This window comes from Mytilus galloprovincialis, chromosome 12 (genome assembly GCF_965363235.1).
Source record: "Mytilus galloprovincialis chromosome 12, xbMytGall1.hap1.1, whole genome shotgun sequence".
NCBI lineage: Eukaryota > Metazoa > Mollusca > Bivalvia > Mytilida > Mytilidae > Mytilus > Mytilus galloprovincialis.
The window spans coordinates 31,224,679-31,296,767 of NC_134849.1; the positions used below are offsets into that span (position 1 = coordinate 31,224,679).

General features: G+C 32.4%; 1 protein-coding gene across 1 annotated transcript; it reads left to right on the top strand.

Moving 5' to 3' along the window:
- Nucleotides 1-12,946: 12,946 nt before the first annotated feature.
- On the top strand, nucleotides 12,947-56,028 carry LOC143055472 (DNA mismatch repair protein Msh6-like). Its single transcript, XM_076228621.1, has 35 exons — nucleotides 12,947-13,221; nucleotides 15,267-15,435; nucleotides 16,141-16,334; nucleotides 17,317-17,393; nucleotides 17,844-17,961; nucleotides 18,992-19,107; nucleotides 22,187-22,339; nucleotides 25,172-25,254; nucleotides 26,248-26,335; nucleotides 27,311-27,370; nucleotides 28,286-28,360; nucleotides 29,683-29,818; nucleotides 30,504-30,646; nucleotides 31,078-31,150; nucleotides 32,248-32,315; nucleotides 32,903-33,107; nucleotides 34,749-34,818; nucleotides 35,222-35,345; nucleotides 36,223-36,331; nucleotides 37,882-38,044; nucleotides 38,641-38,718; nucleotides 39,719-39,814; nucleotides 40,335-40,428; nucleotides 41,223-41,277; nucleotides 42,364-42,464; nucleotides 43,748-43,977; nucleotides 44,893-45,025; nucleotides 45,507-45,605; nucleotides 45,924-46,052; nucleotides 46,818-46,905; nucleotides 47,441-47,530; nucleotides 49,487-49,641; nucleotides 50,638-50,769; nucleotides 52,094-52,161; nucleotides 54,977-56,028. Exons 1-35 carry the CDS (start codon nucleotides 13,008-13,010, stop codon nucleotides 55,041-55,043), a joined length of 4,053 nt encoding a protein of 1,350 aa, XP_076084736.1. The 5' UTR covers nucleotides 12,947-13,007; the 3' UTR covers nucleotides 55,044-56,028.
- The last annotated feature ends 16,061 nt before the right edge of the window (nucleotides 56,029-72,089 follow it).

Genomic DNA, 72,089 nt, shown 5'->3' on the forward strand with positions numbered 1-72,089 from the left:
TTAGCTATTTTGCTCGGTCCATAGTTGTCTCATTGACGTTTACCGTATACACTTTTTGTTACTGTCAAACATGATGCTAAGGCCCTTTTTTTTTTACCTATGACTTCAACGTATGTTTGTATGCAGTTCAGCATCAGTCACGAGTAAATGTTAAGATATACTTCAGAGTGCATTCTATGTTTCATTTTGCGAACTTTGTTCGTAAACTGTGCACGTGTGTGCGTGAAGAATTAAAAAAATATGTCTTCACTGGGACCTCTAGAACTGAAACCTGAAGACTTCAGTTTAGCAGGGACGTAACTCTAAAGATGTTTTAGTCGTTTTTTTGCAAATAACATCATTGTAGACAAATTGTGTTTTCCAATAAAGCAAAATGTTTAAAAATGACCCAGATAAGCATTCGAATAGTGACATTGCAGAGCATAGTAGGTATTTTGCAATTATTGAACAAAGAAAACACCATTTTCGTATAAAAATTAATATCCTATATACTAACGGGTCGTGGTAAAGTTGAACAATGAACTACACTTATAACCTTTGCAAAGTATTACAAAGAGTAATGACATAAGCAAATGGTAACTTCTCACGCCAGTATTTGTATTCCAACCGCAAGTCCCACCCAATCTCCTTTAGTTGCTATAATCCCTTCTTCGCCTTGTCATTTGGTAAATAGTCTTCCCCCTTGTTTAAAGGTTATTGGCTATATCAATCCTACCATTTTTTAACATAAATAGTCATTTGGATTGTTAAACATGATTCATGTACAGCGGCAAATATTACAACACTAACACAGATAACAGGTATTACATCAACAAACCAACATTATTTAAACAATACATGTAATTGGAACATGTATCTGCGAATTTAAGTCAATTATTCATTCATTCAAGACCAAAAAAAACTAGCAACCAAATTGTTCGAAAGTATTGAAATACATTATTGAGAAGAAAAAAAAGAAGATAAAGCAACCGTCTATCATCCGTGGTTCAGGAAAATTAACAGACACTAAACTAATATCTTCTATCTTTGTTTCAAATTAAAAATAAATCAATCCTGTTAAAATTTATTTGAAAAAAAGAAGCTGGAAGTGAGGAAATAGTTTTTTTTTCTCTTTCCTGGCCGTAAAGTAGAGCTAGGCAATAGAGTAGAGCTATATACTTAAGAATACACAATTTCGGCAATTGATTCTGTGGCTCAGCGGTAAGATGCGCGACTGACAGCTAAAAGATCCCATGTTCTCGCCTCACTGCCGGAGGTAAAAATAAATAAATAAATATGTACTATATTCAATGTAACTTAACTTAACTTTAATTTAATTTTAATTTCGAAAACGTAACCACTAGTAACTCATTGCATATACACAAATATACATTTTTATTTATATATATATATTTCTGTGCATAACCGCACTCTTGTTTTTTTTTTACTTTGCCGTTCAACGTGCATATTGAATTTCTTTGGATATTTTTGATGATGGGTTGCGGTAAATTGACGTAAAACTTATTTTCCATCTTACTGTCCAACTTGTACATAAAAGTCTTTTAGCTATTTTGCTCGGTCCATAGTTGTCTCATTGACGTTTACCGTATACACTTTTTGTTACTGTCAAACATGATGCTAAAGCCCTTTTTTTTTTATCTATGACTTCAACGTATGTTTGTATGCAGTTCAGCATCAGTCACGAGTAAATGTTAAGATATACTTCAGAGTGCATTCTATGTTTCATTTTGCGAACTTTGTTCGTAAACTGTGCACGTGTGTGCGTGAAGAATTAAAAAAATATGTCTTCACTGGGACCTCTAGAGCTGAAACCTGAAGACTTCAGTTTAGCAGGGACGTAACTCTAAAGATGTTTTAGTCGTTTTTTTGCAAATAACATCATTGTAGACAAATTGTGTTTTCCAATAAAGCAAAATGTTTAAAAATGACCCAGATAAGCATTCGAATAGTGACATTGCAGAGCATAGTAGGTATTTTGCAATTATTGAACAAAGAAAACACCATTTTCGTATAAAAATCAATATCCTATATACTAACGGGTCGTGGTAAAGTTGAACGATGAACTACACTTATAACCTTTGCAAAGTATTACAAAGATTAATGACATAAGCAAATGGTAACTTCACACGCCAGTATTTGTATTCCAACCGCAAGTCCCACCCAATGTCCTTTAGTTGCTATAATCCCTTCTTCGCCTTGTCATTTGGTAAATAGTCTTCCCCCTTGTTTAAAGGTTATTGGCTATATCAATCCTACCATTTATTAACATAAATAGTCATTTGGATTGTTAAACATGATTCATGTACAGCGGCAAATATTACAACACTATCACAGATAACAGGTATTACATCAACAAACCAACATTATTTAAACAATACATGTAATTGGAACATGTATCTGCGAATTTAATTCAATTATTCATTCATTCAAGACCAAAAAAACTAGCAACCAAATTGTTCGAAAGTATTGAAATACATTATTCAGAAGAGAAAAAAAAGATAAAGCAACCGTCTATCATCCGTGGTTCTGGAAAATTAACAGACACTAAACTAATATCTTCTATCTTTGTTTCAAATTAAAAATAAATCAATCCTGTTAAAATTTATTTGAAAAAAAGAAGCTGGAAGTGAGGAAATAGGTTTTTTTTCTCTTTCCTGGCCGTAAAGTAGAGCTAGGCAATAGAGTAGAGCTATATACTTAAGAATACACAATTTCGGCAATTGATTCTGTGGCTCAGCGGTAAGATGCGCGACTGAGAGCTAAAAGATCCCATGTTCTCGCCTCACTGCCGGAGGTAAAAATAAATAATTAAATATGTACTATATTCAATGTAACTTAACTTAACTTTAATTTAATTTTAATTTCGAAAACGTAACCACTAGTAACTCATTGCATATACACAAATATACATTTTTATTTATATATATATATTTCTGTGCATAACCGCACTCTTGTTTTTTTTTTTACTTTGCCGTTCAACGTGCATATTGAATTTCTTTGGATATTTTTGATGATGGGTTGCGGTAAATTGACGTAAAACTTATTTTCCATCTTACTGTCCAACTTGTACATAAAAGTCTTTTAGCTATTTTGCTCGGTCCATAGTTGTCTCATTGACGTTTACCGTATACACTTTTTGTTACTGTCAAACATGATGCTAAAGCCCTTTTTTTTTTATCTATGACTTCAACGTATGTTTGTATGCAGTTCAGCATCAGTCACGAGTAAATGTTAAGATATACTTCAGAGTGCATTCTATGTTTCATTTTGCGAACTTTGTTCGTAAACTGTGCACGTGTGTGCGTGAAGAATTAAAAAAATATGTCTTCACTGGGACCTCTAGAGCTGAAACCTGAAGACTTCAGTTTAGCAGGGACGTAACTCTAAAGATGTTTTAGTCGTTTTTTTGCAAATAACATCATTGTAGACAAATTGTGTTTTCCAATAAAGCAAAATGTTTAAAAATGACCCAGATAAGCATTCGAATAGTGACATTGCAGAGCATAGTAGGTATTTTGCAATTATTGAACAAAGAAAACACCATTTTCGTATAAAAATCAATATCCTATATACTAACGGGTCGTGGTAAAGTTGAACGATGAACTACACTTATAACCTTTGCAAAGTATTACAAAGATTAATGACATAAGCAAATGGTAACTTCACACGCCAGTATTTGTATTCCAACCGCAAGTCCCACCCAATGTCCTTTAGTTGCTATAATCCCTTCTTCGCCTTGTCATTTGGTAAATAGTCTTCCCCCTTGTTTAAAGGTTATTGGCTATATCAATCCTACCATTTATTAACATAAATAGTCATTTGGATTGTTAAACATGATTCATGTACAGCGGCAAATATTACAACACTATCACAGATAACAGGTATTACATCAACAAACCAACATTATTTAAACAATACATGTAATTGGAACATGTATCTGCGAATTTAATTCAATTATTCATTCATTCAAGACCAAAAAAACTAGCAACCAAATTGTTCGAAAGTATTGAAATACATTATTCAGAAGAGAAAAAAAAGATAAAGCAACCGTCTATCATCCGTGGTTCTGGAAAATTAACAGACACTAAACTAATATCTTCTATCTTTGTTTCAAATTAAAAATAAATCAATCCTGTTAAAATTTATTTGAAAAAAAGAAGCTGGAAGTGAGGAAATAGGTTTTTTTTCTCTTTCCTGGCCGTAAAGTAGAGCTAGGCAATAGAGTAGAGCTATATACTTAAGAATACACAATTTCGGCAATTGATTCTGTGGCTCAGCGGTAAGATGCGCGACTGAGAGCTAAAAGATCCCATGTTCTCGCCTCACTGCCGGAGGTAAAAATAAATAATTAAATATGTACTATATTCAATGTAACTTAACTTAACTTTAATTTAATTTTAATTTCGAAAACGTAACCACTAGTAACTCATTGCATATACACAAATATACATTTTTATTTATATATATATATTTCTGTGCATAACCGCACTCTTGTTTTTTTTTTTACTTTGCCGTTCAACGTGCATATTGAATTTCTTTGGATATTTTTGATGATGGGTTGCGGTAAATTGACGTAAAACTTATTTTCCATCTTACTGTCCAACTTGTACATAAAAGTCTTTTAGCTATTTTGCTCGGTCCATAGTTGTCTCATTGACGTTTACCGTATACACTTTTTGTTACTGTCAAACATGATGCTAAAGCCCTTTTTAGCTCACCTGGCCCAAAGGGCCAAGTGAGCTTTTCTCATCACTTGGCGTCCGGCGTCCGTCGTCGTCGTCGTCCGTCGTCGTCCTGCGTCCGGCGTTAACTTTTACAAAAATCTTCTCCTCTGAAACTACTAGGCCAAATTTAACCAAACTTGGCCACAATCATCATTGGGGTATCTAGTTTAAAAATTGTGTCCGGTGACCCCGCCAACTAACCAAGATGGCCGCCATGGCTATAAATAGAACATAGGGGTAAAATGCAGTTTTTGGCTTATAACTCAAAAACCAAAGCATTTAGGGCAAATCTGACATGGGGTAATATTGTTAATCAGGTTAAGATCTATCTGCCCTGAAATTTTCAGATGAATCTGACATTCCGTTGTTAGGTTGCTGCCCCTGAATTGGTAATTTTAAGGAAATTTTGTTGTTTTTGGTTATTATCTTGAATATTATTTTAGATAGAGATAAACTGTAAAAAGCAATAATGTTCAGCAAAGTAAGATCTACAAAAAAGTCAACACGACCAAAATGATCAGTTGACCACTTTAGGAGTTATTGCCCTTTATAGTCAATTTTTAACCATTTTTCGTAAATCTTAGTAATCTTTTAGAAAAATCTTCTCCCCTGAAACTGCTGAGCCAAATTATTTGAAACTTAGCCACAATCATCATTGGGGTATCTAGGTTAAAAATTGTGTCCGGTGACCTGGCCATCAAACCAAGATGGCCGCCACGGCTAAAAATAGAACATAGGGGTAAAATGCAGTTTTTGGCTTATAACTCAAAAACCAAATAATTTAGAGAAAATCTGACATGAAGTAAAATTGTTAATCAGGTCAAGATCTATCTGCCCTGAAATTTTCAGATGAATTGGACAACCTGTTTTTGGGTTGCGGCCCCTGAATTGGTAATTTTAAGGAAATTTTGCTGTTTTTGGTTATTATATTGAATATTATTATAGATATAGGTAAACTGTAAACAGCAATAATGTTCAGCAAAGTAAGATCTACAAATAAGTCAACAGGAACGAAATGGTCAATTGACCCCTGTAGGAGTTATTGACCTTTGTAGTCAATTTTCAATCTGCTTCCTTTGTTTAATATTCACATAGACCAAGGTGAGCGACACAGGCTCTTTAGAGCCTCTAGTTTTTTTACCTATGACTTCAACGTATGTTTGTATGCAGTTCAGCATCAGTCACGAGTAAATGTTAAGATATACTTCAGAGTGCATTCTATGTTTCATTTTGCGAACTTTGTTCGTAAACTGTGCACGTGTGTGCGTGAAGAATTAAAAAAATATGTCTTCACTGGGACCTCTAGAGCTGAAACCTGAAGACTTCAGTTTAGCAGGGACGTAACTCTAAAGATGTTTTAGTCGTTTTTTTGCAAATAACATCATTGTAGACAAATTGTGTTTTCCAATAAAGCAAAATGTTTAAAAATGACCCAGATAAGCATTCGAATAGTGACATTGCAGAGCATAGTAGGTATTTTGCAATTATTGAACAAAGAAAACACCATTTTCGTATAAAAATCAATATCCTATATACTAACGGGTCGTGGTAAAGTTGAACGATGAACTACACTTATAACCTTTGCAAAGTATTACAAAGATTAATGACATAAGCAAATGGTAACTTCACACGCCAGTATTTGTATTCCAACCGCAAGTCCCACCCAATGTCCTTTAGTTGCTATAATCCCTTCTTCGCCTTGTCATTTGGTAAATAGTCTTCCCCCTTGTTTAAAGGTTATTGGCTATATCAATCCTACCATTTATTAACATAAATAGTCATTTGGATTGTTAAACATGATTCATGTACAGCGGCAAATATTACAACACTATCACAGATAACAGGTATTACATCAACAAACCAACATTATTTAAACAATACATGTAATTGGAACATGTATCTGCGAATTTAATTCAATTATTCATTCATTCAAGACCAAAAAAACTAGCAACCAAATTGTTCGAAAGTATTGAAATACATTATTCAGAAGAGAAAAAAAAGATAAAGCAACCGTCTATCATCCGTGGTTCTGGAAAATTAACAGACACTAAACTAATATCTTCTATCTTTGTTTCAAATTAAAAATAAATCAATCCTGTTAAAATTTATTTGAAAAAAAGAAGCTGGAAGTGAGGAAATAGGTTTTTTTTCTCTTTCCTGGCCGTAAAGTAGAGCTAGGCAATAGAGTAGAGCTATATACTTAAGAATACACAATTTCGGCAATTGATTCTGTGGCTCAGCGGTAAGATGCGCGACTGAGAGCTAAAAGATCCCATGTTCTCGCCTCACTGCCGGAGGTAAAAATAAATAATTAAATATGTACTATATTCAATGTAACTTAACTTAACTTTAATTTAATTTCAATTTCGAAAACGTAACCACTATTAACTCATTGCATATACAAAAATATACATTTTTATTTATATATATATATTTCTGTGCATAACCGCACTCTTGTTTTTTTACTTTGCCGTTAAACGTGCATATTGAATTTCTTTGGATATTTTTGATGATGGGTTGCGGTAAATTGACGTAAAACTTATTTTCCATCTTACTGTCCAACTTGTAGATAAATTATAATAAAACCTGATTTTAATAAATTTAATGTTATGTATTATTACATAATTAAGCAATTATTCCGTGTTCATAATGCCATTTTTGCCGTGTAAGACGTAACAACAATACCTTACCACCCAAATATAAACGAAGAAAACATACAAACTACTGAATGAATTTCAGTTGGAATATAATATGATCATATTTATGGTTTGAAACGGTCGAGATAAATATCCTGTCAGTTTGCAATCTAGCGGCTATTTACGAAATTCAAAAGAGCTGTAAGATTTGAAAATTCGAGTAAACAAAAACGAAAGCAAGCATTTTGATATATCAATATTTTCACATAAATTATAGAAAAGGTTCGCTATCTCTATATGAAAATGTGATTTTATTTAATATTACGTACACGTTTTTATTTCTAACACAGCTTCTCTCATTTTTATTTTTTTTAGTATTTTCCGTGTCTCCCTTAAATGTTACCATAGAGCAATTGTTCAAGATTTTTCAGTACCATGATAATTTACTGTATTTCAAATTTGTGACAGACAAATAAACTATGAAAACAAATAATACTACTGAAATGTGATTTTTTTTAAAGTTTTGTTTAAGCCTTCAATATTAAGGAAATGCTATTTTTTCATCAATTTCCACCAAGTTGTCCGTGTCTCCCCAAAATGTTACCACGTCCAAATTTAACGTTTTTTTTCACGGAACGTCAATGTAACGTAATATAATATATAATTTTATTTTCCATTGACTGAAGTTTAGAATTTTTGTGTCTTTATCATTTGACACGTTCTGTGTAATGATATATTTGTGGGAGATAATTTTTAATAATTTCTTTTAAAAGTTAATAAATAAACAAGGAAATTTGACTTCCATCAAAGTTTTGTAAACATTTTAATGATCTTAAAAGCGTCGAAGTTTTTGGTAAAAAATAAGTTTTCTATAATACCGAACCTTTCGATTTTGGAACATTTGAAGGCTAAAGTTTATAACATTTATACTCTTAAAGCCCTAACAGCTTTGGCACTGGCTCTATCCACGCGATATATATGTCTAGATTTAAATACTTGTGATGACGGAATCCTGATCATCATATTACAGTATATGCATTTTGCAACAATTGACATGCTTGGGCAGTGACAAATATTTGAAATATATTCTTTCAATAATTAAAGATTATGAGGAAATACAGTTTATTTGTCAAAAATATATAATCAGTCATCATGTTTACAGTCTTTTTTTTTTTAAGTCGTAACACATCAAAATGTCAGCTGTATTAAATATAGTGCAAAACTTTAACGTTTTGTACCATTGTACAGAGGTCGGTTGACATAATTTAAAAAATACGTCGAGTAACGTTACCATTACTTAACCGAACACTGTGCGTAATAACGGATTCTTAAAGAACAAAATTAATTTAATTCCACAAATTAAGGAAAAATTGTTAAGAAAAGTTTTATATTATAAACAAATTAGAACGCATGGAAAATATAAAACAAAATGATCATGGCTCTATTAATTTACTCGTTAGTCACATGATCTACGTCCTATGGGTTGATTATTTATCAATGTCACGATCCGGTAAACGTCAGCAACAAACACAAAAATTCATTATCAACAATCACTGCATGAATATAATATTATTTGTCGATAATACGTAATCATCATGAGGCATGAAGATTTTGAAGGGTGGGGTCACGTTGAAGTGCGTTGGTCTCCTATGGAGTGTAATAGTCCTTTCACTGATATATGCGATGGTCTCTAAGACGAGTGATGACTCTAAGTTAAACTAAAAATATATATATATATATAGATTCCACAACTGCAACAAGTGTATTACGATATTTCTCCACTCCAGACAATTAAATTTTAACAATTAGAGCGCGAGGCTTGCCGAGCTTTTTAAATAATTAAGATTTAACTGTTGAGAGTGGAGAAATATCGTAATACACGAGTTACAGTGGTGGAATCTGTTTCTTTAATGATTTTTATCCTTCCTTTTCAAAGATTTGAGTAAAGTTAATTGTGTACTTTTGATGTGACGTCATCGGGCATAGTCGCTTTTTTTTTTGGATGCATGACGTCACAATAAGAAAATTCAGAAGAAAACAGGAAAATTTAACGTCACAATTAAATTTCAAACAATCATTTGCCGAGAACAGATTTTTCACATAATTTCACTAGCGAGGAGAAGTATTTTTCTCACACTGGTCAGGAAATGTGAAAAAAGCACAAAAATTAGAGAAAAACTGCAATACAAACTATCTCGTTCACAGCCACAGGCACTTGTCTCAGAATTTTCCCCCCATATGTCTTAATATAACACATTATTTAAACATGTTAAAGTATAGGGAAAAACTATTCTGAGACAAGTGCCTGTGTTCACAGGAGCTATATACATTTTCAGAAAATTTTGTTCCGTTCTGGCAAATCAAGTAGCATTTCAAATAAATATTACGTCTTTCAGTAGTTGTAATAAGTATAGGTTTTAAAGGAAAATACCATTTTATGTAGCTTTTAAAATGGTCAATATCTAAACGATTGTTTGATCTATCTTTAAGTATGTGAATTTTCCTCGGAATTCAGTATTTTTGTGATTTTACTTTTGACTACTTCATTGACATGTGAACATTTATTTATTTAATCCATCGCACTTCAGCAATACCACTATCGCACTTCGGCGTAACTATCAACACTTTTGAAAACAGCGTGATCAAAAACGCACTTCAGCTTCAAAGCAAATCGCACTCACAGCGTGACCGTCGCGGTTCGGAGTACCATCTGTGGTCAGATTTCGACAAAAAAAAATTAGGTTAGTTTCATATGCATGCATTTATTGGTTCAATAATCGATAACATTATATTTACCACCCCCCCCCCCCCCAAAAAAAAAAACCGTTTCATATGTCTTAAATACAATATGACTGCTTTCATCATTGATTGTTGGTGTTTTAACGCCACCTTTAAGTGCCGCGTCAGGGCAATTTCGTCAGTGGCGGCCATTTTTTTTTATGGTGAAACAAGCCAGAGTCCCCGGAGATAGGGAAATTGCCTGTCATATAGACAATCATCGAAATCATTTTGTTTTGATTCAAACATTTATAAAAGCGAACTAATTTTCGTATCATGCACAGTTAGTTTGCGTAGTGCCCGCGTCACACTGTCCCGATTTGTACGCCGATGGCAACACGATTATGGAAATTTTCAAAATCGGGACTGATCGTATCCAGATCGGGCTATTCGTAGTGACATCTTTAACCACCGTTGAACCATCGGCCACTTTTTCTAGCCTTCGGGGACAACTTCGGGAAGGGTTTTTAATTTTTTAACATGTTAAAAAATCCCCGAAGGTGCGTCCGATGTTGAGGGTTCGTATTGAGTTCGTATCACCATCTTCACCATCGTAATGTCACCGGGAATGCATCTTTGAACATCGTATTGCATTCGTGTTTCCATCGTTTCCATCGGGCAATTTTGACGTTACGATGTCTACACGAAAGAATTACGAAGGTCTTACGATGGCAACACGACTTCGTGAAGACCTCGTAATCCCGCCGTGTTGCCATCGAATAAAAGTACGAAGGCGACAAGATGGAACTACGACGGCTATCAATCCAGCTAGATGTAAGTTAATTTTTGCGCTAAAATACATTTAAAGTGCCATGCGCGATATGCACTGGTCAGTCTAATACGACAGTTAATAAAGACGTTCACAAAACATGGAGTTCATATCATATGATTCTATGAGAACAAGAAATGCGACAGCTTTGTTTCTATTAATTCAAATGGATCAAGAAGAGCAGCTATTACAGGCCATGCAGGCTCAGGATTTTCTTTTAGAAGTATATAAAATATTATTTTTTGTCAATTTTTCATATCAAGTAACATAATGAAAATCATAAACGCGCCTCGTACACCAACACTCAAGGTACAAGTATATAGGGAAACCAACATTTTCTTCATTATTCTGATTTTTTATGTATCGCTGAGTTGGTGTCACAGGAATGTTTACTCCATAACCATTTTGTTTTCTATATGTCATATTTTTCCGATTTGTTGCTTTCCCGCATCCTTCCTTTTGTCTATATTATTATGACATTCTCCTGGAAAGAGCTCTTTTTGAATAAAAGAGATCAACGAACCCATTACCTTACCTTTAAGATAGACCAGTAAACATGGGCATAATTATGGGTGATTATTCAGACTAGTGCACACATTTTACAGTTCAAACAAGGCAATGCCGAGTGTGGCATCCCCTCGTATGTAACATATTGGGGACAAATATGGACACTATTTTTGTATATGACACATGCAGAAAATGGTAAAATGAATATGCATATTTGATGCATAAACTATCTTTTTGAGAAATCAACCAAAACATTCAGTTACTGGAAATACCTTTAATATTGTCTTTAGAACCAACAGGTAAAAAAATTAGCAACCAATTTCCTGTGTATTATGCTATTTCAAGGAGAAAAAACCAAGTCCATCTGCATGACCTTGACCTTTGGCCTTGAACGTAAAAAATGTCAGATCATTACAAGGAGGAACAATATATATATACCAAATTCGGTTAAAATCTTTTGAAGCATATTGGTTTTACAGTGTCCACAAGGGTGATATTGCCTTGTATTACAATTACGCGTGATGCCTTCGGCATATAATTTAAATGCATCGTAAGCTGTACATGACGTCTTTTAGACATCGTATGGCCATCGCGTCATCATCGTAATCCATCGTGTAGCCTTCGTAATCCATCGTGTAGCCTTCGTGATCCATCGTGTAGGCTTCGGCTGAGATATGAAGCTCAAATAACCGTCTTCGGTTAACCTTCATATGTCCATCATTTGCTATCGTATATAATTTCGGCACCATCGTATATACTTCGTTATTCATCGTACTTGCTTCGGTCACTTTTTGGTATTTTAACGAGATCGGGACCAACTTCGTACGAACTTACAATTTTCGAATTCGGGTGTCCATCGTATATAAAAATCGGGACAGTGTGACGCGGGCATAAGTAAAACAATAAAGAAAACATCGCAAATGTCTTATTGACTTGCAAGTCAATAATTCAACCTCAGTTGATCTTACGTACCCGCATTCAAAGTTCAAATAACCATAAAAATTAACTTGACCTTTTGTCAAAGGTGGGTTACTCATGCCATAAACATGTCAATTTATGAAAAATAATATCATGCAACATTGCAAAGATAAACAAGCCGGGCGCCACTATAAAAAACAACAACAAACAAACAAAGAAATAAACAAACAAACAAACAAACAAACAAACACAAAAAAAAACAAACAAACATTTCTTTAACCAATTAATCTATTAAGCAATCCTTTTAATACGGGATAAAACGATGCTTTACATTAAATCTATAACATGAAATTATTCAGACCTGTACCGTGAAATAACTGTCTTCTTGAGGTTTTTTTGTTTTTTTTTTAGCCATGCCGTTAGCAGTACTATTATTTAAATCATGGCTATAAATAGAATTGTACACACCGTTTATCGGGAAATAAATATAATCTGTAAACGATTTTTATGAAAATTGTATTTCATTTTTGAAATTTCTTTGCAAAGTTTTCGTTTTTTATTTTAAATTCTACTAAAAATAAAACAATTCTCGCACGGGATTGTAATATTTATCTTTGGAAACCAGTTCCACCGGAAGTGGTAAAGCGCGGGAGTTAGCCAAAACAATCGCAAGGCATGGGACCAAAACCAACCCCTTCCAAGCAAGGAAACACACTCTTCTCCTATTTTAGCAAAAGTCCAAGTATCAATAAGAGTAGTGGATCTGTAAGCGACACAAGCGAAATATTGTCACCGAAGCGATCGCCGAACTTAAAGGACAAAGCCAATGCCAACTCAACACCAAAACAATCGGCTAAGTCATCAAAATCAAATGATGATCTAGCGAAAGGTATAGCTTTCTTTTGTTTAAATAAGTTTATATCATGTCTGACCTATAATCGTCTATTTTTTTAATCTGATAAAGCTTCAATAGATTTTATCTTCAACTTGATCAGGTTGGAAACTACAGTAGCTGCGAAAACGTACAGCTCTATCTGCAATGTAAATGGGTTTTCATGTGTAAACGTATTTTTCTTTCATAATCTGTGTCATGACGCTATACCCCGCTAGGTCAGCAGGTTACCTTACTGGTAGAGAGGGTTTGGCCTGTGCTTTCGCTCCAGGACTTCTGACAGCAAACAAAATGAAATTTAAAGTACAACTTACCAGTACAAAAGTTTTCCCAATCTAAAGAAATACTGCCCTGACGAGGTTTAAAATCCAAGTCTGGACATTGAGTCTCAAGCAGGAGAAAAAGGATCCCCCGAAAAAGTTACCAGACAACTATAGTTATAAATAGTATCTAAAAATAGAAATAAGGGAATTTACGATGACCCATAAACGTTACAGCTCTATTGTCCTTTAAAATTTTTTTTGCCCGCAAATATGAAAATCATCTGACAACATGATCAAAAGGACATTAAGAGCTATGTTTTCGCAGCTAGTTGTAAACTAATCCGAGATAACTCTTGACGTCCAACAGCTGTTTTGCCAGACAAACTCGGGCCGTGGGACGCCAGAGCTCATCCCATATAAAAAAGTGGATATTTGCCTGTCCAATATAGATGCGCTGCTTTGTCACTTCTGGTTCCGATTAACAGCATTGGAATTATCAATTTTTCATTTATCTCTTCATTTGTGTAACTTTCATCTACCTGCCACCCCTTTATTTTCTCATAATTAGACAATTTTCACAGTGACCCATCGGTTCAGACATTTTTACTTTTATTTTCAAATGGACATCAAGTTACGAGTGACTTTACAACCTCGAGAATCAAATATGCAAATATCTATGCCTTTTTCACCTCCTTTTTAGGCGATAGGTATAAAGCATTTAGTAGCCAACCATGATAACAATCGGAAGCTCTCAGATTTACATTTTATAATAGTATTTATTTTCATTATTTTTTTCTTTTACAGGAACTGTACAGTTTCATTTTCCATCAGTGTACATTTAATTTGCTATATATTATGTGTTATTATCTAATAAATAAAATTTGAAATAAACTATTTTTCATACTCTTGTTATGCATATTATCGTTTATTCCGTTTATATTTCACGTTACATTCCTGATCCGATGGCAATTTATTATAAAACTGGATGTGGGTACGCATATATATAGCCTACGAATGGCAATTTGACTATTTGTACACGCATGTAACGCAGACACTGCCATAAAATGATCAACGGATTTAAGACAAAATAGGCCTGATCTGCATTTTCTTCTTTTTATGGCAAAACCAGCAACACTAGACATGCTTGATTGATGTACATAATATTTATGACGTCTTGAAAGGCTATTATATTTTATTATTTTATTTCTTTCCTTACATAAACATCATTATGCCAAACTCATTTTTTCATTTGGACTTCAAGGAAAGGGAATTTACTGCTTTATTAAAACTTTGAGCTGATTTCTTCTGAAGATGCTTCATTTTAGGAGTATAAAATATAGTTTTGAAGCAATTTCGGTAAAATTTGATGGACATGAATTTACAGATAATATCGAACAAAGGTCTGGGTCTGCCAAATTTTACTGGGTTTGGTGCTAAAATTCATTTAATACTCTCCTAAAAAGAACTTAAACTGTTCTAATTTTGTATTGTTTTTCTCACTTGTTTGTAATGCCTTTTTAATTTGATTATAATATAAAGAAATATGGTATATTCCATTATATCAATAATTATAATTAATATTTAAAGGAAAATATTAAAAACTTACCAGGGTTGTTTCGAGGAAAGCATATTAGAGTTGTTGTAAAAATAATGCTATAGATTTTAGCCTATTTACCTAGAAATATCATTTTGCCATTTTCCAACATGTACTTTAAATCCAGATTATTAAATCAAATATATCCCCCTATTTAGCTAAATGATTCATTTGGTTTCTTACAGAATACGAGTTAGGAGATTTGCTATGGTCTAAACTTGAGGGCTATCCATGGTGGCCAAGCTTGGTCTGTAACCATCCGACAGAGAACACCCATGTCAAAGGAGGAAAAAATGCTCAAGTGCATGTACAGTTCTTTGATGACCCTGTGTCAAGGTCTTGGGTGAAGGTCAAGTAAGTAATTATTATGACATAGTTAATAAAGTGAAACAGGGTCAAGTTCTGAAGATGGATATTGTATAAAGTTAGTTGTTATAGAAGGTATAAAGTAATGGAATTACACAACCATGCCATTCTCTTCTTCGTACAAAAAATGTGCTGGGATTTAACATATTTTGTAAAATCTCAACCCCTCAGAAGTTGGTTTCCCCATCTATGCCTCTAGCCAATGTAGAATAAACAAACACACAGCAATATGCACAGTAACACTCAGTTTATCATACTGTCTTAGTCATGTTAGTGGTCTGTTGTTAGTGTGCTTGCTTTAAAGTGATGGTAATTATTTCAACTGACCACTATATCACAGAAGTTCACGTAAAATGAAAAGGCATTTCCATAATTACAGGCAATTAAAGATATAAAAAAAAGATGTGGGTATGATTGCCAATGAGACAAAAAATTTCCACAAGAGACCAAATGACACAGAAATTTATAGCTATAGGTCTACGTATGGCCTTCAACAATGAGCAAAGCCTATGTCGCATAGTCAGCTATAAAAACCCACCAAATCACAAATATAAAGTAATGGCCTCAATAATGAACAAAAAAATGAACAAAAAACAAATATGTAACACAGACATAAAATGTTGCTGTATAAAATTTTCAGTCTGATATCTATAATGAGTTTAATTTAATACATTTTGCCCTTTGTCTTTTAAGAAATGTTCGTCCATACATTGGCTCAGATGACAAGGAATGTCAAAAAGGGGGAACTTTCTTTTCAATGAACATGTTGGTAAGAAAGGCTGGGGACGATGCAGACAAAGCAATGAAAATGAATGTGGAAGATCGTCTTAAACTTGTTGTGAATCTTTTGCCATCAGATGATGAGGAGGATGAGATGGATTTTGATCGTAAGTTGCATAAAGATTTTTAAACATTTGAATTTGTGTACTGTTTGTTTGTTGATATTAGATAACACTTTTGCCTGTCTTGCGACCTTGGCAATAACATTGCAGCCACCATACCTGCCAACTGTCACTATTTGCAGGGGATTTCCCCCATGGAGGCTCCAAAATTGAAATTTTTAAAGAGCAATTTTGTCCACAATTTTAAACAAATAATTAATTTTACAATCAATTGAGGCTTATAAAAGTATGAAGAAGCCAAAAAACAACATTGCAATGTATTTGAAGCCCCCCCCCCCTTTGAAGGTTTTTTAGGAGTATGGCAGCCATCTTGCACGCAAAACCCCCATGGGCATTTTGAAAAGTTGGCAGGTATGAGCCACTTTTTATTGGTGGAGGAAGCAGGAGTATCAAAAGAGGCTGACCAACCTTTAGCAAATATCCTTGCATTTCAGGGTTTAAACTATCTACTTCAGAGTTGAAAGGCTAATGACCATTATAAATGAACTACTTCTGCCGTTTTGTTATTCTGATTCTGAAATGAAAAAGTTGACCAGATTTTTTAAACCCCCATTTAAGCTCATTAAGCAGTCTGCACGGTTAGCCACTAGTCCGATGCCCCAGACTAGTAAAAATTCATTCGGACTAGTAAGATTTTGCAAAACTTTGATTTGACCAATAAGAAAAATTTCAGAATATTGGTCTTCGGACTAGTAGTTGAAAAAGTTTTTGGTGCAGACTGTAAAGTGTTACCCTTGGCGGTCTGTTTTTATCTTTTGGTTCAATCAATTTTCGTTGCACAGCTTGAGCAGGGGCATTTGTGTTCTCAGTCACATTCTTATGCAGATGATGAGGTGATGCTTGGTACATTATAATATTATGTTGACTTATTAATTAAAACATAACATAATATATATATGTAATATAACTTATTATGGACAACAATATTCTCATATCTTTTGTAAAGAGCATACTCTTTTTTTTTCAGCTGACATATTTGATGCAGAAATGGAAGAAGGAGAATCTAACAACAGTAAAGAAAACAAAGATATAGACCAGTCTAAAGTAATTATTATGGATTCATTGTCGTGTGTCACAAATTAATTTTTGTGGAATTATTGGGTCTTCTACAAAATTGACAATAATAAATACATGCAATAAATTCTGAATTTATTGTATCTTTCTTATAGGCTGTTCCAGAAAATACTCTGTCCCCTCCAGGGAAGGCATTTTGTTTTTGATATTCTGTGGGTGGTTGTATTTGAAAAACCAAAATGGAAAGGGAGTGTTGTTTTATTTGTTTTGAATTTCTGTGGGCGGTGGATTTAAAAAAAAAAAAATGCCGCCCCTGGGTGGGACATAGTATTTTCTGGAACAACCCTAAATAATCACCATTCATAAAATATTTTCTGACCTCCCACCTCCATAACACTTAGTTCTGTAATAACCGGTGAATACCCTGGCTATAAAAGGATTGACTTTTAAATATTGCTTCATTCTTTCGTCTGATTTCAGACTACACCAAAGAAAACGCCAAAGAAATCTCCACGTAAAGGCAGACGGTCGTCTAGACAACCAAAACCTAAAAGACGAAAAATAATAGAAAGTAAAAATAGTTCTGATGAAGATTCAGGTGGGTGAAGTAAAATTAGAATAGGGATGATTGAAGGAATACTTATCGATTAGAATTGAGAAGAATGAACAGTTGTGAATTGGTTGTAGTATAAAAAATATGGATAACAAATTGTGGTTTAATTTTTAATGAGACAACAGAAAGGTGTGAAATGTGGATGTAAACCACCATCTGCCCTTCAAAGGAATGCCTGGATTGGTTGAGATTGTAAATGAATAATTGTCAAATTTGGGTTGTTGAAATTAAGAATATATAATTACATTAGATGTATGTTTCATTATATCACATGTTTCTGATTGGCTAACTGCACATCACGTGTTATTCCTTAAGCAGTTGTATCACACAATAAAACTTATCATTCATGATGACACGAGGTCCCATGATAAAGTGCACTGGTAAATTAAATAAAAACTTGATGTAAATCGTGTTTTTATAATCCTAGCTAAAAAATGTAATTATAAGTATTGAATACTTCTTCTTGTAACTTCATAGGGTTGTAAAAGCGTTGACCGTGCGCACATTTTTAGAATGAAGCGCTTCCGCGCTTCATACAAAATGTACTTTGGTCAACGCTTTTACACCCCAATAAAGTTACAAAAAGAAGCATTCAATTCTTAAATAATTGTGCAGTTTGCATTGCTGAAGATTGAAATGAATAATTGTGAAGTTTTGATTGGTCGAAATTAAGAATAAATAATAAGGTTTTAATTGATTTAAAAAAAGTAAAGGAAAATTTAGATTGCTATAAATTAAAAGGAATGAATACAGATGTTGTGAATAACAGATCAAGCAAGTAACAGTTAATTGATTAAATTGCTAGTTTACTTGATATTTCAAAATTCTTACTTAGTTTAAAGTCATTCTGATGATTTGAACTAATTTTATCAAATTTGACAGTCTATTCCATTCTAAAAAAACTATACAAAATTATTTTTACCATAAAAAAAATATGGGACCACCTACATCTCTAAAAATGCTTGTGCAGAATATGTGAATTTTAATGAATAAATTTTATGTTTGGATTTTACAGGGGATGAATTTAAACCAGGTTCAGACAGTAGTGGTGAAGATGATGACAGCAGTGGTGTTGATGAAAATGATGTATCAGATATTGACCATGAATCAGAAATAGATTCTCCCATAAAGGTTTGTCATTCTAATTCAACAGCAATGATTCATTTATCATCAAGAAACATGTACTTCTGTTTAATGAATGCATGATATAAGCCATTAACACATGTACAGCATCTGAAAGCAACAAAATAAGAATACAGCAACACATTTGTTAGTGTTTTTTTTTTTTGAAAAATTATCATTGTTGACATTGATGATGCCTTGCATTTATATAATCAGTAATGCTTGATCTGTACAGTATTCATTATGAACTAGAACACACCTGCAAAATCGCGGGCATTAGAGCATGTGAGATTTTGTGTCTGGAGAATTTCAGTAAAAGATTTCATATCTGGAGAATTTCAAAAAAGGTATCAAAATTCATAGGTACTTGGAAACAGTTTAAGTCCTCTTCCTTGTTTCCAAAGTCCGTTATTTTTTTCTCTTTGTTAAATTTCATTATTTTCGTGTTTCTGTATACTATGAACATACGTATACTATAAATAAAGTGTATTTGCTATAACTATGAATTTCTTCTCCTAGACGATCACTGCTATATTATTTGGATAGTGTCTATGAACGCAATAATTATTGTCCTGTCCTCGAGTACTCTTATGAAATTTATGTGCAAGTTTAAAACCAGAAGTCCTGTTTAACTTACATTTAAAGGCGAAATTGCGGACATTTCAAGCTTAGTTGAAAGTATGTTAACTATTTTGGGCTGAATTTAAAAAAAAAATTATGTCTGGAGAAGTTAAGAAATGATATCAAAAGTCATATAGGTACATGGAGACAGGACAATATTTCTAAGCCTTCTTTTTTTTCAAAGTCTGTTATTATTTTGTTTTTTGTTATATTCCATTATTTTCGCGTTTCTGTATACTTTGAACATACGTATCTATATTATAAATATTAAAGTGTATTTAATTTTCTATTGTCTATTAATTCTATAAAGCTTCTTCTCCTTGGCGATCACTGCTATATTATATAGAGAGTCTCTATATATATTATAGTAGTATATTAATCAAAGTATACATGGAGATGATGCAGAAAAACGTAAAAATAATTGTCCTGTCCCCTTCTGAGTACTTATGAAAATTGTGTGTAAGAAAAAAACGAGGTATAATAGTAGTGGTCCTTACGATGTAAAAACCATGATATGGACAACGTTCTGATTGGCTTATTTATTTATCTTTTTTTTTATCTATGATACGATTGGTTATCATTGTTAAAACCAGTAGTCATGTCTGACTTAAAAGTCGGTTTGATGACAGAAACTCACTGCTGTATTGTATAGATAATCTCTATACATATATTATAATAGTATATAAGTCATAGTATACATGACAGATTAAGGCAAAAATAATTGTCCTTATCCTGTCCGAGAATTTATGAAAAGTATGTGTAAGTTAAAACCGATATAAAAACCACGATATGGACAATGCTCTGATTGGCTTGTTTATTTTTCATTTTTGTTATCTATCATACAATTGGTTCTCAATGTTGAAAAAGGAAGTCATGTGTGACATGAAAGTTGGTTTGATGACAGAAGCAATATTCGGATGCCTTAATTTTCGTTTTTCTCCCAAAATAACCCAAACTGAATAGTAATAAGAATGGATGACAAATGTAACTATGCATGGTACCTATAGGACACAGGGGCATGATGATTAATTTATTGTGCGTGGAAGAGAAGCTACACACAAAATGAGGTCTTCTTGTTTAATAGTATAGATAAAATAAGATGTGGAGTATACCTTTTAAAGAGACAGAAGCCCAACATTTTGCTTACTGGATTGTACATATATACTGTAAGTTCAGATATTATTGCATGCATTTATTATTGCAATTTTGTCATTATATTCATTTAAAGACTAAAATTAGATTTTAATTTTTGTGATGTTGAGAAAAATCTGGTTTAATTCATACTAGAACACACCCGCGAAATCACGGGCATTCAGGGCGTAGTTTTAAGTATCAGTATGTAAAGCGTTGTTGGAAGAATTTTGTTAAATACAGAATGACTGGAGAATTTCAGCAAAAGTATCATAAGTCATAGGTTAATGGGGACAGGAAAATGTTTTATTTTACTCTCCACCTTTATTTCCAAAGTTCCCAATTTTTGGTTTTCTATCAATTTCAATATAAACATACATTTAGTATATAATGAACATTTATTTAAGTAAGGAGCCTGTAATTCAGTGGTTGTCGTTTGTTTATGTGTAACATATTTGTTTTTCGTTCATTTTTTGTACATAAATAAGGCCGCTCGTTTGCATTGTTTTACATTGTCATTTCGGGGCCTTTTGAAGCTGAGTATGCGGTATGGGCTTTGCTCTTTGTTGAAGGCCGTAAGGTAACCTATAATTGTTAATTTCTGTGTCATTTTGGTCTCTTGTGGAGAGTTGTCTCAACATGGCAATCATACCACATCTTCTTTTTTTTTTGTAATCAATGAATTTTGTAAAAGATTTAATGACTGGAGAATTTCAGAAAAAGTATCAATAGTTCACATGAATAATTTTAGCGCTTATCTGTATATTATGAACATTCATTACTATATAAATAAAGCGTATTTACTTTCAATTCTAAGTTTACTAATCGATCCATGGTGATCATTGATATAGTATACAGACCCTCTCTATTTAATAAACTCTGTGACTGCCGTGGATAGTAAACTTGAAAATGATAGCAGATAAAATTCTGAAAATACACTTTATTCGTAGTATATGTATGTTCAAAGTATACAGAAAAACGCAAACCGGAAGTCTAATCTGACTTAAAATTTCGTACAATGACGGGACAATACCCGGATGCCTTTTTTCTCGTTTTTCTCCTAAAATAACTCAAACTGAATAATCATATGAATGGATGACAAATGCGACTATGCACTGTACCTATAGGACACAGAGGCGTGTTGATTAATTTATTGTGGAAAGAAGAGAAGCGACACCAAAAATGAGGTCTTCTCGTTTAATAGTATAGATATAAAACTTTAAAATACTTAAACTATTGCAATTATAACCCTGTCACATTTTTTGCAATGATAAAAACATCACATTAGTTTCTGAAATTGCAGTAGTAGTATTTTAAACCTGTTATCTTGTTACAGAATGATGACAGGAAAAGGAAACGTCCTCCACCTAAACACAAGATCAGTGATAGTGCTTCAAGCTCAACTCCATCTGCTAACAGAAATATATTTACACCAGTTGTTGGAGACAAAACCAAGTCCAGGCTATCAATGTTTTCTGCTAGTGATTCTGTAAGTATGACTTAAACAAACAAAAGGTATTTTACTGCCATCACTTTGTTTTTCCCGAAATTTTTCATTGTACTAATGAACTCAAAATCGTTCAATATTTTTTTGTCGCGTTTTTGAATTTCCGGATCTGCACAGAAATCTACTTCCGTTTCTGGTCTTGTTTACATGAGACTTTGAATAAAATGTATATTTATCAGTCTAAGAAAGGAACTAATATTATATCATTTAAAAAAAAAAATGTTTGTTATTAAAAAAACGCTACCTGATGACAGCGTTTCTTTGTTTACATTGAATATGACATCATAACTTAAATAACGTCACAACTAAAATCCCTAACAACAGAACCAAAATCGGAAATGTTACGGTATTTCCGTTTCTCTTTTTAACATTGTTGATTTAAAAAAAAATCATAGATTTCGTCCCCATTCACAGGTAATTCCTGCCTCATATTAGCTGTTAATACATGATATGTTTTTATAATAAACACCTTCATTTGAATTTCCGCAGAATGATTTTAGAATTGTTGAAAATTCAGGCCAAAAAAAATCTTCAAGAAAGTTTAAATTCAATGAAATTTAGACAAGTCATTGCTGAGCTTGGCAATAAAAAGTCTACTATGGAAGCAGTGATCTGGAAGTTTTTTTTCACTATGGGCCCAGGGCCCCTCAAAAATAAATTCAATGGGCCATTTAAAAAAATAATGGGCCATGTTGTCAAATGAGTGGGCCATTTGAATTGACTTCTGTAAAAAAAAAAAATATCAGTATATTTTGGCAAAGAGGTGTTGGTACTTTAATACCTTTATGATTTTAAATAAAATCATGGATATTGTTCCTGTGATTTTGTAATTTCAATTTCAATGAATATACAATAAATTTTTCCAACCCAAACAATATTTAAGTTAACCTTTATTTACAATGTTAAACTGGTTCTGTTGTCTTGTTCATGTTCATGTTTGGTTTTTTTGTACATTAAATTTGGGTCTTCGTCGATACCATACTTATTCCAGACGTTCCGTATCAGAGGACATTTCAGGCATTTCCTCTGCACTTCTTGTATTATTCCATATTGGTATTATTTTAGTAGGTTTCTCTATATGGATTGGATTTTGAATAAAAAAGCATATTCACCTAAGAAAGTGTTATTCACCACGCTAAACGTCACGCGCTTTTACATGCTACGTTATGACAAAATGTTTCATGTAAAATTTGTTTTGGTATATGTTTGTAATCAAACACATTTTCTTTCCTCGGAATATGGAATAAAACAATTACTGTCTTTTGTTTCGGTAAATATGGGGTTTAATTGACTTTTGAAAAACTGATATTCACTTCGGCCGTCGGCCTCAGTGAATATCATTTTTTCAAAAGTGAATAAAACCGCATATTTACCTCACCAAAAGACAGTAATTGTATATTATTATAACTTCAACACGGTGACAAGAATAACAGTATAGAGTACCATTAATTCATAGAACAAAACAACAAATCGCTGAAGTCATGTTTACAAAATATCAAAACGAGCCAAAGACCAAAACAATGACAAGGACAGTTAAGCGTCTTTTATGGAGACAAAAACTATATTCCTAAAAAGTCTTTGGGGTTCTTCAATCGAAATAATATCGAGCTAAACTAAATGAGATTATTATTAGAGTTAAATCTCGTCTGTACTAGCCAAATTTCACAAATTTAAAGTTGTTTATAAAAAAAATATATCATGAATGATGGTTAATTACGTTTTTCGGGTTATCAGTTAGACCGCATGGTTCTATTATTACAAAAGTAAACACCAGAGACGTTAAATCGCATGGTTCTATTATCATGGGGAAACACCCGAGACGTCCCAAAAATATATAGGTGCTCCTATTATTTGAGGAACATTACACAGTTGTGTACACACACATGGCGGCACGGAACACAATCGGAAATTCATTTGACGATATCTAAACGTTTCGAAACGAAGTGAAAAATATCGTGCGCCACTTGGGCGCTTACATGTGTCACTGTATGCGCCATTTTTAGTCAATATGCGCTATAGGCGCAGGGCGCACGTCCTTCCCGATCACTGTGGAAGGATTCATACCAATACAGGGTTTAGTTTAAACATATTTTATATGCTTAAATATGCAAAAGGGACACACGTTAAAAAATTTGAAAAGTCTTCTCTCATTGTCTCTTACTAGAAAGGTGCAATTTGTGCCCATAGGAATACCACCCACTGGTCAATTAACTGTATTTCTGAAATGTACATTAGTGTTGTTAAGAAAAAATATGGCAGCTTTAAGGGGGTAGACCTTGGTTCAGGGAGATAACTCTTTAAATCAGTCAAGCGTTTGTAAAAGTCAAGTTCATCAATGTATTTTAAGCATTTACCTGAAACAGATTGAAAATAATCTATGTAACCTAGAAGCTTAGAATATGTTTTTGAAAATGGTTGACACAAACGTACTGATGAATTTAAGAGTTATTTCCCTTAACCTAGGTCTACCTCCTTAAATATCTCATCACAGTTCCAGTATAATTACCTTTTTTCATTACAGAATATGGCATTAATGAGTTGCTAATGAGTTGCCAAAAATAATCCACAATAAAAAAAAATAAAAAAAAACCTGTTAATCAAATAATAAGCAAAGTTTTGTTTGAATAGATTGTGTTGAAGTGAAGTTTAGAGTGTTTTAAAGTGGAAACTAAGTTGAAAAATTTATGTAAAACATTCTAAGAGGTTTTTTTACACTCCAAAAATAATTAACTCCATTATTTTCATATACTTATACTTGTTATTCATGGATTCCAACAATAGAATTAATATAAATTATAAATGTTATTGTTTCAGGGTCCAAGTGTTACTGGATCATCTGAACAAGAAGCCAACTTTCCACATGTAAAATTACCTTTCTTGCAACCAGGCAAAATTTTGTAAGTTTAACAGTTCAACATTAATTTCTAGATTTTTGTAACTACATTCCAAAATAATTGGAAGCATTGCATATAAACATAAATATAAGAACACATTTTCTCTGATTTTTTTTCTATTTTGACATTTCTTGATATTTCTTCTGAATATCCTATTGTAACGTCATGAAAAAAGGTAACCATGCCTGATGATGATATGAAAAATAAAGAACACAACTTTCTGCAAATCTTTGAAAAGAAAGGATAAATACAGGTATTATTAGAGAAATAAAAATTCCTATTATACTGCAACAAGTGTGTTAGGATATTTCTCCACTCCAGACAGTTAAATTTTGATATTTAAGGCGCGTAATTGCTGATTTAACAGATTATGTACACATGCTTTACTTACAAGGATCTGACAGCACTCTCATATACTTTCTTTTCTGGGAACTATTACATCAGCAGGAAAGTACAGTCTTCTAATATGTGAAGGCGTGTTTTATCAGGACAAAACCAGATCTAGAGGATCCCAAAAGGTTTCAAAACTGAAAGTAAAACACAGTGCTGTCAGATCCTTGTAATCTAAGTGTGGTCAGAGAATCTGTACTTTAATCTGATTGAATAATGATTGTACATGTTGTATGTTACATGATCTGAAGATATGAATCATCATTGCCTAACTGAGGGTCGTAATGGGGGAACCTTCATGACGAATAACGGTAAAAAATCTTGCCAATGACGTTAACAGTAATTTTTGGTGTATGACGATAAAATGTACACCATCTTTTAGACAATAAAAACATCGACTGATTTTGACGAATCACATTATTTTTTTTCCGAAAATGATGGTAAGAATAATTATTTGAGATCTCTGACGAATCACGATAAGGATATTTCGACGAATCATGGTAAAATTTAAACCAATTTGACGCTAACGTTAGACGAAAATTACTGTTTGATGCCTGACGTTAAAGGGTAATACTATCCTCCTAACTGAAATCTCTTATTTTACAGAGACATTAAGGGTCATCCCGAGTCTGACCCAGAGTATGATCCAAGAACAGTTTCTATACCAGATAGCTTTCTGAAACAACAAACACCAGTAAGTACTATCGCACTTATAAATAAACATTACAATTATTCTTTGAATACACATTTTTTGTTGATTTAGTTGAGATAGGTATACCACAAATTTAAATTTACAACGAAAAAGCTACTATTATAGGCTTGTAAAATGATTTAGGCAAAACTTAATTTTAAATCTGCAAAAAAATATATATTTTCCTCAGCCACTAAAATTGGTATCATTAAAAAAAAAAATTCACAGTATGAAGTTATAACTTGGTACAAATCATGAGGCATATTAAGGGGGAGGCTTTTGCCGGAAAATTTTGGTTGGTTATATAGGGAATCACTGAAGTACTAGTGTGACTGTAGCAGGCCCTCTCTTAGGCAGTCAGTGGTCCCCCACTTAAGAAAATTTCTGGATCTGCCACTGATTTCACAATTATGTAACATGAAACTATCTTTTAATTGCATTGATCACAAGTCATTGTTGATTAAACAGTCATGCTGAAAATTCTTTGAAACAGGATCTCCATCCCTTATTTTCACCACACATTCACACTTCAGGTAAATCCCTAATGACCCTACTTAACAATCATGCATTTAAATAAAAGGTATAGAATAGGGCTCTTCACCGTTAGTTCGGCCATATTGGATAGGGGGCAGATTTTTATAATGGAGGTAAAAATGGTGTGAAAAATACGGGAAAACATCATCAAAACAGAGCAGTTGCTTGGAAACACACATAGGATTTCCCATACTTTCATACCACTTTCCACCTCTTTCAAAAAAATCTGCCCCCTATCCAGTATGGCCGAACTAACAGTGAAGAGCCCTATTGCAGCTGATTTCTCTCTTTCTGAATTTTAGGAGAATCAGAATTTTGTCAATCAGGTAAACAAAAGTTCAATAAAAGCCACAATCACAAACCACACAATTTGTAATGCAGTGCCGTCAATTTGCTTGTCCATATAAAGTATAAAAGCCTACAACTATTTTCTTCTTTTCACAGGGTATGAGACAGTGGTGGGACATGAAATCTAAATATTATGATACCATTCTATTTTTCAAAGTAAGTATGTCTTCAGAAGTGGGTTAAAACTCTGAAGGAATTTATCTTAAAGTTTGAGGGGTCGATGTAGTTACTACGTATACTGTAATCACTAGCCAGCTAACATTGAGGTTGTGAGTTTGAACCCTGCTCGTGCAAGTGCACTTGACTCCCAAAGTTAATTGACAAGGAGTGTCAGTTTTTATGTTGGTGGTTTTCTCAGGGCACTATTGCTTTTTCCACCGGTACCATTAAAAACTGACTTATGAAATAGCCCAAATTCAGTGCTTAAAAAGTGGTGTTAAAACACAAAAATTAAACCGAATCTTAAAGTTTGAATGTTCCCAGGTACAACGCAGAGAAATATCAGTCAGCCTTGTTTCACAATAGCCAGTTCCATATAAAATGAGTAGATTTGATTGCCAATGAGAAAAGGATCTGCTAGAGACCAAATGACGTAGAATTTAGCAGCTGTAGGTCACTGTATGGTCTTCAACAATAAGCAAAATCCATACTGCTTAGCAAGCTTTAAGTCCCCATCATAACAAAATAAAAGAATCCCTTTATGCTAATTTTTTTGCCAAAATTACTAAGTGCTACAATAATTAACAAGCAGAGCACTCAAAATTGGTGTGGCCTACAAAAATGATTAAAACCAATACTGCATAGCTAGCTTTAATAGGCCCCAACATGAATAATGTAAAAGAATCATTTTTTGCTCTAATCATTTTTTCAAAATTATTAACTGCTACAAAAAAAATGAAACTAAAAACTCAAAAAGAAAATGAATTTGAAACAGATTTGAAAAATAAAAGTATAGGGTTGCTGATGGAGCTAAATTTCTCAATCTCTTCTCATTCATTAACAGTCTCATATTTATAAAGTACAAATTGTAAAAAAAATAATGAAAATTTATTCAAATCTTTTTTATTACAGATGGGTAAATTTTATGAATTGTTCCACATGGATGCTGTTGTAGGGGTTAATGAACTTGGAATAATATACATGAAGGTAAATTGGTCAAGTATGGTTATAGATATTATTAACTGTTTTAGTTTTGAAGCTTTTTGTATCTTCTCAATATTAATTATGGAAATTCACAATGAATATGAAAATAAGTTTATGATTCCTGTCATAAAATTGAGAATGGAAATGGGGAATGTGTCAAAGAGACAACAACCCGACCAAATAAAAAACAACAGCAGAGGGTCTTCAATGTAGCGAGAAATTCCCGCACCCGGAGGTGTCCTTCAGCTGGCTGAACAAATATATACTAGTCCAGTGATAATGAACGCCATACTAATTTCCAAATTGTACACAAGAAACTAAAATTAAAATAATACAAGACTATCAAAGGCCAGAGGCTCCTGACTTGGGACAGGCGCAAAAATGCGGCGGGGTTAAACATGTTTGTGAGATCTCAACCCTCCCCCTATACCTCTAACCAATGTAGAAAAGTAAACGTATAACAATACGCACATTAAAATTCAGTTCAAGAGAAGTCCGAGTCTGATGTCAGAAGATGTAACCAAAGAAAATAAACAAAATGACAATAATACATAAATAACAACAGACTACTAGCAGTTAACTGACATGCCAGATCCAGACTTCAATTAAACTGACTGAAAGATTATGATTTCATCATATGAACATCAGGCACAATCCTTCCCGTTAGGGGTTTAGTATCATACCATTGTAACATATATGAGAAGAACATAACCCGTGTCATGCCAACAACTGTTTTTAGAATAAATGTGTTTAGTTCCGATGCAAAGACCTTATCAGTGACTCAATATTAACGCCAAAATATGCAATCTTTAATGACTTGACAACAGTATCGTAATTATATCCCTTCTTAATAAGTCTATTCAAAGGTTTTGTAAGTTTCTGAGGTGAATACTGACACCTTTGTGCTTTATAAAGAATATTTCCATAAAAAATTGGATGTGAAATACCTGCCTGTTTTAAGGCTGTTATTTTTATTATTTTTTACATAATATGAACATTTGAAATACATCAGTAAAATTAATGTTGATAGATTTTTAGAGAAACTTTATGTTGTACAGACTTATAACAAATGAAAATACAACAAAAACTTATTGAAAATATCATTTTAGGATATTGACTATTTTTGAGGTAATATTGATATACAGTGTATGAATTCATTTTTTATAATCAACAAGTTACAAATTATACTCTGACAAAGAAACCTATATAATGCTGACATAAATTTCTGACATAAATTGCTGAAAAAATCATACAGTAAAGTACAGAAGTTCATTTGATGGGTTTAAGAAATCATTTGATAAAACAATACTTTGACATTATTGTAGGGTGAACAAGCTCATTCAGGCTTTCCAGAAATAGCATACACTCGATATGCCTCCACTTTACTTCAGAAAGGATACAAGGTCGCTAGAATAGAACAAACTGAAACACCTGATATGATGAATGATAGACTGAAAACCAGTAAGATCATTTATTTCAATTTCATTTAATTTTTTATACTTTTAGATTATCATTGGTCATCTTAATAACTAGGTTGATTTTCTCCCTTGAGCCAGTACGGCGAATCAATTTTCACAATAATATGAAGATTATTATGCCACAATTAACAATTTTAAATTAGTAAATTATGCCACAATTAACAATTTTAAATTATTAAATTGAAAATAAAATTGAGAATGGAAATGGGGAATATGTCCAAGAGACAACAACCCGCCCAACGAGCAAAAAACATCTGAAGGCTACCGATGGTACTTCAACACAGGAGGAAAGATCCAGCGATCAGAGGTGTGCTTCAGCTGGCCCCTTAACAAAAATTAGTACTAGCCCAGTTACAATATGGATGTCATACTAAGCTCTGAAATGCATAAATGGAAAAGCTATATATATACTATTTTGTGTGTTATTTTGTTGCTGTCCAATTGACCTCAAACTTATTTTTTATTGACTTTCTTAAGTGGACAGATACAGAGGTCACAATATAGTGTTGATCACAATTTTTCTGTCTCTGAGGATACAGTACCTACTTGATTTTTATTGAATTTCACTCACATACTCACAATATTTTAGAGTTCAATTTTTGTGTGTGCAATACCTGTAAATAATGTCAGACCTTAAAGCCAGTAAGAAAACAATATATATCTTTCAGTGTCTAGAATGGCCACAAAGTTTGACAAAGTAGTTAGGCGTGAAGTATGCCGTGTGACAACAAAAGGGACACAGACATTTAGTTTTCTGGATGGTGATGCAACAGAGGCTAAAAGTAACTTCTTACTTGGTATTGCTGAAAAGGTAAGAAAAGGGAGATAACCCAAACAAAAATTCAGACTACTTTATGTAGGACATCCAGATTCCTGATTACCTGGAAAAAAGTTTATAGTTTAGGAGAAAAAAAAGAGCATAACAAAAGCAAGAGAACTGTTTTACTACAAAAAAATATAAGCCTCCCTTTTATGATATGAGATGAAAAAGAAAACTCATAATGTATACTAAGCTAATAACATCCCTGAAAGACAAAATGTAAAACTATTCAAAGAAAACAAAGGATAAAGCAACAAAGGATAATAATCAAGTTAGATTACATATTCACCTCAATGTAAAATATTTAAACAGTATATAATTTTTGTTTGCAGGAAGATTTGTCTGAAGGTTGCAGTACATACGGTGTTTTGTTGTTGATACTTTCGTGTATAAATGTGAACAACGTATATTTTATATTGCAGGAAGATTCCTCTGAAGGTTGCAGTACATATGGTGTTTGTTTTGTTGACACTTCTATAGGCAAATTTCATGCAAGTATTCCTTCAGTTTATAGCTATGAACAATACTCAGAAGGTCATTTCCTTCCTGTTGTAACATTTACCACACATGTCCAAACACGACAGCATAAAGAAACCCCTTTCCCAAGGTAAGTCCCACAGAATTCTTAATTTTACTTTTCACTTTTTACAGAAATTGACAACAAATCCAATAACAACAACAACAACAAATCCATTTACAATTCACTTTTCTATTTCTATACCAACGCAAAATCGTATATTGCTATCATGTTGTTGTCTTTGTCGTTGTCCAAAGACATTTGGTTTCTGGACAATTTCTTAAGTGTAAGTGTATGGATCTCTATGAAATTTTAACCAAAGGGTTCATTACCACAATAGGGAGGTTGGGATTGTTTTTGGGGATGATGGTTCTAACCGTTTAGGAATAAGGTCCCATGAAAAGGCCCAAAATAAGCATTTTTCAAATTTTAGGACAACAACTTGCAATTGTGTATAAGTATTTTAATTGCTCTGAAATTGTACCACAATGTTGAATACCACAAGTAGAAGGTTTGAATTCCTTTAGGTGTCATACCACCAATTAAAAGTCCCTATCTGTTCAACCAAATTTTGCAATTTTCACAGCTTTCTAAATATTTTACCTTAAGTTTAACTTCATAGGAACTAGGTATATCCTGAATTGTGCAGGTGTCACCTTTCTGCATGCCAATTTTCAACATACATTCAAAATCATATAAGAAAGAAGAGAGCTTCCGAAAGGAGGTACCACTAAAAATAACCCCTGGTTTTCTGGAAATCTTAAATTAGTATACTATGGAGCGCATTAATCCTCAATTTTTAATGCAAACTCATAGACAGGTAAATTTTGGCTCAAAATGGTCTTAATATATTTCTCTTTCAACAAAACTTTCATTTCTGCAAATTTGTTGGTTAGTTTAGGTGAACAATGACATCAAATGCACTATTTTTTGTCCCAGTAGGCCTACTTTCACATACGTTCTAATTTTGAGGGAGTTGTTGGTGGTATGACACCTAATTTAGGGGGTAATTGTGAACAGAAATTATGGAAAAATATCTGCCATGTCTGAGAATTTCAACATTTTTTCCAGGTAGGACAGTTTACAGATGATAGATATTCCTCAAGGCTTAGGACATTGATTGCTCATTACACACCTGTTCAGGTAAATATTTTATAAGAATTTTAGTTGAATACATATATACTGTAAATTCAGAAATTATAATGCTGTTTTTATTATTTTGAAAAATGCGTTAGGATTATAATTGCAATAATTTAAACTAGCATTTTGAAATATCGCAAAAATTAAAATCATATTTTAGTTTAAAATGACAATATGTGCTTTATGGTGTGAATGAGACAGCAACTTAACACTGAAAATCAGGTCATCTAGAGGGCAGGCAACACATGGTCTTCAACAATAGAAAAGTCTTTATACTAAAACATATCAAGATCCAAATTAGCAAGGGGCTATTTGTAGTTTTAGTGGTTTTAGTGGTTCACTTATATCGTTAGCCTTTCAACACTGAAGTGAGTTTGAACCTTGCCATGTTACTGGTGCCTTTGACTCATCCTAATAGACAGGATTGCAGTTTTCTTGATTATTGTCATAGTTTCTCTTTGTTCCAGCATCCAACACACATAAAAAAAAAATTAATTGGAAATAAAACTTCTTGAAATTAAAACCCTCTGCTGTCAATTATTTCAAGAAATGTGCACTTGCAAACACATTTTTATTATTATTTCCTAAAGGTATTATTAGAAAGAGGGAAATGTTCACAGAAAACCAATCAGCTGATCAACAACAATCTCATATCAGTCACTAAAGAGTTTTTGGCACCTGGATCAGAATTCTGGGAGAGTGGCAAGACATTAAAACGTTTAGCTGAGGAGGACTATTTTAGATCTGAGGATGAATTAGTGTGGCCTGATATAATAAAGAAAATGATTTCTGACAGTAAGTTTGAAAACAAATGTGTATCTATTGGAATGAATTAGTTATTATGGTTATAATAAAAGAATGCATTAGTGGCTGATGTCTCTTCGTTTGTAGGGTTTTTGTGCTCCATTTATGGACATTATGTCCATTGATCATAGAAAATGAAGTGCAGATTGGGCATCCGTGTACTTTGAACACATTCTTGTTGTCTCTGACATATTCTCCATTTCCATTTTCAATTTTACTAGAACACACCCATGATATCACGGGTCCGTGACTGAATTAAAGTATTTAACTGTGCTCAAGCCTTATTTTAGTATTAGTGTTGTCATCTGATAAAGTCATGCCGATTATAAGATACACAGTTTTTTCTCTGCTTTCAAGTCTTTCTGTTTGAACCCGTCGAACTTGAACTTATATCAATTGTTGGTAATATTAGGTCCTGGAATGGAGTATTTTTTAATCAACAGCATTGTCATATATAAGTTATAAGTAAAGTTGAATTCTTTGCTTCGCTGTTTTACGTCATGCCCACTAACAAATTGAAAACTGTACCTATACGCCTTATTTTTAGTCCAGATTTTTTGTATTCGTATTGTTATCTTAGAAAGTCTAACTGATTAAAATACGACAATAGGTAACAATTTGACAATTTAGTAGTGTCAACCCTGTGGTTATGACCCGTGTATATAGCATATTAATCCTGAATACATGTTTTGTGGTGCACCTGTCAGATGCGGAACGTACAGATAAGGTAATAGGTAACAGGTGAATATACTATTGGTATCGGTAGCGTACTCAACCCGGAACTTCTTCATTATTGGCAATATTAATTACGTGGAAAACAAAAGGGCCTGGAGTGGTGTAATTTTTAATCTACACCTTTGTACTATATTAGTTATATATAAAGTTGAATTCTGTGATTCGTCGTATTTACGTGATGACGGCTGACAAATTGGACCTCGTAATTTTAGTATTATAGATTAGCTTTCTGTTGAAAAAGTTGTATTTTCGGTGTAACACTCTGCTCAGCTATTCATTGAATAACATATAACAGCATTGTGACTTCAAATAAATGACTTGAACCTCGACATATCACTTTGAATATGTTGAATTTAAGAATGGATGCAATTTGGGTACTCCTCATTACAGAATCATTGATGGTTTGGAGGTTAGATCAGACCAATTTTTTTATGATTCCATATGGATTGAAAATCAAATTGGTGTACCTTTATAATTAAGAAGGATACGGCTTCAAAATAAACACAAAATGGAACTTTTTGTCTTGATCATAAAAAAACGTAGTTGTAAATCTGTCAAAATAGGTGCAATTTGGGTACCGTCACGTTACAGACAACCTGATAATCTGACTTGTAATTTGCAGTAATTTAAAAATACAATATATTATTACACCCTCATTCTAGGATATTATGCATTCGACTTGTGTTTTCATGCATCCAGCAAATATTTAAAAAAAAAAACAATAACAAACTTTTAACATCTTCATATAAATACTTAAAAAAAATAGAAAAATTTCGAAAGTTGACTGTGAAGTGATTAACGCAAAATAAAGTATCTGCGAAAAAATAATTTGCATTATTGTATATAAATTGAAAATGAAAGATTTCTATTTATAATAGATATTTGAATGTTTTGTAGGTGATAGTTTAGGTTTAACTGCAGCAGATGAGTATAACTTAGCTGTAAGAGCACTTGGTTCAGTCACATGGTATGTATTTTGAGGTTTGATGGGTAATTTTAAATCATGAAGTTTAGAATTATCAACATTTCTGTACTTTGACAATAAGTATACCTCAACTCTAGAAGGTCATTTTCCCCCATTTGTTTCAGAAAAAAACTTATCCGAATTACTTTTTTAGATAGTAACTTCAGCTGTTTTCGAATTTATCAGATATTAACTTAGTGATAACCAATGCTATGAACTTTTCTATATGTTCAATGAAATAAAAAAAAATATCTCTATGCTTTTCTCGGAAACTAATGAACAGAATGAATTAAAATTTAGTCAGCAAAAAAACTTGATCTAAAAGACTTTCAACATCAAATTCAACCATGAACACTAGTAAAGCCGATGACACACATTCTAAACCAACTTATTGACTGTATTCTAGGTATTTACAGTTTTGTTTACTTGACACTGATTTGTTGACCATGAAGAATTTTGAAGAGTACACTTCCCTTGATGATAATGTGGTAAAAGCCAGGTCAACCATTTTTACTGGCAAACAGCACATGGTAAGTTGATTCCTTAACTGAGTTTAAAAAAAATTGTAAGAATAATATTTTTAAAAATGCAGTTTTATTGCATTGGTTGCAATGAATTACATTGATTTTCAAGTGAAATAAACAATCAAAACAAATTGTGAATGCATAGAATAAGATAAGTTCCTTACAATTTTTACTTTAATATCTCATAAAAAAAAGTCAATTTGCCAATGAAATGAAAAGAATAACTAATTAAAGAATTCAAATATCGGAAAATATTCAACTTGTGACCGAACAACACTGATAATTAGCTGGTGCATTTCACACCTTCTTGAATTAATGTGTTTGGTCACTTGTTGAATATTTTTCAATATTTAAATTTCATGTTTAGTTAATCTATAATTGATATGGTTTTATTTTTTGTTTTGTTCTTGGGAAATTGAAACTTCGGCTGTTGTTTGCTGTTTGGTCAAGTTGACATTTCCCACATTGTCATGCTCAATTTTATATGAATTGAATTAGATATAGGAAGATGTGGTATGAGTGCCAATGAGACAACTCTCCATCCAAATAACAATTTCTAAAAGTAAACCATTATAGGTCAATGTATGGCCTTCAACACGGAGCCTTGGCTCACACTGAACAACAAGCTATAAAAGGCCCCAAAATTACTAGTTTTAAACCATTCAAACGGGAAAACCAACGGTCTAATCTACATAAAAAAAATAGAACCGAGAGACACATTTAAATTGCATATGCATTTACAGTGCTTTTCTGGATTTACCTTCATCATGAACAAATTATGAAATTGGTAGATTTCTGTATTGTGAGAAGATTTGTCTGTCACAAGTTTCAAAGTTAAAAAAAAATCTAAAAATTATTTTTTGTTTTTTAATTGTTTTTCCAGGTTTTAGATGGTGTTACATTGGCCAATCTAGACGTAACTGAGAACTCGTCTAATGGAACCCTGGAAGGCACACTCTTACAAAGACTTGATCAATGTTCAACACCATTTGGTAAACTTGTGGTTAATGATTAATATTCAATTGGTTTTTGTATCAATTATAAAAAAGGGGAGAGGATAAAAAAGGCAGACAACAAAAGGAAAAAAAAGTCGACAACACATTACACATCCAAATCATACCCAACAAAAAATAAGACTGCTTAACTTGTGTCACAGTATGAAAAAAAATACCACTTGAACAACTTTACAACTCTCAGTATATATTTTTTTAAGACTTTTTGTATTTTTATCGAATGAGAAGAAGCTGTACCTGAATAGATATGCATTTAAATTTGATGCTTGATCCCTATAGTTTGCCATGATGGAGAAGAATAGACCACTTTTGAGTTGTGTCCCTCACCATAAAAGTTCGTCAATTATGCAAGCCTCTTTATGACGTCATTTACCAGGTAGAGTGTATCCTTGCACTATTAAAGTTTATCAAGTGTCCTTGTGATCAAATTATGCAGGATAACATACAAGTAATGTTTGTTCCATATAGATTATGTACTTCATCAATATTCTTCAATTATAAGAGTTTAATTTGTCAAATAATCTGTGCAATATAGCATCATATTATTTTTCAACCGCTCCCTCAACATGGGAATGAAGTGATGATGCCTCTAAACATATGATTGATGTTCACTTAAACCAAATTTTTGACGGAAATTCATAAAACTAGAAAGTGGTCCATTACTTCTTGTCTATATGAGAAGTACTGGTGACATGGAGACACTAATTTTCATGTATTAATAAGGAGAAATCAATTTACATGTGTTTCTAGGGAGAAATCAGTTTTCATGTGATTCTAGGAACAATCTACATGTAATTCTATGAAGAATTTGATTTACATGTATTTCTAGAGAGAAATCAATTTACAAGTATTTTAAGTGATAAATTGTTTTGCACTTATTTCATAGGAGAAACCAATTTACAGTTATTTTTAGGGAGAAATTATATTTTATGCTTCTTTCTAAGGAGAAACCAATTTATCTGATAGTAGATGTTTTTGTGTTCTGTTAAATTGTTCCTTTTAAAATTGTTATACGATGATGACTGATGTACCCATATTTTGACTATTTTATTTATTGTGTCTGTTTATTTAACACATCCATGTGAATATAACGGAATTTGATGAGACTGTCATTAAAGTGAGAGGGTTAGCGCTACAGAACCAGGTTTAATCCACCATTTTCTACATTTGAAAATGCCTGTACCAAGTCAGGAATATGACAGTTCTTGTCCATTCGTTTTTGATAGGTTTTGTTATTTGATTTTGCCATGTGATTATGGACTTTCCGAATTGAATTTCCTCTAAGTTCAGTATTTTTGTGATTTTACTTTTTACATTTATAGGGATAAATTATTTTACACCTATTTCTATTGCAAAACCATTATACATGTATTTCTAGAAAAAATATTTTACACTTATTTCTAAGGAGAAACCAATGCAATTTACATGTATTTCTAGAGAGAACTCTATAAGGAGAAATTAAATTAATACACATATATTTAAAGAGAGAAATTATTTTACACTTATTTCTAATTTACATTAATTTCTAGGTAGAAGATTATTAAAGCAGTGGCTGTGTGCTCCTTTGTGTAATCCAGAGTCAATCAATGACAGATTAAATGGCGTGGAAGATTTAATGGAATCTCAAGATATTGTAGCAGAAGTTATAGAAATGATGAAGAAAATTCCTGATCTTGAAAGAATATTAAATAGGTAATGGATGCATTTAAATATTTTACAGACTGGCCCAGTGCATAAAATAAAAAAGTTGTCTATAGTCTTCACGCATGGGAAGTATACCTACTTACTATATAGCTAGTTGCCAAATGTTGTATGAAATGACAGATTTTTCTTGGACCAGTAGTGACTTCATATTTGTAAAGCAGCTTAGCAGAGATGAATTAGGACATGTTTTGGCTGTTCTGTTCTATGAGACAACTATTTTTTGTCCAGATTATGAGTGTATATGTGTGTGTGCCTAACACAACATGTGCATATTTTATAGAAATAAACTTGAAAATAAACTAGAGACCCAATGACTTAGATGTTACTGTATTGGCTTCAACAATGAGCAAAACCCTAACCGCATAGTAAGCTATAATACTAAAAGGCCCAACAATAATACTTGTAAATAAATCCAAATGGAAAACTGATGACCTGATATACTTACAAAACTTTGAACAAAAACAATTATAACATATAGAAACAGTGACAACCACTGAATTACTAGGGACAGGCACATACAAAATGTGACAGGGATAAACATATTTGCTGGCACTTGTTTTAAATTGTTTGCACTTTTGTTCCAGAATCCACAGTTTAGGTTTATCTAAGAAGAAGAATCATCCTGATAGTAGAGCCATCTTTTTTGATGAAGCTAAATATAGGTAGGTACTAGTAAAATTCTAGTGTGATTGATACTGATTCAGTCTGTGCCAAACTGTTTAAGGGTTTATCTGATGCAAAAAGAAATTTTTCTTCTACACATTCAACAAAAAATCCTAAATTCTATCTAACAGATGAATTTTTGTCTGACATTTTGTCAATCAGACAGAGTTTAGGATACACTGCTGATTATTCTGGTAACTTGTTAAACTGTTAAATAATACACAGGCATACATGCACAGATAAAACTCAAGTGTGTAATACACATATTTAGCTTTTGTAATTGCTCATAAATTTGTACTTTGTATGACCTTGTTACTCTTTGATTCAAGAGTCACTTGTGAGTCTTTTATAGATGTGCATCTGTCGAACAAACTTTTCATTGATATCTATGATGAGGTTATTTGCTAGTAACCTGTAAAACTATTATACAAAGGTATATACAGGTGAAAATTACGTGATAGAACAAATATTTGAATGAAACTGAAAATAGGAAAATAATGGAAAAGTGTTAATTTTAAGATGATAAATGTAAATTTCATTGAATTTTCATGGAAAATCCAAAATGGTGGTATTTGTGATGTCATGAATTGAATGCAAGTACTGAAATTTTTAACAAAAAGACATTTTTCCTATTTATTCAGTGGTCAATAAATCTTATTTTGAAATTTAAGCTGGAAATAGGGTCATTTTAGGGTCTTGTCAAACCTATGAAAAATGGAAGATGGGGTATTATTGCCAACGAGAAAGCAAATGACATAGAAGTTAACAACTATAGCAAAATAGGTCACTGTGCGGGTCTTCCTGATATTCAGTATGTGGATTTACGCAATAGAATTGAGAATGGAAATGGGGAATGTGTCAAAGAGACAACTAGAACAGACAACAATTATGTTGTACTGTGTAAGAAAATGCTATTCATATATTTACTGAATACTTAAAATGGGGTTATCAAAAGCCATCAATATCATTCAAATCTACTTGTTATTCCTTCTGTTTCAGTAAGAAAAAGATTGAAGAGTTCCTTTCTACATTGGAAGGTTTCAAAACATCATTTAATATTGCATTAAAGTTCAAAGAAAGAGTCAAATCATTTAAGTAAGTACATTTATTATATTTCTGAATTGTTTCATGGTCATGGTAACTTATAGATAGTATCAAATATTACTAAATTTGTACATGCATTGGAGGGATTTCCATGGAGGCAATTCAAGATCTTTATATCAGGCTTACCAAATTAACTGCTACAAACAAGTTAGAGAAATCATTAATAGCAATAAATCATTATAGTGGTGATTTATACAAGGCCTGAACTAGTGGAGGTTGTCCTTAAAACAATTTTTTATAGTTAAGAGATCAGTATAACCATTTGAATTTTTATCTGTCAAGACTGAGGTTGTGAAATAGATCAGTATTAAAAGATTGAATTAGTGTGTCAACACTGAGGTTGTGAATGTGAACCTAATTTTTACTTAATAAATGAAAATATGTTTCCATCAAATGAAAGTATTGACAATAGATGTTAGTATTAAATTTACTTAATTCAACAATTTATTTTTCCAAAATAATTGAATCCACAATGATACGCTACACATCTACATGTAACAATGCATTTTAGATCTAAGCTGTTACAGAAAACTTTGACTTTAGTCAGTGTTCAAGGTCAAAATGGTGTCTTCCCAGATTTAAAAGATGAAATAGTATTCTTTGAGGTATGTACTAACTAATTATATAAATATAGATATAAGAAGAGAGGTATGAGTAGTACCAATGAGACAACTCTCTATCCAAGTCACAATTTGAAAAAGTAAACCATTATAAGTCAAAGTATGTCTTTAACACGGAGCCTTGGCTCTCACCAAACAGCAAGCTATAAAGGGCCCCAAAATAACTAGTATACCAACAATCTACATGTCTAATCTATATAAAAAACAATAAACGAGAAACGCTTATGAACCACACATGTTTGAATTACATCATACTTTTGAAGCAGATCTATTAAAAAGTTTGCATAGAGATGAATAACATTGCAATTAACAGCACAGTAAATGATTAGGAATGACCAAATGTGTATCCTAAAGGACTAGGCAGTCCTTAAAGGATAACACTAAGTGTTTTTTGCGTGCTCACCTCAATTGTGGGAGGTCGGATGTTCCATCACTAACAAGATCAAGACAAAATAAATGAAATTTGGTATATCAATACATTAATAATAAATCAGTCATTATATTTTTGAAGTGTTGGGGACAGATTCTCTAATTTAATTTTACTGTGGACATTAAGCATTAAGAAAGTCTTGACCTGCAGTGAAAATAAAATATCTTACCTCTGACCTATTTGAACTGTTCTTAAGAAATTTTGTGTCACTTGATATCTTCAACAAACTTTCCTCAATTATAATTACTATTTGAATTCGAAATAACACTAACATGGTTAATCTGATAATTTTGATTGCACTGTAGCAGATGCATGTAAGTGTACATTAAATTTGTTTCTTTAATTTTAGAATGCCTTTGATCATAACAAAGCCAAGAAGGATGGCGTAATAGTACCAAATAAAGGTTTGTAATTGTAAACATCTGTATTATCAATGTATATAGCTGTTTTCTTGATATCAATACACTATTGACACCTTGTTAGTGTGAGGGATTATGAGTTTAAACATATATACTTATAGTGGATTAGGAAACAATGCATTACAACTGGTATTAATTCCTTTCCACTTTGCAGGTGCGAGAGCTGCCTTGTAGCCACATTAGCCTTCTCTTTTTATAAATCTACAAGGGTGTCTTTTACATGTAAGAGATATAGCTCTCTCTTAACATAGGTCAGCCATTTACCATCTCCTTTTGATTGACTAGCATTATTTCTCAAGACCATACTCACAAATGGTGTCAAGGGAGAGCCCAAAAATTAAGTCCCTGAAATTTTTACATTGGAATGGGGATCGAATCAGGATCCTTTGTGTTTGTAGTCCGATACGCTAACCTCTACATGACGGCTCTCCTAATGAGGGATGATTGTAGATGATTATCATGATTATGTTTGTCTTGCTGTTTATCTCACTTTGACATAGTTTACATAGATCAGTGATGTTTAATGTATGTGATATTTGTAGTTTAAAGTCTGATCAGTAAAGCAGACAAAGTATTACAGCTTATGCACTCTTGTATTACTAAAATTTATTTCTAGCAGAAACTGTTATACTTCTAGAAAAAACAGTTTAGTTCAAGCTCTGGTATTGAGTTGTTTGTGTGGCTTGGTCTTTAGTTTCTATTTTGTAAAAATGAGGGATGTGCTATGACTGCCAATGAGACAACTATCCTTAAGAGTGAAAATGAAGTGTCATGGCAGCTTTATGGCTTTCAACCATGAGAAAAATATGTATTCAAAAGCCAGGCATGAAAAATATGTATCTATTCAAATGAAAAAAATAACAATTTGATTTGTATCATAACAATTTCCAAACAACAAATATGACAGACATAAACCAAAGACAACCACTGTACTAGAGGCTCCTGACTTGGGAAAGGGACATGAAGAATTGGGAGAGATTAAACATGTTTGTTTTGTGTTTTTGTATCTTCCTCCTCTTTAAATGCTACAAAATATTTATGCAGCTTTGAAAATGGTACTTTTAATTTTAGGTGTTGATCCTGATTATGACAAAGCTAAACTAGATATCAAAATGACTGAGAGGAAACTTGATAAATACCTTGATGAACAGAGAGACAGAATTAGTTGCAGGGTAAGTTATTTAATCAGACTTTTCCAGTATGCAATTTAGTTGTTGCCTTTTGTTGATGTGTTATCATATGATTTATTTCAATTGACTGGGTGGGGCTTAACCGGTTAGCTTATTTAAGACCAGTCCTTCTACACAGGCACATTTCACTCACATCAATTTCATGTGAATTTACATGAATTTCACCTCAAACAAGCTTATAAGTGAAACTCACATGAAATCAGTTTTTATGAGTTTCATGTGAATCTCATGTGAAAATCTTGAATTTTACATGAAAGTCACGTAAATTTTTTCATGTGAAATTCACATGTATTTTTAAAATAGAGTATTTCAAATAACATCTAAATTTTCATATTTAATCAAAATCATAAAAAATATAAAAAAATTGTTGTAAATTTCATGTGAAATTCATGTGAAAAATTTCACATCAGATTCATGTGAATCTCAATTTACGTGAAATTCACATGAAAATTTTCATGTAAGTTTCCTTTAATTTATAAGCTTGATTGAGGTGAATCTCACGTGAAATTTTTCATTTGAATTTCATATGAGATTTGTGTGAAATTCATGTGAGCAAATTTTGCCTGTGTACATGGTGTATAGACGGGTATTTCGGGATAAACTCATCAAATAATTGTCCAGTTATTCATCCCATTTTATACACTCAGTTCATTTGTATATCAGTTTTGTGACACTGATATGTGATTAGAAATCAATTATAATTATAACAGCCATCATCCTTATCACACACATCTTCAAATAAACTGTCATTATGCAAATTAAAATGTAAGCTCCGCCTGATCAGTTAAAATAACATTGGTAATAGTTACATATTTGTTTTTCGAACATTATTATGTACATAAATAAGGCCGTTAATTTTCTTGTTTCCCCTTTTTCATTTAAAAAGTTGACCTCTCTTTAGCAGTCACTTTTGATACTTCCAATGAGTGAAAGCTTTATACAGGTTTGACTGTACAGTGAAACCTGCCTAATCAGAAACCTGAGTATTCTAACATCCTGCTTTAACAGACACATTATCCTGGACCCAAAGCATGCCTTTCTTGCAGAAAAAAAACAGAGTATGCCGACACCCTGCTTAATCTGACAATTTTTTCTGGTCCCCCTGTGTGTCAGATTAGGCAAGTTATGCTGTATATCTCTTAATTTAAGATAATTTCTGAAATTTTGTTACAGATAATTTTATTAACACAAAATTTCATGCAGGTACCAAGCAACTGGCTATTGGGCTAAATGAAAATTAAAAGTTAATACAATTTATTCTTCAGCAAATGGTATTCTGGGGATCAGGTAAGAACAGGTTTCAGTTGGAAATTCCAGAGAGTGCTCTGAAGAGAGTGCCAGATGAATATGATCTGAAGTCCTCTAAAAAGGGGTGGAAAAGATTCTGGACGTCAGACATTCAGGACATGTTAGCCGAGCTTGTAGAAGCAGAAGACAGGAAGGATGTAGCTCAAAGAGATTGTATGAGAAGAATTTTTGAGAGTTTTGATGAAAGGTGAGGTTTCTAAATTTGGTAAAAAACATTGAACTGAAAAGTAATTTCAAAAAAGGGGGAAAGCAAAAAAACTGATTAAAATGTAGGATACTTTAATTTTTCCAAAATATTGAATGAATTTAAAATGCTTTATCACCTATTTCTCCCATCCTTTGGACCAGAATGATTCATGTTAGTAAGCACCTAAACAGTGATGAGTTGTATCTTGCATGAGCCTTAAGAATCTGGTTATCAGGAAAATGTGAAATCTTATTACGTGCATATTTCATGATTTATTGATAGTTAAATTTTGATTGAAGTGGTTATGATGAGTGTTATCTAGACAAAACTTGTATCTCTTGTGTCACATTTTTAATCCTTGTATCTGTGTGTCTTTTTATAGTGACTTTCATATTTAGATGTTCAGAAACATATTAATTTAACTTGTCTGTTAACTATGAAGTCATGTGTTTCATGAATGGACTTCTAGTGTCAAATGGGAGAACGAGAAAATAAAGAAATTTAGCACAAAAATTGAATGTTATGCTGAAACATTATAATTTCTGAAATATAAGGAAGATAGAGATAGCCAGAAGATTTGATTTCAGAGTTTTTGGTGTTTTAATGCCTCTTTTAGACAATGCTTTTATGCTATTTCGTGGCGGCCAGCTGTTATTGGTTGAGGAAGCCAGAGTGCCCAGAGAATATCACCAACCTTCGGTAGGAAAACTGACAATCCTAGTCAATTAAGATTTGAGTTGTGCACCCGCACTATCAGGGTTCAAATTCACAACCTCAGTGTATACTGGCTAGTGATAACAGTAGTAACTACTTAGCCACTCCTCCACAGAGGCCCCCATTAGCCAGAAGATTTAAATGTTGTATATCAGATTCCATAAGTAATAAAATATGAATTTTGATGAATTTTATTTTCAGATATAAAATCTGGGATACAACAGTACAATGTGTGGCAGTATTAGATGTTTTGGTTGCCATGGCACAGTATAGCAGGTGTGGTGATGGGATCATGTGTAGGCCAGAGGTTGTTGCCATAGAAACAAATCAAGAAGTAAGTTTTATTGTGACCTTGACCTTGTACATTATGTACAAGGCAATGATATTCATGCTTAGGATTATTTTTTTTTAATAACAATATGATTATGACTTAATATTTTTTGGTCAAAAGGAATGAGAATGATGTCTACAAGACAAGCTGTGTTGGTTAGAAATCACCCTTATGTGAATAACTATCAATACGTCTGTAAACCTATTTCAGGTGGATTAAATCTCTACGGAAAGTGATCGAAAGTCTGTAATTGTTTGAAAATTGAATTGTTAAATAAAGACCCCGACAAAACAAACCAAAATTTATCTTTTATTTCATATTTGAATTTTCTAAAATTGTTTAAAGGCTTATACATGTACATATGCACTTGCATAAGGTGGATTTCTATCTGATGCAGCTCATATATAAATTCACACTTTTACTGGAAATAACTTTTATTGGAAAGAGAGAACTTGGCATTTTAATTTGTTTAATTTATTTTTAGCCATTCATAGAAATCCGGGAAGCCAGACATCCCTGTGTTGTGAGAACATTTGGTGGCGGGGATTTTATACCTAATGATACAGTTATAGGTATTGCTGATGTAAGTTGTTCAAATATTTAAAATCTGTGATTATGTAAATCTTTCTGTGTTGAGTTCAAATATCATAGAAATGGTTTTACATGCAATCTAGATTGAAATTTTCAATAGGATAAGATGATTAATGATTTGTAAATACTTATCTCTACCTTTTTACAACATTTAATTTAAATTCATTGGTCATCAAACCAACAAGCAATCTTAAAATTTAAGCATCACATACACACTTCAAAAGTTCAAACTAACTACTTGGTCTAAATTATTCACAATGATAAAAACCTAGCAATAATTTCTCAATTTACAGTATGTGGAATTTTTCAGGAAAATAATATGGAGACAGATACAGAAGATCATTCAAGTAGTAAGGTTGTCTTGGTAACGGGGCCCAATATGGGAGGAAAGTCCACATTGATGAGACAAGTTGGACTGATCACTATCATAGCACAAATGGTAATCTTTATTTCATTCCCTAGCCCTTCATTGTATTAATTCTGACATACCTTGGCCTCTCTAAGTTTTATCGGACAATGGTAAGCCTCTTTTTCACTTCATTCAAATTATAATGCCTTGCATGAGACTAATGGAAATTATTTTATACTTCTCAAAAATTTGTTTTGGCTTAAAATGTAAAGAAGCTCACAAGTATGAAGGTAACATTCTCTTTTATGGAAGTAGAAATGAATGTGAAGAATTGATGATGGTTACAAAAATTCATGTTGCATGATAGTTTGAAAAAAAAATTGACATAAAAAATGGGCATTTTTAAAAATTTGTTAGTGTTAGATTCAAGAAAATAATTAGCAAGTTGAAAGAAAAATATTGTCACCTTAAATAATGCTTTTAAATCCGTGTAATGAACATTGGTCCATACATTTTTGGGTTGCTTTGTACCAGCAGAGAAATACCTGTTTAGTAAACTAAATTTGCAGCAGTAAAACTATCAATAGACGTCCGCAAAGCTTCAAATACAATACAGTTATCTCTTAAGTGCACATTTACATCTAACATTTTGTTAATAACCTGAATAACAGATTCTAGAAATTATTTGGCAAGTTGAAGAGAAAAAAAGCACATATACATCTATAAATTTTGTGAATACCCTGAATAACAGATTCAAGAAAATATTTGGCAAGTTGAAGAGAAAAAAAAGCTTAAGGCTACTTTGATAACTGGGCATTCAATTCTTTATGATAATCTTTGGTCCATATATTTCAGGGTTGCTATGTACCAGCAGAGAAATGTCGCATGACACCAGTTGATAGGGTGTTCACAAGACTTGGTGCTAGTGATAGAATTATGGCAGGTAGGTTAATTTAGCAGGCTTCAAATTGAATTATGGCAGGTAGGTTAATTAAGCAGGCTTCAAATTTGCTATAATGGGGGAGAACAAATGCTGAAACTTATTTAAGTGCTAAAATTTTACTTGTTTCTGAATATACTTCAGCATATTCTTACTATACATGTACAGTGTTATAGTTCTGTAGATTGAAACATTGTTACAACACTTCGTGCACAGCTTAAATGGTATATTTTACTTGAATACATGACCAATCCGTTATAACAATTGCATGTAGACTGTTGGTTCATAATCACATCATATGCTTATCAACCTATATAATTTTTATATAATATTTACACAAAATAGTAGATAGTGCTGCAAGTGGGATTTGAAATCAGTCTATGAATCAGTCATTTAAAAAAAAAATAATTACAGGTTGATAATAAAAGACTTTCAGTTCTAAATGTTAAAACTTTAAATAAGATAATGGGATTTGTTTGAATGTATTTGGATGGTTGCTGAGGTTCTGCCCAATATTAAAACAATGTTCTCTTTACAGGTGAAAGTACTTTCTTTGTTGAGTTGAGCGAGACAGCTGCCATTTTACAGCATGCTACCAAACATTCCTTAGTGCTAATGGATGAATTAGGTAAGACAGCAATCCTTCAACAGCTATGAAACATTTAAATTAGTTACTAATGGATAAACTTTTTAACTTTGGTTCTTTGCTGTGAAGAATGATTGTAATGATCGAAAAAGTCTACAGTAATATATTATATAAATGGTACTCATGATCATGAACACTACTTTAAATGATAAAACATTTATCGTTGAAAACCAAAAGGATATTTAAATAATTAAAATCAAACTGTAGACATTAAATACAATAAGTGATTGCTATTTATACATCCAGCTCACACCATCTGAGACCAATCTTCTCAGTCTAAACAATGTGTCTAGACTGTTATTTAGTGTACTAGCATGTTAAAAATAGGGCCCAGCATGTCAGTTGTGAACAAAACAAGAGTTCATATTCATATCACATTAACATGTTCTTGTCCTGAATACCAATATAATTTGCCACTGGATGTTAAACTGCCATCAATCATCATCATAATAATTAATGAACCCAAATCTTGACCTTGAACTTTTGAATCATTGAATGTGTAGAAATAGTATAAACGGTTACTGTGGATTCAATTATTTTTGTGGGAACCAAATTTCATGGATGAAGGAAAGCTTATATGTTTGTTGATATGTCATTCCTTGGTTTGCCAAACAATCCTATACACATAGAAAATTTGTTATTTTTTTTTTTTTTTTTTTTTAAACTTTTGATTTTTTTATTTCCAACAATTACAACATATACATTACATACATACAATATAATACATATAAGATAAATACAATGTCATTTTTATAAATAAATCTTAATTGGAAATATTTTACATTTTCTATTGAAAAGATAAAGAAATAAAAAAAAAAAAAAAAAAATTAAAAATTAAAAAAAAAGAAATAAAGAAGGAAAACAAAAAACAAAACAAAACACAAAAAGATTATCCAGTTACATCCCTATCTATATTTTAAATATCAAATAATTTTGTTGAAAAAAAAATGAAAATTTACGAGACATATTTCTTTCGTAACAGCCATCAACACCGATCAAGTACATAACATGACAATAATATTTTTAATATATGTTTTAATATAAGAGGAGTAGGGGCAATAAGGCCCTTATTTGGCCCAAAAATTACTGCAAATTTAAAAGTTATCATACATATTTTTAAATTACTGAAAAGTATCTCAGGTAGAAGGTATATAGAAAAACAAAATAATTTTGGACATTGAACAAGTTACCCTGGCAACAAATCATGCCTTAATTTGCATATTTTGTAAAATTTTGTGATTTTCCTTGTTTTTCATCAACTTTTTAAGTATATTTTCGATTGGAAAAGTATGTGCGCACCCAAGAAACAACTTTATACTTGGTGAGATTTTGTCAATAGTAATAATAAAGCTTCAGTTAAATTATTTTGTTGTTTCTTGGCTGCGCACGATGTTTCCACAACAGAAATAAAGATAGAAAACTGCATAAATTCTGAATTTTCATCGTTTTTGTGAAAACAGTACATATTGTGACGTAATTGTGACGTCATCACATAAGAATCTTAATGTTTTTCATTTATATTTCTTGACCCTATGCATTTCTAAAGATTATGTGCCAATTTGAAAAAGTTATCAAACATTTTATTTTCTTGGGCCAAAACCAGGCCTTAATGCCCCTACTCCTTTGTTATTGGTTGAACATTAAATTGTGTCCTCATGAAATCCACAAAAAATGAAAAACCAACAAATAATAATGAATCCATAATATACTGTAGATTTAGAAATTATTGCATGCATTTATTATTGCGATTTTGTCATTTTAGACTTCAATGTGATTTTAGTTTTTATGATTTCGAGAAAAATCTTGTTTAATTCATATAAAAATGTTTTAAAATGTGAGTTTAAATTATTGTGTTTACAATTCTGTCGCATTTTTCACAATAATAAAAACCTCCCAATAATTTCTAAATTGACAGTAGCTATTTTCTGTATATTTTAGGAAGAGGAACAGCCACTTATGATGGTACAGCTATTGCCTGTTCTGTGGTACAAGAACTTTCCAGTAATATAGCTTGTCGCACATTATTTTCTACTCACTATCATTCATTGGTTGAGGAATTTTCACATGACCCTAATATCAGACTTGGTCATATGGTAGGTTTATTTGACAGATTATTCATGGCACTTAAGGCCATATAAAAGTTCATTGATTGAAAATTATAATCCCTGAAATTATGAAATAGGCAGAAGATTCCAAAGGGAGATAAAAAAAGAAGGAATTGGGCAAACAATAGTTCCTGCAATTCTGGAGGAAAAGTAAAAAGTTTCTGCTCCACTACTGTTTTGCTAAATTCTGGAAAACATCTAGTAATAAAAGAAAAATGCTAAACCGATATTCAAACTCAAGTCTAAAACAACAATCACATGGAGAAAAAAAAGCAATGTAAAGAATGCAAACTGGGGGGGGGGGGGGAGGGGGGGAAACTGAGTGAGAAACACAAACCCCACAGAAAACTTTGTATGATCTTTGTGAAGAAGAATAAGTTTATTTGATAAATCATTAACATTTTTATGACCCAACTACGATAGTTGAGGGGCACTATGTGTTCTGGTCTGTGTGACCGTCCCTTCGTTCGTCCATTCTTTTGTCTGTTCGTCCGTCTGTCCCACTTCAGGTTACAGTTTTGGGTCAAAGTAGTTTTTGATGAAGCTGAAGTCCAATCAACTTGAAACTTAGTACACTTGTTGCTTATGATATGATCTTTCTAATTTAAAAGCCAAATTAGAATTTGACCCCAATTTCTCAGTCCACTGAACATAGAAAATGAAAGTGGGAGTTTAAGGTTCAAGTTTTTAGTCCAGGTACTTTTAAATGAAGTTGAAGTCAAATCAACTTGAAACTTAGTACACATGTTCCCTATGGTATGATCTTTCTAATTTTAATGCCAAATTAGATTATTTACCCAATTTCACGGTCCATTGAACATGGAAAATGATAGTGCGAGTGGGGCATCCGTGTACTTTGGACACATTCTTGTTATTTTGAGATTTGACATCTGTTATGCAGATGTTTACCCAGAATTTAACTGAGTAGAGGATAAGGATCCGACACAGGAGGCCATTACTTTAACTTAATTTATCTTTATATAGGCTTGTATGGTAGAAAATGAGGATAAGGATCCCACACAGGAGACCATTACATTCCTGTACAAGTTCACAAAAGGGGCGTGTCCAAAAAGTTATGGCTTCAATGCTGCTAAATTGGCAAACATTCCAGATGAGGTTAGTACAAGTCTTGTTTACTTTCATATTACAGCTAGTTTACTAATACATGTACAGCAGGAATTTGGTAAGCTTGCTTGCTTTGTTTGCTTTGTTTGTATATTGCACAATAGTAATTTGAATAACTTCAAATCAAATTTAAACACAATATATACAGGTTCAACTATGCATTTATATATTGTTTCAAGATGTCAATCTTAATTTCAAATCTTGGGTAAATGTTTATACAAACAAAGCAAGCAAGCCAACCAAAGTCTTACTCTACAAGCATTAGCAAATTAGCTGTTAGATAAACAAAAACATATGAATTACTTCTGATGATGTCTATGTAGCTGCTGTAAATTGAAATAAGCAAAAGAAAAAATAGGAAGAATGATATGGCAATCCTTATAGATAATAAGCAGCAAATAATTTGACCAGAAATCTTAAAACAAAAATTCTCATAAGTCATCAATATTTAGTTTAAGATCATTGTAATGGTAATATTTTTTTTCAAGAATATAAGAAATGACATGCCTCTCATAATTGTAGAACTTTTGAACCACAAGACCCAACTGCTAGTTTGTATTCTGCTTTACCTAGCTTGTATACTAAACCTATAGATTTTGCAGACTCTAGAAATCATGCAACACTCTTTTAAACTCTGTAGGTTGAGAAATTTTCTGGTTGACATTAGAATTTTACAAGGATTTCAGTGATATTAGAAATGAACAATTAGCAAATACATGTATCTTGGGAAAATACCAAATATCAAATTATAACCCCTTCGCCGAACTACCAGGACCATTCCCTACCCAAAGGAAACTGTTATGAACTTAGAAGTCTGCGTTCAGGCATTGATAGGACATTCCAGATAATTGAGGATAGTAATCTGATGTTGTCACTTTTCGTGTCTGATCTCAACCGGGAGCAATAATTGGCAATGTGTGAATGCTGCATAAGTAAATTTTGAAAATAATATTCCTCCATAGTTCCTCCTTTTAGACCTTTCTTATAATACTGATCCAATATTTGGTATATGACTTGATAAATGAATAGCTATTTAAGTAGTTGAGGAGATAAAATACAGTAACTATACAAAATCTGAAATTTAAGGAAACAGATTAATATAAGCTATACAGCTTGTTTCTGAATACTATTTTAATTATGTATGTTGTATGATGATATGCTTGTAATGATGATGGATTATGTTTAAACTAATGAAACTGTTAAAATGGCAAGCAGTTTGTAAATGACCTTTACAAATGCCCAATATATTTTTATTTTACACATCTTTAATTTCGTTGATATGACCTTCTTCAGTGTATCTTTTTTTGACTTACAGATTATTAGAGTAGCAGTAAAGAAGTCTAAGGAGTTTGAGGAGTCTATAGAGAGGTTGAGAATGATAAGGTAAAAATATAATTTCCTAGAGGCATCTAGTCTTGTCATTACCGGTCTAGCAGGGCTATACATTAGCGTTTGTCCGATTGTCCGGGACAAGTGGACAAAGGCGTAGGGCAAGTAGATTCACCATACTACTTGTCCGATGGGACAAGTGAATAATCGATGTCAGATATATGTAAACTAAATCAAATTCAAAACTTATACATACTCCAAAAATTGAATGATCGTTTTATTGATCATACAAAATGAAATAAATATTCATTGATAGAACGTATTTGAACATGCCAGCAGCGGCTGACCAGGGGAATATAATTAAGGGGGAAGGAATCCAATGATAATGCTTCTTCTTAGTATAAGCCTCCTTGAATTAGGAGCACCTCTATATGGAGTTTTACCTTAACTTTAAAATTTTAAATAAAAGTATGTTTCATTTGATTTTGCTTTTATGCATAACAATACATTAAAAAAGGTTTTATTTCATAAGATCTATATATATTAGAATAATACGTTCTCAGTGAAATGTGTTATCAGGGGCGTAGCTTGAATGAAACGATGTGCAAGCAACTAGTGAAAAAATTTTGAGACTCTTTGTATGCAGAAAATGTTTTTTGTTTGGTTTTCGGTCATATGACAGTTAAAAGAGGAGCTATATGTAGATAGGACTTATAAAAAATCATGAATGTAAAACTATAATTGATAAATCTTCTGAATCGAGTAATACATAAACAACACATATTTGTGATACAGAATTTACTCAAAATTGTCCAAAATCTGCACTTCAGGTCTAGGCAGAAACAAACTTCTCTATTTTTTTGTCAATATTCACACTAAAATCCCCATGAATATACAGTAATGCTAGTCAACTGTCTTGGTCATTGTTGATTGTAAATTTGTTTTCCATACGTTGTACAGATCTTCATGGCAGCACTCGCAAGATGTTATAAACCAGCGTACATGTTCGGCATCAAGCGACCTCCCAATTGAATTAGTCAAAATTACATGCCAGGTCAGTTTCGTATGTCTCAGACAATGTTGACATTTGTTCGTTTGTTATATTTCCTACAACACGATGAGGCAGATACAGCGCAAAGAAGCGATTTTTGGATAATAATAGACCCAACTCCACTCTCCAGTTCCCTTATCATATGTTTTATGAACGCAAAAAATCATAGTAATGAGATTTAATGCAATACTGTTTTGGCGTGTTTGCAGGGTGATCTTCGGTAGTCTGTCTACCACACCGCCTTGGCACATGATATTTTCTACGATATCGAAGGGTTCTGAAAATTCTAATGCCGATTGGTACATATATTCCAAACTGATGAACCGTACACTGTAAAATGTGCTCTAAAACTATATGTCTTAGACTGAGTATTACAAATTCAAATCTGTAAAAGATAGAAGTTACTGTCCGATTTTGTCATAATCTCCAAAAAAAAAATTATTTTGAAACCAAATGCCGTTATTTAATGATATTTCATCAATTAAAAAAGTGACAACATAGGTGTTTCCTTCAACATTTAATTTATAATTTTTTATTTTGCCATTTTTTTTGGGATGCCGAATCGATGTGCATGCAACTGCGTGTTAGCGTATAGGATGCTACACGCCTGGTTATGTACTTCATGATCATGCATCAATGTATATAAAAATCAAAATAAAGTTATAAAAGCTTGTTTAGCCACCATCAATGAATTAAAAAGGTTTAATTATATACAAGGTGGCCAGGTGTATTTACATCCTTGTTTTAACTCAAACCAATACTACAGAATGAATAGGTCAATAGGAGAACCTAGTGATTTGGGAAGTGATGATGATTTAATGATCGACACATGATAGTGACATTGAGTCAGAGAACTCAGTCTTGCAAATAATCTTTCAGATTGAAGTATTAAATGAATTTTGATGTGTTATTCTTTAATTAGTTACAAACAAATTCATATAACATAACAAAATGCTCTCTTCTTTAGGTACAATCAAATCTCAAGTGTTATTAGTGCATATCATCAATATGTAAGATTTTCAATTATAAATTCGGACAAGTGAGTTAAAAGTTCGGACAAGTTGATTTTCTTGCAACTTGTCCAAAGGGACAGGGACAAGTTATAAAAAATGATAATGTAGAGGCCTGTCTAGTTGATGGTCTCTCTCACAGCAACTGGCTTCCTCCAACAATAGAAACTTACCATCATGATGTAGGCAAAAGAACTGAAAGTGGTGTAAACACAAACAATTAACAAGTCAATCTACAGATTAGCGAGAGCCTCGCATTTCCCCGTTTCTAAGCCTCATCCTTATATTGTTGATATGTCAAGTCAATGCACTATTATTATCTATGAGGCTCCCACAGGGTCAAAAGCGACCTGCGACCTCTGGGCTTTTTAGAGGCGACTTCCAACTTGAGGGCCTTCTAAAAACAACCTGCGACCTGTAAAATTTGGAAAAAACAACCTCTGACCGACTTCCGTCCTCTGTGTTGGGGAAAAAAACGACCTGCGACCTGTACATTTCCCTTAAAAACGACATCTTGACGAATTTAAAAGCGACCTTTCAACCTGAGGGGGGTACCCTGTGGGAGCCTCATCTATGCATTCGAAGTGCTTTTCTGGATTGACCTACATCAGGAACGCTCAAAGCCAAACATTTGAATTTCAAGGATGTATAAGTACTGAAACTGTTGAAGACAAAAATACCTAAAATTGATAGCCAAATTCATCTAAAGCCAACTTTGCCTGAGGGAGTTGAAACCTTAGGAATTAATTAATTAATCCACAGTATAACTTTTGAATATGACTTTGGATTTATTTATTTTTTATTTCAGATCTGTATGGAACAATGGAAAGAAAGAATCATTGATACTGATGCAGAATCAAAGTAGGGTATCCTGAACCAACCATGCCAAAGTCAGAAGTGATGGTCTATTTAAAGTTACAGGAAGATCAATTGTATTTTTAGTGCAGTCAGTAACTTTTGTAAAGATTAGAAATGTAAAATTACTGATTTTTCTCTACAATGAAATGAGTTATTTGATAGAATAGAAAAGTTAGAAAGAATGCAAGAAACTTAAGTTTGGTCTAATGTACAATTACTATTTTTTCTCTATAATGAAATAAGTGTTTTGAAATTAATGATGTTTGGTAAGAGTTATAAAGAATTGAGATTGATCCAATGTGAAAGAGGAATATAGTGACACATGAGAAGAATTAACTCGAGCATAGTGTTCATGTTAATATAGGTTCTACTGTATGTACTAATATCGTTTGACAGTTTGTCATTGTCAAATGATCCACGAAAAGAATTAACCATTTCATGTTGACTGCATTTTACTGTATGTAGTGATATCATTTCATCAGTTTGTTTATGTAAATTGTTATGACTATGAATGTACATGTAGAATATTGGCATCTGTTAGTTATATTTTTACCTGCATGTAAAAAAAATCTTTATAGGATCAAAATTGCATGGAACATTTCAGACAATACTGGAAATATCCTCTGCTCCAATGGCAGTCCCAGTTTCCTACCCTTCACTCAGGTAAAAACAAACTTATCTCATTGATTTGTTGATTTTGTATTCATCTGTATGTCATGATATATGTATATTTGGCACAATGGCAATCATTTACCTAAATCATAAAATGATGAATTCAATTAGTTTGATGGATTAGAAGTTAGTTTGTGCTGATACACTTAAAAGTTTACATAAATTGAGAGATACATTGATGTGTGTACTATATACAAACATTTCTTATATTGTCATAATCCATAGTGCTTATATATTCATTTAATTTCCATAGTGCTTATATTTGTTTATATAATTTCCAATAGTGCTTATATGTTATACAATGTGAACATTAAACAAATATGAAATGAATTCTCATTTTTATTGCAGCCTTGCTGTTGATGTAGTTGTCAGGTCATTCTCATATATTTATACCCCCGCTTTGAAAAAAAGGGGGGTATACTGTTTTACCTCTGTGTCCTTCCATCCATCCATCCTTCCATCAGTCAGTCCGTCCGTCCCATGAATATTTTTTATCACCTTTTTCTCAGGAACTACAATACAAGGATTTCTGAAATTTGGTTTAGGCTTTATATAAGTCTGCTATACCGTGTGATGCGTTTTCAGATTCATCACTCGACAACTTCCTGTTTTCCGAACACTTGTATGATTTTACACGTGATAGCCAAGTTGAAAATTTTCGTCACATTTTTCTCAGGAACTACAATACAAGGATTGCTGGAATTTGGTTTCAGGCTTTATATAAGTCTGCTATACCGTGTGATGCGTTTTCAGATTCATCACTTGACAACTCCCTGTTTACTGAACACTTGTATAATTTTACACATGATAGCCAAGATGAAAATTTTGTCCCATTTTTTTCAGGAACTACAATACAAAGATTTCTGAAATTTGGTTGCAGGATTTATACAAGTCAGCTATACTGTGTGATGCGTTTTCAGATTCATCACTCGACAACTTTCTGTTTACCGAACACTTGCATATTTTTACACTATTAAAATTATCTACTTGCGGCGAGGGTATCATCAGTAGCTCACAGTTTCACTTGTTCATAATGGTATAATACTAAACCCCTAACAGGAGGGATTGTGCCTGATATTCATATGATGAAGACATAATATTTAATCAGTTTAATTGAGGTCTGGAGCTGGCATGTCAGTTAACTGCTAGTAGTCTTTTTATGTATTATTGTCATTTTGTTTATTTTCTATTGTTTCATATTCTGACATCAGACTTGTACTTCTTTTGAACTGAGTTTTACTGTGCATATAAGTGCGCTTGTTTTTTCTACATTGGCTAGAGGTATAGGGGGAGGGTTGAGATCTCAAAAAACATGTTTAACCCTGCAGCAATTCAGTGCCTGTCCCAAGTCAGGAGCCTCTGGCCTTTGTTAGTCTTGTATGATTTTTAATTTTAATTTCTTGAATATAATTCAGAGTTAAGTATGACATCCATTATCACTGAACTTGTATACATATTTGTTTAGGGACCAGCTGAAGGACACCTCTGGGTGTGGAAGTTTCTCGCTACATTGAAGACCCATTGGTAGCCAAATAAGGGTTTCGATTCCTGATTTCAGGGATAACAGCACACAAATATATAGTGAAAGTGTAGCACGGTGTCCTATGCACAAGTTAGTTTTTGTAGAGCCCATGACTTTTATCTCAGAAAGCTCGACATATGGAACATGATCCCGCAGCGTTAGCTAACTTCATAAAGAAGCTTTATATTTTAGAAGATGGAAGACCTGGATGCTTCATACTTTGTATATAGATATACCTTTGTTATGAAGTTTCTGTCTGTCACATGTCTGTTGTCCTTGACCTCATTTTCATGGTTAAGTGACTTATTGCAAAAAAAATTAAGACTTTTTGTATGTTAATTTCTCTCTATTAATTATGAGTAATAGGATAGCTATATTAAGTATGTGCATACCTTGCAAGGTCCTCATGCCAGTCAAACAGTTTTCACTTGACCCCAACCTCATCTCACGGATCAGTGAATAAGGTTAACTTTTGGTGGTCAAGTCCATATCTTAGATACTTTAAGCTAGAGCAATGTATAGGTCTTGTATATTTGGTGTAACAGGGAGGTGTCATTTGACCTTGACCTCATATTCAAGGTTCAGTGGTTATAGTTAAGTTTTTGTATTTTGGTCTGGTTTACTTATACTGTATGCAATAGGTCTACTATAGTTGGTGTATGGAATGATTGTAAGATGTACATGTCTATCTGGCAGGTGTCATCTGACCGTGACCTCATTTTCATTGTTTAGTAGTCAACGTAATATTTGAGTTTTGGTCTTTTTTCTAATACTATATGCAATAGGTCAACTATATTTGGTGTATGGAGATATTTTATGATGTACATGTCAATCTCACAGGTTTTATTTGACCTTGATCTTCTTTTCAGGGTTGATTGCTCAGTGTTAAGGTTTTGAGTTTGGGTATGTTTTTCTTAAACTTCAAGCAACAGGTCAACTAGTTTTGTTATATGGAAGGATTGTAAGCTGTAAATGTCTTGTCTGGCATGGTTCATCTGACCTTAACCTTATTTTCATTATTTATTGTTTAATGCTTAGTTTTCTTGGTTAAGTCATTTTCTTAAAAACTAAGCAATAGGTCAACTATATTTAGTTTATTTAATGATTGTAAGGTGTACATGTATTCCTTGTTTAGTTTTTATAACCTTGACCTCATTTACGTGGATTATATTAAGTTTATGTGATAGTTGTAGTAAAGGTTTATATTTAGGACTATCAACATAATATCAATATTTATAAGTAAAGAAGACAAGACATTTCAGCGTGTGCAGTCTAGTCAATTATTGGTATGGAGTAATGGTACACATTTTTATACTACTGCAAAAATTGAAAATTTTTTGGTCGTATATTGGAATCATGGTGGCGTCGTCATCTGTGTCGTCGTCGTCGTCATCGTCCGAATACTTTTAGTTTTCGCACTCTTAACTTTAGTAAAAGTGAATAGAAATCTATGAAATTTTAACACAAAGTTTATGACCACAAAAGGAAGGTTGGGATTGATTTTGGGAGTTTTGGTCCCAACATTTTAGGAATTAGGGGTCAAAAAGGGCCCAAATAAGCATTTTCTTGGTTTTCGCACTATAACTTTAGTTTAAGTAAATAGAAATCTATGAAATTTTGACACAAGGTTTATGACCTCAAAGGGAAGGTTGGGATTGATTTTGGGAGGTATGGTTCCAACAGTTTAGGAATTAGGGGCCAAACAAGGGCCTGAACAAGCATTATTCTTGGTTTTTGCACAATAACTTTAGTATAAGTAAATAGAAATCAATGAAATTTAAGCACAAGGTTTATGACCACAAAAGGAAGGTTGGGATTGATTTTGGGAGTTTTGGCCTAACAGTTTAGGAATTAAGGGTCAAAAAGGGGCCCAAATAAGCATTATTGTTGGTTTTCGCACCTTAACTTTAGTATAAGTAGATAGAAATCTATGAAATTTAAACACAAGGTTTAGGACCATAAAAGGAAGGTTGGGTATAATTTTGGGAGTTTTGGTCCCAACAGTTTAGGAATAAGGGGCCCAAAGGGTCCAAAACTGAACTTTGTTTGATTTCATCAAAAATTGAATAATTGGGGTTCTTTGATATGCCGAAACTAACTGTGTATGTAGATTCTTAATTTTTGGTCCCGTTTTCAATTTGGTCTACATTAAGGTCCAAAGGGTCCAAAATTAAACTTGTTTGATTTTAACAAAAAATGAATCCTTGGGGTTCTTTGATATCACTACTGGACGAAAAAACGTCTGTCCATACCAGTAACAGTCGTTCTAAGACTGATAATGTTTGTTAAAGTTGTAACAGTTGTTAAATTTCACTGCTGCAGTTTTTTTGTAACTGTCCCAACTTTAAAAGTGTTTGTCTACAACATAAATCGACTGTAACAACGCAAGAAATAACTGTCACAGTTATTAAAGGACTGATACAACTATTTCAAAGTTGTAACAGTTGATTAAAAACTGTCCCAACTCGAAAAACGTTGCAACAGTCATAAATAAACTGATTAAACGCCTAAAGGGTTGTCACAGTCGTAATAAAACTGATGCAACCATTTGAAAGTTGTAACAGTCATTTAATTACTGTACCAACACGGAAAACGTTGAAACAGTCATAAATAAACTGTTTAAACGCAGAAAAAGTTGTAACAGTTAAAATATGATAGCTACAACCATTGTATAGGCATAGCTAATTTATAAGCGTAGCAACTTCCAAACATTGATCTTCATGTTCACTTAAAAGTCACGGATACAAAATGTCTAACAGTCAGGGATATAGGTGCAATTGTTTGTAAAAAAAAAATGACTGTGTGAAATATAAGGTTGTGACAAAGAGAAACAACTATCACTCCAATGTAATACATTAATTTTAGATAGATATTGATTTAAAAAAAAAAGTATTTTGAAATATTTGCCGCTGAACACATTTTTGTATTCCTCGGTTATTTAGTGAATGTGCTGAATTTATATATTTTTTTAACACTTCCTCGTCCTTATCTCTTCGAACCAATAAAATCGGAACCAGCACTAGATACCTGCAATTTCTCTAGATAAAAGATAGGCACTGGCTACGGTTACATGGAAATGTAACAATAATAAAAATATTATTGTTACATCGGAGACTAATTGCCGGAATGCAAAGTTGGGCAAGGAACCGATTAATTACGAATGTAACAATAATTATTGAGGCTACGGTTACATTGTGTTATTGTTACATGAAAAACAGCAATGTACGCTAAATTTATTAAATTTAAATCTTCTTTAGCTGTGTTGCTTAATTCTTTCATATGTACTAATTAATACTTGTAATAATGATAATTAATAAGTATTATTATTATACAAATGATGTTTAAGTAGTTTTACATATTAATCTTAAAGGTAATAAAAATACCTCAGATTAGCAGCGTCAAAATGAATGCGAAAAATATAGTTTGTTGTTGAGAACTGGGGCTGATAAAGTGTTCACTTTTTGAAGCATTTAACTGCACACCTTCTCTTATTACTGTCATTATATACTTTGAACAATGGATGCAGAGATTTATTTTACCAATTTAGTTTTGGATGAAAAACTTGGGATGCGTTTGAAACGAAAATGAAACAATATCAAGACACAAATTTCATACAGCTCTATAGCTATAGCTCTATACAAAAGCAACTCTAAAAAATTGATACATCAACTGAAGCAAAGTTTGTTAATTGCTAAGTTGGATACTGAAATCTGAGGTAAACCTAACATCCGTAATGGACGGCAATGCAATCATATTGAAAGACAACATGAAACTACACCACATGCTTTCAACCAAAAGATCGGATGAGAATATCAACATTGCGAGAGTAAAATAGTATATCTCACCGAAAGCATGGCAAACATTAAAGACCGACCGTGCAAGGGCTGTATAGCCAGTCAAGGTCGTTAAAAACTTCCATTTGTAACATTAAAGATTTCCTTATCTTCTAAAAGGAATATCGCAGAATTGAATTGCACGGTATGCGATACAGACGTTCACAACGGAGGGTAGGAGGGGTCCTGATCCCGAAATCCCGGGCTTAAAAACATGAAGTCCCGAGGTCCCGAATTTAAAAAAAAATAAATCCCGACATCCCGAAAGATCAATCTCGATATCCCGAGCTTAAAAAAACACCCGATCCCGCATCCCGAAAAATGTCCTGCCCCCTTATTACTGGTGTGTGATGGCTGCTTGGAGTGGATTCGTCAAAATGATGTGTCGGACTTAAACATGCTCCAAAAACCACTTACTGGATATTTATAAACTGTCATTGTAAATAAAAAAAAATAAAGACATTGTATGTATTGTAAATATAAAATAAATGTCTTAAACTTTTATTATTTAGTACATATTACAAGTCCCCATCGTACATTACTGTTTTTCATGTAACAATAACGCTATGTAACCGTAGCCTCAATAGTTATTGTTACATTCGTAATTAATCAGGTCCTCATCCAACCATGCATTCCGGCTTTAGTCTCCAATGTAACAATAATATTTTTATTATTGTTACATTTCCATGTAACCGTAGCCAGTGCCTAAAAGATAACTACTAACAGAAAAATCGAAAAACGTTACCCAATATATTTGTTACCAAATGTATCTTTATAACTGAATTAAAAGTTGACAATTTTTATATCATCTAAATAACAATTTTATTATTTTTTTTATTAAATTAGTTAGGTGTAAAATCATTCATGCATACACGGTTGTTTTCAATACCCGTAGTTTTACGAATCACATCACTTCATAATAACGCTGAATATACATGATATACTCTAAACCTAGCGGGGAACTCCTAATACACTTATCCCCATATAAAACTGCTTTATATTTTCTTGAGGGCTTATTTCACACACTAATTTTTTTTTGGGGGGGGGCTACATTTTCTTGTAAAATTATAAATATTGCCGTATAATCATTTTGATTTCTATACATGTAAAAAAAAATCAGACATTTAACACATCTTTTGCAGCTATGGAAAACAAATCTTAAATCTATCTGAATTTAATTTATTTTATTTTACCGTATTTTATTTTTGAATAGTTCAATATTATAAACTCGACTTTGTATTGTACATCGTACGGAATGGTCTATTTGAAGTTCAGTTGTAATTGATACACATGATACAGGTAGATAGCACGTCAGCATTCATGATTGAGGTGAAAATATATTATCACTCGCGAGAATAATTCATATTTTCACCGGATTTTTCGCAAAGAATTTACCATACATATGTAAATACTAGTAGATGGACGTACTGTTCAAGACCCGACAAAATAACTAGCGCCAGTGAAAGTTCAAATGTTCAAAACATGAAAACTTGCATTGTTTAAGACAGGGAAATCAAATCTTAATTCTTTTATTTTTTTCACATCACTTTTTAGAACTTGATGTATTCTTTAAACTCCGGTCTTATTAAATTCTAAAGACTGACATCGGATTCTCTTATGTGGTTTCAGTTGATCAGATGTACTAAAGTCTATCCAAAATATTTTCCCATTTCAATTGTTCAAATTCAAATTATTTTTAATCCCATAAATGCTTGTACAATAATGACATATTATTCAATCAGTAAAGAAAACTAACAATGTTACTAGATAGATAATTATGTACAGACAATATTTTGGGTCCCTTTATATTTTTTGGTTCGGTGTGAGCCGAGGCTCCATGTTGAAGGCCAAGGAGCGGATCCAGCCATTTTAAAAAGGGGTTGTTACTAACCCAGGACAAAGGGGGGTTCCAATTACATGTACCTATTCAAATGCCTTGATCGTCCAAAAAAAAGGGGGTTCAAACCCCCAGAAGCCCCTCCCCCCTGGATCCGCGCCCAAGGCCATACATTGACCTATAATGGTTTAGTGCGTTATACATGTATGACTTTGTAATGCTTATTGTGTTTATGGAAAACAATGAGAAAATTTTGATTAACATCTTGGGATATATATTTAGAAGGCATTTATTCAAAAGCAGATAGAATTGATTTGTAGAAAAACATGAATAAGGGCAGATGATCAACTATTATAGTACAAGTCTTTGATTAACCACAATATATTTGTCATCACTGACGTATCAATGTTGCTTTTGTATACATGGTATAAAAATCCAACTTGGGTTTCTCATCTGAACTTGTTTACATCGTGTTACATTATCCAATATAGCTAGGCCTGTTATAGGTTTTTCATTATCACACTTATGGGGAACTGATTTTGCTCATTGTTGAAGGATTTACAGTTACTAACAATTACATCACTTCACTTGAAGTTCCTCCATCGTTCAATTTTCATCCATGGAGATCCCTGTCTTGGTTTACGGTTGATGGTTGTCTTATTGAAATTCATACCACATCTCCTTATTCTGGTTATCATACAGTATACATGTTATACCAATGTCCCAGGTTAGGGGAGGGTTGGGAACTCGCTAACATGTTTAACCCCGCCACATTATTTATGTATGTGCCTGTCCCAAGGCAGTAGCCTGTAATTCAGTGGTTGTCGTTTGTTTATGTGTTACATATTTGTTTTTCGTTCATTTTTTTACATAAATAAGGCCGTTAGTTTTCTCGTTTGAATTGTTTTACATTGTCTTATCAGGGCCTTTTATAGCTGACTATGGGGTATGGGCTTTGCTCATTGTTGAAGGCCGTACGGTTACCTATAATTGTTAATGTTTGTGTCATTTTGGTCTTTTGTGGATAGTTGTCTCATTGGCAATCATACCACATCTTCTTTTTTATATGTTATACAAGACTAAAATACCTAGTATTATCAAATGAATTATAACAATTGTTAATAGTTGTCAGACTTTTGTTATCAAAAAGCAGCTACATGTGTATAATTAAGATGTAGACATGATCACTGGTGTCAGATGTAAACAAGAGTGACTGTGCAAATGCTGAAATGTCATCTCTGCTTTGCCTACATGTATGAAGGTTTTACTACATGTACAAGTATCACACAAACTTTCAATTTTCATTAACCTTTGAAAATGAAGTTGCAGTCAAATAAACCATGCCAGACAGATGATCAGATGTACACCCTACAAACATTCCATACCCATGATACCCAAAATTTAGTGATTTATACTGTCTGTGAAATAGACTTAACATTCTTAACATCCAAACCATGAAAACTAACTTATGAATATCCAATAATATGCCAAAAATAGTGATCCTATGCATGTACATGTAGTTTATACTGTAGCATCTGAGAAACATTTGGAAATAGATCAAACCACAAAAACTAAGCATTGTTCAATGAACCATGACATTTTCATTGGGGTCAAAGTCTGTTGTAAGTCTTGCAATTAGACATATTCACCTTACACTCATTTCATAAACCAAATATAGTTGACCTATTTTCCTACTGCTTGTAGTATTTTTAAACATGTGTGAGAAACAAACTTGACAAATTACATGTAACTGAAGTAACCTTAATCACTGATCCATGAAATGAAGTCAGGATCAGGCCAACCCTGCCTGACAGACACTGAGACATGTACACCTTTCAAGATACCATAACAATTAATCCAGTAACTCAATAAATATACATATGTTATACATTTAAGACTTCGAGTGTATTTCACTGTGACTGTTCAAACAGTAATATTTTTTTGTAAACAGTTACATGTACATGTAGTATACCATGAAAACTAGGTGAAGTGCAATGGATAAATCAATAACAGAAACTTCATAACATAAGGAAGTATCCAGGCATTTCAGCTTCTAAAATGTATCTGGTAAAGCTTAAATACAAAACGGTACGCTGTAGCTACTGCCAGATTGTAATACATATTTCTTGGCTTGCATGCATGTATTTCAACTTTTGTTGCAGGAGGGATAATAAAATTATACTTTAATGTACGTGCATGGTTTATTTGTTTCAAATACCATGAATAGTTGGCCACTAATATGACTAATCATGCTAATTAAGATTTTTATTTAATTCTAATTCAGACTTTAATAATTTTAGTCATTTGACTCTAAACAATTGACGCAGACTGCACGAGACCCTCATAGTTGGTTAAGATCTTTTTACACACCCTGGACATGCTGGCGGTAGTTAACAATTGCAATGCCAACATAAACTTAAGATGTGATATACATGTACTGTTTTGTAAATTTCACTGAAACTAGAAATTCACATTATCCATATTGTTATTATATTAAAATGACTGATTATCCACTAATTAAAAGTATTCATGAATTCAGATATGATGCACTATTATTAGTAGTATTCACTGAAACTATGCATTTTCATTATTCCAAATTGCTATTTCAAATGAATAGTTATCCTGGGTATTCATGGAATTCAGAAATAATGTACATGTATGACTGCACTATTAATATTCACTGCAACTACGAAATTTTGTTATTCCAAATTCACAATTGATCATGATAATCCAAGGTAATTAGTCCTCCAGTAATGTGGTCCTCCTTTAATACAATTTGTAATTTTCCTATTTGTACAAGGCACAATTTTCTTCTTGTCCAATTTAATCAGAACATCACATTATCATCATGGAATAATGCTGCACGCCATATTCATAAATTCCAAAAACAATAGATAACTAGCATTAAATAATGAATTAATCCATTGTTTCACAATTTGCAGCTATACAGCGACTCAGTGACATCTATATTTTCTATGCATCAAAGTGCACATGTACTAGCAGGTGGCATATTCTAAGTGGGAATCATGGTCAAACCAATACATATTCAGTATGATTCTACAAAATAAAATATACATTTAGACTCAAGTACAGTAAATGTTTAACTAATAATAAATATATAATACTACATGTATATACATTGTGCAATAATAAGAAAGTTAATTACAATAACTGTAATTACCTAGATAAAACTAGCACTTCTCATTTGATTGACCAAAAAATTCTAGCACTAAGGCCAATTAAAATTAATTGATAGATTTTCATCCCCGCCCGCCCCTCTGAAATTGTCCCGCCCCGATTTTTTTTATTTTAAAAATTTACAATTTCCGGATTTTGTTCATTTTCGTTTCTGGTAACCGTCAAATATTTCGTTTCATTTCAAACTTCCTGTTTCAAATTTCGGATTTTGTGTTTCTTCGAGTAATTTAAAATGATTCTACTGCTCTATGATGACAAAATAATTTATCGAGAATAGAGATTGATTAAGAGAAAGGCATGAAATATCCGGGCTACAAGTAATGCGCTGTGTCCAAGAACGCAAATGGCGAAATGCAGTATGACACGAATTTCTGTGATTAGAAAACCGTGGATTTTTTTTTATTGATATAATAAATATTATCTATTTTCTATAATAACCTTGTATCAGGAATTTTGGACTGTGAATGATATATAAAGCGCGAGAATCGTGGAACACATTGGCACAAAAACATGAGTGGATTAAAGAAATTGACAAAAACACGAACTTGTTAAATTTATGACAGTATATTGAGTTCAAAAAGTCGGCAAACATAGTAAACTTAGATTTACCCATGGCTATTATTTTATGTGGACAATCAGCAAACACCCTCTGTCCCAATACCCTCAATAGAGTCATCAAACAACTTCTTTTTTGTTAAGTTCATGTTTAACATTATAAATAATTGCATCTTGAAGAAGAATCATAGAAGCACCAAGTTGAACTCTATTATTTTCAAAACTGTTAGAGCTTTCAGCTATTCTGTACTCATAATTTTTGTAAAAATAAATTTGGTGAAGGTAGTCCAACCGAAGAGATCATTTCTCCACGTGTTTGCTAATTACCAATAACATGTAGAACAGTGGTTCCCGTTCCCAATCAGAGATATCTATTCAAGATTTTAAAAAATATTTACGAGTCCTTACACATGTATATACATGGTATAAGTTTATTATTATATGTGCATACATGAAAAACATGTAACAAGAGGGTTTAATAAGAAATAAAAAATAGAAAATAAAATCCTCCCACCCGCCCCATTTTTTTCAAAAATTTGGATGAAAATCTACTAATTAATTTTAGTTGGCCTAATACAGTTCTATTTTCAAGTCCCTATTAACAAGAAAAATAAATCTTTTAAGGGGGTCTAAATTCTATATAGTGTTGTCTTTTTTCCTGCATTAATGATTTGTTAAGTGTGATTGTGTATACTTTCATTGAAGGGTTACTTTATTTCATCAATTCTTTAAAGTCAGACATCATGGACATAGTTATTCCTCTCTAAAACACAACAGGTTATTTCTTTTGTTCATTTTAATTATGTTTATCATTAAATATGAAATATATTGATACTACAAACATGACAAAAAAAGTTTAAGGAACGAAAAAATAAAATAAATAAATACCCTGTTACTATATACATGTAGATGATATTGACTTTACCTTTGTCCAGTGCATATAATGAATAAACCTTTGTGATGTAAAAATATTGTTCCAAGACTTAACCATCCCAGTTAATGTTTTAAATCCTTGAGTTTAATAATTTTTACATCTTTTGTGTTACCCTGAATACTTTTTACTTATTCATTTGTTATAACAGCTTGCATTAAATAATGCTTTGCAGCTCACTTTTGTTATTTAATTTAGTTATTTACCCAATTTTATTTTAATAAATCAATATTCAGATTACTTTTAAAATTTGCTTTTTAATATCCAAAATAATATATATCCTGCTGTTTCATATTTTTCTTAAATTATAATTTGTTTTGAAAAAGTTATCAAAATTTTGAAGAGGACAATTTTAATCATGATAATTTGTGAACATTATTATAAAATGGTATCATTATACCAATGACAGATTAAATATCATCCCTCAGGGCAATAAACTATTGTGTCTTAATTTGTATATTAGCTACATCATGTATATAAGAATTTCTGATTATTACCTATGGCATATCCAGTGTTAACATCCTCATTATTACCTATTTTAATGTCACATTTGCATGGTCATATTCAGTAAATACAAATATTTTAATTGTTAATTTTGAATCTGAATCAAAAAAAATTTGTGTTAGACTAAATTGGTAGATACAACACATACAATGCAGTTAACATAGTAAATTTTATGAGAACTTACTGGATAATACTATATCTATAAAAAATATTTTGAGCTTCATAAAATACTTTAAAAAAGTTTATACCATGTTAACATAAAAAAATATGCATGCAGATAGATTTTTTTGTTATGTTTTCCTGACATATTGAATGTTAACATAAAATAATTATCATGATTATGTAAAAAATGCAAAAAAATCTGCAGTCGTATGTGAATGCACATGATCAAAGGAGATGTGGGATATATCAATGATTCATCAACCCAACAGTTAGGCAACAATAAAGTAACCAAAACACAACTGAATGTGTGTCGAAAAATATATATGATTTATAGATTAGAAGGTCCTTAATCATTGCGGAATAAATAAAATGACCATTGAATGTTACTACTTGTAAGTTAGATAACATGTATGGCACAAATGAATTTTGAAAAACAATGCTAACAGGGCACAATTTATATAAAAATTTCACATGAACATATATCATGTATATAGTTTGGGTTCAAAGTATTAACAAATTATAGTGATTTAATATAAATTCTATGTTAAATCTAAAAAGAATAAAATTATGATGCTAGCTTTGCTCTTTTAATATGTGTTTTTTAAACAATGTAGTACATGATAAAACAATTACTAATTGAATTAGCACAATTTGTTTAATCAACTGTGTTTAAATGGCAACTGTTTATGACTCTGTGCCTTGTTTCAGGAACATTAATTTAATAATATTGTTTTATTTTGATGATTAACATGATTAATGCTATTTTAAACCATTTTTAAAATATTAATTCACTTTCAATGCCTGCTATTATCAAATATATATTAATGTTTTGTTGTCCATGATTTGAGAATTATTTAAAATCTAAATGAAAGTGGACACTTGCTAAATAAGTCACTATTTAATCTTAAAGTTAATAATTTTCTTAACATTTTATGATCAAATCATATGTGTTTGTACTATGCATGTTTTTTTTTTATGGAAATCGTGACGTCACAATGCATTCTTAATAGAACAAAAACTATCAGCTGATAAAGCAAAACCAGGGAAATACTAGTAATCCAGCATAAGCATGATAAGAAACACATTTATATGGATACCTACATGTAAAGATCGGTTGGTTGTTGGTTATAAAATGTCCAGTGACAAGTATTTCATGCAAATTTATGACCCGAGTTAGCAATACATTAACATACAATGTGTACACTACATGATGTATAGGTCAGTGGCAGATCCAGAACTTTTCATAAGGGACAGGGCCCCTGACTGCCCTTAGGGGCACGGATCCAGTCATGCTTGAGTGATTCCCTATATACATGATATAATCGACCAAATTATTCCCACAAAAAAGGGGAAGATATAGAGTAACCTTTTATGTATTCCACTCAGGGTGATGTATGCAAAATAATTAAGGGAATAAATGACATACACATAATAATAGGGGGAGGGTAACGGTGTCCTTTGTGACTTTCAATGATTTATTATGATGCACAACTTTAACATTGAAGCTCAAAGGTGGCTCAAAGCTGATATTTTCCCTGGAACATGCAACTATGCACGAGTGTGGTAATATAGAACGTCGATTCATAGCTATATATAGCCTATCGGAGTATCTCAATATAGATTCCGTAGGATCAGTGGCGGATCCAGCCATTCTAAAAGGGGGGGGGGGGGGGGTGTCCAACTATATGTCCCCATTTAAATGCATTGAGCGGCCAAAACAAAGGCGGTTCGAACCCTTGGAACAACAACCCCACCCCCCCTTTTGATCCCCGAATGAGAACACATTGTAAGGTCTGTAAGCCGACAAATGTGCACATTTTCCCTTCAAAATTATGAATCCATGATTATTCGATAGACATGCTTTAAAATATTTATAATTTCTACTCACCGATTGTATTTTCCAGCTCAGATTATTGAACATGTGGTCTAACATCTGTAGTTACCTGTGTAAAAATAGTTTGCCGACCTGAGGTCCAGGTTTTTTTGTTTTTTTTGCCGACAAAAAATTAAAGAGGATAAACCGTTTACGGTGAAGAATTGTTTTCCGTTTTTTTAAAATGAAACTTGACAGATTTTACTAATTATTTTTTTAATCATCGGAAATGTCCCTCTTGGTGTAATTCGAATTAAAACTGTTTTATTATGCTGTACAATATTGGTAACTTAGTCATAATCTTTAAATTTATTTCAGGTACACCCTTGTACATTTTTCTATTGCGCAGAATTTATCAAATATGAATTTGAATGAATCCATTATCATCTTCTCATTCTTCTGCAATAATATTAAAACTCTATTTTAAACGAAAGCTTCTGTTTTTTAAAACCAGTTATGAACGAAAATGTTATAAAACAGATATTATAAAATAAAAAGTAAGGATATCAAAAAATTAAGGATTATTTAAAGCCAAACGCACATGACTGTCAAAAATGACCGGACAATGCTACGGCAATAAATGGAAAACGACAAAAGACAAACAACGATCACAAAATAAATGAATAAACAGCAAAACAAGTTTACAATCGCACGATAGACGATAATAGTATAAGTAATGGACTATTTCACAACAAAATCAAATCTTGAGAGCCGTGTGAGACGTGATTTTTTTTTTACACTGATGGACTAGCTACCGTTACGCTAAAATATTTGTATTAAAACATTTACCGACTGTATCAACCTATGAAGTGTTTGTTTTAAACATTTAACGACTGTGTCAACCTTTTATAAGTTGTAATAAACATTTAATGACTGTGCCAACCTTTAGAAAGTTGTAACAAACATTTAACGACTGTCCCAACTCTAAAAACGTTGTGACAAACATTTTTTGACTGCATCAACGTCTGAAAAGTTGACACAAACAAATTTTAACTGTCCCAACTATTAAAAGGTTGGGACGGACATCATGCAACTGCCACAACTATTAGAAAGACTGTAATAAATAAATTTTGACTGTGACAACACCGTAAACCACTGCAACAGTTCTGAAATGACTGATGGTAGCATTTTTTGACTTTCACAACCCGTAGAAAAGTTGGGACAGACATAAATGAACTGTTGCAACGAAATATGACAGATTTGACAGTCATTACTTGTCTTTTACAGACTAAGACAGTCGTACAACGACTGTTACTGGTATGGACAGTTGTTTTTTCGTCCAGTAGTGTATGCTGAATCTAAAAATGTACTAAGATTTTTTATTATTGGCCCAGTTTTCAAGTTGGTCCAAATCGGGGTCCAAAATTAAACTTTGTTTGATTTCATCAAAAATTGAATAATTGGGGTTCTTTGATATGCCAAATCTAACTGCATATGTAGATTCTTAATTTTTGGTCCTGTTTTCAAATTGGTCTACATTAAAGATAAAAGGGTCCAAAATTAAACTTAGTTTGATTTTAACAAAAATTGAATCCTTGGGCTTTTTTGATATGCTGAATCTAAACATGTACTTAGATTTTTGATTATGGGCCCAGTTTTCAAGTTGGTTCAAATCAGGATCCAAAATTATTATATTAAGTATTGTGCAATAGCAAGAAATTTTCAATTGCACAGTATTCAGCAATAGCAAGAAGTCTTCAATTGCACAGTATTGTGCAATAGCAAGAAATTTTCAATTGCACATTACAAATATTTTCAATTGCACAGTCATGACAGTATTGCGCAATAGCATGAAATATCTAATTGCACAATATTGCGCAATAGCAAGAAATTTTCAATTGGAGTTATCTTTCTTTGTCCAGAATAGTAGTTGAATCTACATAAATCATTGTTTTACACAATATTCAATGTATATTCACCTTTTACCAACTGATAAATTAAAACAATCTTTACCATTCAGTGGTAACAAGCACTTT

Coding starts and splice junctions, on each gene's coding strand:
- LOC143055472 (XM_076228621.1), top strand. CDS start 13,008: ATGGGACCAAAACCAACCCCTTCCAAGCAAGGAAACACACTCTTCTCC. Junction 13,222..15,266: donor AAATGATGATCTAGCGAAAG/GTATAGCTTTCT, acceptor GGTTTCTTACAG/AATACGAGTTAGGAGATTTG. Junction 39,815..40,334: donor GAAAGAGTCAAATCATTTAA/GTAAGTACATTT, acceptor AATGCATTTTAG/ATCTAAGCTGTTACAGAAAA.